Source organism: Mytilus galloprovincialis, chromosome 8 (genome assembly GCF_965363235.1).
Source record: "Mytilus galloprovincialis chromosome 8, xbMytGall1.hap1.1, whole genome shotgun sequence".
Lineage (NCBI taxonomy): Eukaryota > Metazoa > Mollusca > Bivalvia > Mytilida > Mytilidae > Mytilus > Mytilus galloprovincialis.
In genome coordinates, this window is record NC_134845.1 from 43,161,799 (window position 1) to 43,233,887 (window position 72,089).

The window sequence follows — 72,089 nt, forward strand, 5'->3', positions numbered from 1 at the left end:
ATGTCGATTACCTTGTTCATAAACAATCCCACATGCAATACATATCGAAGGAAGGTTTCAAAGGATTCATTTGTCATCAGCAAATCACAAGCAGTAGAAATATTCTGTAAATGGCTTGTGATTTTGACAGGAATCTCTATTGTTTTCATGGTTGTCATCGCATCGATCCACAGAGCATAGTGTGGTAAACTTATCAGTCTAGAAAGAAAGTACTCGGCCGGGCTTAGTTTCTTCAGTTCTTCTGGTAATATCTCTCGAAGTGAATTAGCCTATCAATACAAATTATGAGTACAAAAAAAAATCTAGGACAACATCTGAAACGACAAAGTGTTTATAATGGTCCATATGGACCTCCAACACCGGTAATCCAGAGAGATAAGCGTTTAGTTATTTACTTATTGTATCCGTTTTGTGTTTCATGGAATATAAAATTCATAGCAAGTCATATACATAATAAACAGCAGCGCCATGAGCGCATGATACGCCCGACGTCTTGTGTGGAAGTTTTATGCAATAATCATAAATAGTTTCTGAGAAAGTTTTAAGCAATAACCATATATTGTTTTTGAGACACGGCGGGACATGTGAAATCCCAACCCTGTTTTTTTTTTACAAAAAACTAAATATCACTAAAATAAAGTTTTGAATCATCAACAAAAAGTATACAGATCTTTAGATTAATGTAACAAAGTAGTGTGTAAAGTTTTAAGCAATAATCATAAATTGTTTTTGAGATACGGCACAACATGTAAAAAAAAAACTCCCCCTTTTTTACAAAATACTCAATAAGTCAAAAATGAAATTTTGAATCATCACCAAAAAGTATACAGATCTTTAGATTAATAAAACAAAGACATGTGTAAAGTTTTAAGCAATAATCATAAATCGTTTATGAGATTTGGTGCGACATGTAAAAAAAACCCTCCCCCTTTTTTACAAAATACTCAATAACTCAAAAAGAAAATTTTGAATCATTACCAAAAAGTATACAGATATTAAGATTAATATAACTAAAAAGTGTTTAAAGTTTTAAGCCATAATCAAGAATCCTTTTTGAGATACGGTGCGACATGTGAAAAAAACACACCCCTGTTTTAGTTACAAAGTGCCGTAACTCAAAAAGTTTTAATTTTATTTTCACCAAAAAGTATACAGATCATTTGACCATCATAAGAAACAACTATGTTAAGTTTCATGAAATTTGGATAAGTCGTTCTCAAGTTACGGTGCGACATGTTTACGCCGGACAGACAGACGGACAGACGGACGGACGGACGGACACCGGACATTTGTATACCATAATACCCCCCGTCAAAATTTTGACGGGCGTATAAAAAGATGACTGTCACTGCAATAAATGACACGGATCCTAGGCCTAAGTCATTGGAAAATGTATCAAGCGAAAGAACATCATATATGTATATAGAAAATCAATCAATATGACAGTTTAATTTGCGCGACTTTTCCTTTTTCTTACTACAGAAACTTGTTTGTAGTTAGCTTTTTTTTATTTTTTGCATAATGATTAATCTATAAGGTTGAATAATATTGGGTTATTCTAAATACAGATTATTCGTAGGTTTTTTCGTTTTTTCGTCCAGAATATGACAGTTGCACCATTCGTTTGATGTGTTTTATGGTTTGATTTTGCCATTTGATTAGGGACTTTTCGTTTCGAATTTTCGTCGGAGTTCAGTATTTTTGTGATTTCACTTTTTTCCGTTCAATGAAATTGATTTGAAAAGGCGATGTTACGTTTTTCTCTCGCACTATTTGTAAAAGGATGATGTGTATGTGTTTTTTCTGACATTGTTTTTATTAACAATCAATTTGTCTTACATATATGGTATCAGCAAGTATAACTAAAAAGTTAAAATTCTGCCTGATTTTGACTGCGGTTATAAGAGTATTTATTCAGAATTGGAACATTTGGGACTTATATGTATAGTACGACTGCAATCATCAAATGTTGATGCAGCATATGTGGAACACAGGCATTGTACTAGTATAAGCAAAGGTATAAGAATGATAGTTATTTTCTTTTTTCTTTTCTTTTAATTACATTTGGCTTTGCGAACAACGATGTACAGATCATTACTATGTTGTTTTTATTGTTCTATTTTTCAAATATCAATTACCTCATCGGTATTTGGCAAATTCTCTTTTAATGATTGATAAAATTGTAGTCCTAGTGGATTAGTCGATCCTGGTCTAATCATTTCGAGAAATTCGTCTGCAGATTTTTTAGTGGTTTTAAAAAACATTTCTATGTGCATTGCTTTTTGAGGATTTAGTATATTCTACAAATAGAGTTAAAATATGTCATCAAGAATTCTAATCTATGTATGTAAAAAATACCCCCCTAGCACTACTTATTCTTGGTTTCTATATTTTCATATATTTTCATATCACTGCTTTGAATCTTGGATCCTCAATCACGCCTGGTAAACCATCTAATCTCAACCAAATGGTTAAGACGGGAAAAAGTATTCTGGTACTTCCTGTTGAGTTTTTCTGTTTCAAAATATCCAAAATAAACACAGGGTAGGTCGACTTTTCGTCAATATACTGAAAAACAATGATTTTTTTGTAAAATAGAAGAATGTCATACCATAGAAAATTGAATTAGGATTTGTCTTGTGTATAACAAGGACCAATATAATTTAAAATGACATCGGAATGACTTTTCTCCAGCAGGTAAATTTCGCCAGTACAGTCAGATATTGACAAAATGACAGTGCAATCATCGTTATAAAAGTAACAGATATATCAGTAATTTGGTATATTTCTAAAACCTTATAAACATAAAATTACAGTTTGTTCTTTTCTTCACGAATACAATTTCATTAAGCTGAATATGTTATAAAGTATGTCATGTTGAGATATTCTGGTATCGGTTGTGAATAAACTCATCTTAGATACCAGGACTTAATTTAGTATATACGCCAGACGCGCGTTTGTGATATTCTGGCACAATGTTGGATCTTCTGTTGATTAAATTTTTCAACTAGTGTATGTAGATCATAGGTATATATATTTCTTGAGACATACTTTTCTTATACTTTGCCAACGTGAAGATTGTACTGTGCTTTTTTTCAAAAATATAATAAAAAGTATATGTCATCGAGCTATTCAGCAAGCTATCAGTCGTTGAAAATTATTGCCTAGAGTTGGATAGATTGTGTATACAATGAACAGGCGATATTGAATTGAATTACTTTTGGTAAATCTTTTTGCAACATAAAAAACAGGCTGAAATCGCACATTACCGTCACACATTTTGAACAGACCACTGGAGTCGTTTGTTATTTTTGTGGTCGCTTTTTTACGAGAAGGGAGTCAAGGACTTCAACTTCATAAAAAACTATATTGACCTAACACTTTAACCTGACGCGAAACCGACGCACGAACAAACAAACGAACGGACGCACAGATCGAAAAACAAAATGGCCATGGCTGAAAAACATTAGAGATTTACCATTGACAGAGGTTCCTGACTTGGGACAGGCACAAATATGCGGCTGGGTTAGACATGTTTTGTGATTTTTCACCCCCCCCCCCCTCTTTCTTATACATCTAGCTAATGCAGACTAAAACAAACACGCATCGTTACGCGTTTTAAAAGAACTTATTGTAAAAAAAAGTCAGTCATAGGTTACAATGAATGTACATCTCATTTACATCTATTTGCTTTAAATGAGAATAACTTTTGATGAAATGTATGAATTTATGAAAAATTAGGATTATCCATATCTAAATAGTAATTCAGGTTTTTTTTTAAATTCTAAAACTGGTCTCGATGAGCGTACTCGACTAAATTGGGAGATGGTTAGTTTGAACTCCTGCCAGGTCAACCCATATTCTAGGAAAAAAATGTTATTTTGTGTTGGTATGCTAAGCATGCGCTAAATTTTAGTGAAGTCTAAACACTTTTAGGCTTGAAGTCAGTATAATTTGTTCTCATAAAGTGACAAATCTTTAGTAAGACAATAGACGTTTATGATTCATTCAGACATTATTTCCTCAATATGTGCAGCTTCAGTTATTCCCTAGAAAATCAATCAGATTTTTCTCCAGTAGTGGGGGCGGGCTGCCTGTGCCCCCCTCAATTAATCCGCACCTGAAAACAGCATTGATATAAATAAATCATCGAACGATAACTGACCCATTGAATTTTTTCTGGGTGAAATTGCTAACCGTTGATATATAAGTATTGACTATGAAAAAGAATCCCGTTCCTGCTGCACGTCCATGTATTCCTTTATCATGTTTACATAGAATAAAACCACTACCACGATATTAAGCTGTCAGAATAAAGTTTTTGTTCTTAAGATTCAATAGTTAGCTCTGATAATGTAAATAAAGTTTAAGCGCAGGAGATACAAATTATCCAATGCTTACGATTTTTGAAATTCAGTGATGTAGATAACTAAAAGTGTAGCGCTGATGCAAATTCAAGCGCTGCAAAGTAAAGTATGGCGCTGTAGATAAAATAAAAAGCTAACAATTGAGATGTCAATAATTTCTAGCGCTTGAGATTCGATTACAACACTTTTGACTTTATAGCGTCTGTGTTGAACTTTGCATTTCAAATGCTAGATTATTAATCTTTAATCTAGACCACAGGCACTTGTCTCGAATAAAAATTCCTATATACCTTAATGTTAAGGTATATGAAATTTTTTGTCTGAGACAAGTGCCTGTGGTCTAGATTAAAGATTAGTTAATGTTTAAAATTGTAAATGGACTAACACCTGATTACGTAGCAATGCTAAATATTGATGATGTGCAACACCACAACTTACGATCTGTCTCTAATAATGATTTTTTTGTTCCAAGTCCAAATACAAATTTTTATATAAAATCTTTTCATTATTCTGCAACCAAAGTACGGAATAATTTACCACTCGAAATAAAAAAATATTTCGTAATGTGGAATTATTCAAGAAACAGTTATAATCATTTTCTTGAAAATTATATGCAAGTAAAAAAACATTTTTTCCTTTAACAAAACCATATCAAATATTGCTATTTATTACCATTTGTATATTTGAATGATTGAATTGTGTATATACTAGTAACATATATTGTAAGATATATTGTATTTTAATGTATGAATGTATTAATGTTAACTGTATGCATGTATTTTGTTTGAGGGCCTCAATGAAAATTAGACTAGTTCTAATTAAGTTACCCTCTTTTAATAAAGAATTTATTATTATTATTATTATTATTATTATTATTATTATTATTATTATTATTATTATTATTTAGACTTTAAAAAAAAAAACAGCTGTTTATTAGAATCTGTATTACAACCAAAGGTCTCTTTACAAGCTGCTAAAATAACAACAGTCAAGGTTAAAATGGCAGTTGAAATGTCAAACAATAGACGGCAAGTTTATGAATTTTGACGGTTGTATGTGATTGACACTTCAGTAAGGAGGATTCATGGTATGCCCCTATCTTAGATGGTACAATCCCAGTACAAAATCGGTCTAGTTATTTGCCCACATCTGCAAATTTAGAGACAGATTGGTAAGACGATTCATTTATATAAAGAAAACTTGCTGATTAGTTATATAACTCAAAATATTTAAACAAATTTCAAATGTTGTGTATTTTATATTGACTATATTCAAATAAGCCATTTAAGGGGAGATAACTCTCTTAGTAAAAATAGTACTGGACTGATTTTTTTTTAACTTTAGTAAGAAAACAAGTTCGTTGACACCGTTTTTTTCTTTTTAACTTTCTTAAAACATATCTTCTCACAATTTATTACAGAGATTATTTTGGCACACACATGTGGGTTTTTTTAATGAACAATCTAACAGAATCTAGGCAATTTCAACGACTTATCGCTTGCAAAATATCAAGGTGACCCATACTTTTTATTATATTTAAAAAAAAAAAAAAAAAAAAGCATTGTACAATCTTCACGTTAGCAAGGTATAAGAAAATTCTATCTCAAGAAATTTTTTTACCTATAATCTACCTTAACTAGTTGAAAAATTGATTCAACAGAAGATCTCAACATTGTGCAAGAAAATATCAACTGATACCAGAATATCTCAACATGACATACTCTAAAACATATTCAGCTGAATGAAATTGTATTCATAAAGAAAAGAACAAACTATAATTCAATGTTTATAAGGTTCTAGAAAAATACCAATTTACTTATATACATGTTAGATTTAACGAAGATCGCACTGTCATTTTGTCAATAACTGACTGTACTGGCAACATTTACCTGCTGGAGAAAAGTCATTCCGATGTCATTTAAAATGATATTGGTCCGTGATATACACCAGATAATTCCTAATTCAATTATCTATGGCATGACATTCTGCTATTTTACAAAAAAACTCATTGATTTCTCAATAATGACGACTTCAGTATGTATATTAAAGAATTTTATCCTGTTGAACTTACTTTAAATAAAGCTAATACTAACAATGACCACTGCCCTTTCCTCGATCTTGATATCTATATCACTAACGGAAAGCTGAATACTAAAATTTATGATAAAAGAGATGATTTTTCATTTCCTATCGTTAATTATCCATTTTTAGATGGTGACGTTCCCTTTTCACCATCTTACTTTGTTTATATATCTCAACTTGTACGATTCGCTCGTGTATGTAACAATATTTTAGATTATAACGAGAGAAATTTATGTATTACTGAAAAATTATTACACCAGGGTTTTCGATATCACAAACTAGTCAAAACATTTACTAAATTTTATCATCGGTATAAGGACATCATTCGTAAATATAGCTCAACATGCAGACTTCTTATACGTTCAGGTATTTCACATCCAATTTTTTATGGAAATATTCTTTATAAAGCACAAAGGTGTCAGTATTCACCTCAAAAACTAACAAAACCTTTGAATAGACTTATTAAGAAGGGATATAGTTACGATACCGTTGTCAGGTCATTAAAGATTGCATATGTTGGCGTTAATATTGATTCACTTATAGGGTCTTTGCATCGGAACTAAACACATTTATTCAATAACCAGTTGTTGGCATGACACGGGTTATATTCTTCTCATATATGTTATGATGGTATGATTCTAAACCCCTAATGGGAAGGATTGTGCCTCATGTTCATATGATGAAATCATAATCTTTCAGTCAGTTTAATTGAAGTCGTCTGGAACTGGCATGTCAGTTAACTGCTAGTAGTCTGTTGTTATTTATGTATTATTGTCATTTTGTTTATTTTCTTTGGTTACATCTTCTGACATCAGACTCGGACTTCTCTTGAACTGAATTTTAATGTGCGTATTGTTATGCGTTTACTTTTCTACATTGGCTAGAGGTATAGGGGGAGGGTTGAGATCTCACAAACATGTTTAACCCCGCCGCATTTTTGCGCCTGTCCCTAGTCAGGAGTCTCTGGCCTTTGTTAGTCTTGTATTATTTTAATTTTAGTTTCTTGTGTACAATTTGGAAATTAGTATGGCGTTCATTATCACTGAACTAGTATATATTTGTTTAGGGGCCAGTTGAAGGACGCCTCCGGGTGCGGGAATTTCTCGCTACATTGAAGACCTGTTGGTGACCTTCTGCTGTTGTTTTTTTTTTCTATGGTCGGGTTGTTGTCTCTTTGGCACATTCCCCATTTCCATTCTCAATTTTATTTGCAATATATTGACGAAAAGTCGACCTACCCTGTGTTTATTTTGGATATTTTGAACCAGAAAAGCTCAACAGGAAGGGCCAGTATAATTTTTTCAATATCAACCATTTGGCGTGTCAATGCTCTTCAACTTTGTACTTGTTTGGCTTAGAAATATTTCGATATGAGCGTCACTAATGAGTCGTATGTAGACGAAACGCGCGTCTGGCGTAATAAATCATAATCATGGTACCTTTCCTAACTATTCTGAAGAAAATTCTTAAATTTGACCTGAGTTAAAAGAAATTTACTTATTTTATTTGTTGGTTTACTAAAAAGCAATTCGACGACATCTTTTCCGTATGCAGGTTCCTCAGTTTGTCCTTTTTCGAGAGAAAAAAAAAAACGTTGATCGCAAGACATAAGCACGAAAGGAAAAACAAAATTGGCAGAAACAAACATGAACATCGCTCCGTCATAGAAATAAACTTTATCCTGTTATGCACGTCCTTACCTAAATATTCATTTTACTTTGTTGATTGTTTATAAAGATGACAATAGGTAAACTTCCACGTCAAAACACAGGCATTAATTAGCTGCCATATTTTCACAACAGGACTGACCGAATGATTTTTGATTTTGACGATTATACGTAATGCATGTGTAAAAAGTGACAAAATCGTGCACAGATGACTAAATTAATGATATATGGATGCATTTGGTTTAAGAATTTGATTAACGTTATTTTTCATCAGTCATTCGTTTTAAATGACTCTAGGCAGTTGATTCAATGATATGTGTTGCTCAAAGTTTGTTTATTTCAACTTCAAACTAGCTTGTACAGTTTCTTTTTAACCTTTCATTTGAATATTCTTAGACAGTTATTGATATCTGTCTGTTCAAGTTTACATAGAAACATATTTTAAATAAAGTGACAAGCAGTTTTTCCATATCAATATGAACAATTAACTTAGATGTTTTATATCGAATATTAGACCGATTGCACAGTATCGGTTGTGTACAATGTACATATTTAAGGCTTCAACCCGATAGCGTAATTTTTTTATTCTAATATGACATGCTTCTTTCGCATTGTTTCGCAAATACCCTTCAATAACATGATATATCTATTTTATTACACCGAATAGATATGGATTGAAACTCTTTGTACAGGTGAAGTTATTTTTTTTTTTTACTTCTATTGTAAGCTGTAATTTATGTTAAACTTTATGCATACTGCTGAGAATAAATAAGAGGATAATACCATAGATCCGCGGGAATTATACATGTACTAATACGCGTTAGTTGGCTTTCGTTATGTAACGTCATATCCGAAAAAAAATTGGCGGGAATATGCTCGCGAGGGTACAAAGGGAATATCCAAAATGGCAAATACCATAGTATTTCAGTCATATTCACCGGCAGTGGTGAAAAACAGCAAATTAATTTGAAATGAGAGAAAAAATGTTAGAATATGCGAAAAATAAACTGGCTTTCCAACCAACCAAAATCTTGCATTTTTATATAAGATGTAAGTACTGGAATACAATGTACTTTCCACTTACGCTAACTCTCAGGATAAAATTCGAATATCACGGCCAAGGACATGTGTAAATTTCCAACATATCTATTGCTTCCATGAATTATTTCTTAAATTCATGAGAGATAACTTTTACCTTTGGAACTGCTGATTTTCTTTTATCTGTTTCTTCTTTACAATGAAACTGTTTCTCTAATTGTGGATAATTTACTGGTACTTTATCTTCCATTTGCTTTATCTTGGTCCAAACACACTGATCTGAAATTCAAATTGATTTTTCTGGAATAATCTATATTTAAAGGTTTTTATTTTTTTTATTGTAAAAACATATTGAAGGTATTAATGTAACAATAAAGCTACGTAACAAAAAAAATCTGTTCAAATAAAGTTATTAACTTATGTTTAAGTTTGTTATGAATATATGTTCCACAGAAAAAAAGATGTCTCAAAAGATTTTGTAAAGATTCATATTTAAGGACCATTCGGTTGCTTATAGTCCGGCGGCTACAAGCATATTTCAGACGAATTGTGCACATCCTGTTACAAGCATGAAATTTGGCATATACCTTCCTCAACTATTACTCTTTTATTTCAGATAGGGAGGCATTTGAAAAAAATAACTCACTTCCGGTTAAATCCAAAATGGCGGACATCATCCTTAAATTAGCCCAATATCGAAGGCTAGTATGTGAAAAGGTGTTATTAACATGCTTCTATCATAATATTTGGTACAAACCTTTGTTTTGTACTAGTTTTGGATAATTGATATAGATAAGAGGTCTTCAAAAACCCTACTTCCGGTAAAATCCAACATGGCGGACATTGTACTAAAATAAGCTTATTTTTAGGAAGGGTAATTGAAATGTGTATTGCTACTATCATTATATTGTGCAGGAACCTTTCTTTGGTGCTTTTCATGGATACAATGTATAAAACATATGTCTTTAAAACCCTTACTTCCGGTGATATTCAATATGGCGGATATAGAAATATCAATTTTCTATTTTAATATTAAACTTTTTTCAAAATGTAAAGAAATTGTTTTTTGTTGTTTTTTTTTTTTTTTTTTTTGCTTGTCATTAAACTTTTGGCTTCTAGTTATCCTCAAAACCACTAATTTTATTCTGTAGTAAATTTTTAAATAACACTTCCGGTAAAAAAAAGACCAATTTGGCGTAAATTTCAAAAAATGAGTCCTCAATCCATATCTTTGATTAAGAGTTTTATATAGATTGATTAAAACAAAACAAAATTACTAAAGTACTTAAACATTTTTCAAATTACTACTATTTGGCTTAAAATACATGTTTATTCACATTCACCACCACGTGCATACAAAGCAGTGCACGGGAGACCCGATTTTCCACATTTATAACGACCGCGATATCCTCTGTATCTCTATCTGTATGAATACTTTGTCGAAACCCATTCTGGCTTTAATATGACGGTTTGAGAGAGCGCCGCCGATTTATTGACGAGGCGTAGGAGCAGATTTGACCCTCTCTATTCTTCGAACTTCTTGGCAGTTATGTTTTTCTTAGGACGTGCTTTTTTGAGAAATTCGTCTGGTTCAATAGCGGGAATCAGCCCCTAAACCACTTTGTACATACATATCAATTTCTAGCTTGCTCGTCTTGTAGTTATCTTGAGGTCTTGCAGTTCCAGTTGGACAAGCATATTGGAGACACACCCGTCCTCTTTTGACTTGTAATCCATGGTGATAAATTTTGCCGCTTGACGTTGTATCCTTTGTAGCTTATTCATGTTTGTTACCGTGTAGGGGTCCGTACTATGGCTTCATATTTCATCGTTGATCTGACGGGCTAGATGTAATCTGTTTTTTTGCAATCTTGTGGGCAGTATTTCAAGTTTCTTCTTTGAAAGCCTAGTGTTGAATTTGCTTTCTTTGCCACGTTTAATATGTGGATGGTCCATTTGAGGTCTTCCGAAATTTGTAGGCCTAGGTACGGGTTATGCTTGACTTGTTGTAGTATGTGTCCATTAAAACTGTAGATTTTATGTCTTTTGTTTCTGATGCTTAGGATGTAGCATTTTTTGGCATTGAACCGCATTCTCCAGTACATCCATAATGTACAAGCTTCTGACAAAATGATGAGGCCTTAGAAAGAGTTATTCAAAAGTGATCCTCTTTGTCCATTTGCCGTCCATTAGCGCCTGAACTGGGTAGCATAAGAGCCAATTCCAAGCTCGTCCCCCTAAACACTTGCCTTAGTATATTGCACGTTTTACATGCTAGAAAAGACCAGACCAAGGTGAGGGAATACCCTCAATTAGTCTTCCCTTTTACGCAAATAGTTATTTTCTTGCTTCGTTAACCATGTTAACCCAATCTGTTAAGTTTGTGTGATCTTACAGTTAAACCTCGGTAATTTTGGCTGATCAATCATCATTCTTTATGTTAAAGTCACATCTTCAATTGTCATCAATGTTTCCCACGCAGTCTTTTTTTCCTTTTCAAGCAATCAGAGAACCATATCACAACCGGTAAAGACATGGATCACAATAAGTGTGTGTTATCACTCATTGCCAGGTGCATTTGAAAGGTCTTTGATATATATTTATCCAAAGCTTTTTGTCCTCCCAAACACAATCCATATTTTGTCTACCCCTGTCAGGGAATAGCGAAACAGTTATGACAGCATCATCAGTAACGACTATTCGAATCATGACTCGTGCAAGTTCGTGTTTCATTGCATCAAACACATGCACCATGATTCTATTGTCAGCCTCTTAATGTGAACATGGTGAAATACATCACGAGGTTGATAAGATAGATTATCCTGAGCATTTGTTATAAGAAGTAAGAGCTACATTTAGGAAAAAAGGAAATACACAGACGAATCAAGAGTCAAAACAAAATCTTCAAAATTGGCAAAGTTTTCTGAGAAATGACGACAATAAGAAAGAACTTTTAAGTTTTCATTCGCAACAGCTTGCTCAATAGATTTTGAGGAAAAGCTAGTTGTAGTAACAGTTGCTCAGGATGTTCTGTGTTATCCACCACATGATGATGTTTCAAGCTTAGCACCATGTTCACATGAAGAGGCTGACACTTGAATCAAGATGCATGTTTCTGATGCAGTGAAACACAGACTTAACTGAGTCATGACTCGAACAGTCGATACTTATGTTGCTGTCATTGCTGTTTTGCTATTCAGTGACATAGGGGCAGACAATTTTTGGCTTTAATTTGGAAGTGGAAAAAGCTTCAGATATATATCTATCCATGACCTTTCAAATACACTAGGCATTGAGAGATTATACGTTTGCTGGAAAGGAACTGCGTTGGTGACATGGATGGTGTTTGAAGATGTGTCTCTATCATTCAGAATGATGATTGATCAACCAACATCACCAGATATGGATTTGACAATGTCATTGATAGAACGATACGTGGTTTTGTTGTAAGATCGAACAAACTTATCAGATGGGGTTAACAAGCCAGAAAACATGGCTATTCCCACGACTCAGTCTAGTCTTTTTCAGCAAGTAAAACGTGCAATATACTATGGCGGGTGCGAATGAGTAACAAGCTTGGTATTGGTTCCTATGCTTACTAGTCCAGACGCTTATGAATGGCGAAATGAAAAATATGATCCATGGGAACCCTTTTGGACAACTCTTTGTGAGGCCTCTTCAACTTATCAGGAGCTTGTACATTATAGATGTAAGAAACACTAGTTACCACGATCTTTGTAAATTTGGAAAATAAGCTCTCCGATTGTGAATAAACATGTATTTAGAGCCATAAATTAGACATTCTTAAGATGTTTAAGAACTTTAGTGATTTTATTTTGTTTTAATCAATCTATCCAAAAACTCCACATCGAAGATATGGATAGAGTACTCATCTTTGTAATTTACGCCATATTGGTTTTTCTTTTACCGGAAGTGGTAACTTTGTATTTAAACATACAAAGCTGAATAGAATTAGTAGTTTTGAGGATGACTTAAAGCCAAAAGTTAAATGAACAGCTAAAAAAACAACATTTTCTTTACATTTAGAAAAAAGTTTAAATGAAAAATTATCAATATTTCTATGTCCGCCATATTGAATATCACGGGAAGTAAGGATTTTAAAGACATATTTTTATACATTGTATCCATGAAAAGCACCAAAGAAAGGTTCCTGCACAGTATAATGATAGTAGCAATACTTTAAAAAAAAAATTCAATTACCCTTCCTAAAAATAAGCTTATTTTAGTACAATGTCCGCCATGTTGGATTTTACCGGAAGTAGGGTTTTTGAAGACCTCTTATCTATATCAATTATCCAAAACTAGTACAAAACAAAGGTTTGTACCAAATATTATGACAGAAGCATGTTAATAACACCTTTTCACATACTAGCCTTCGATATTATGCTAATTTAAGTATGTTGTCCGCCATTTTGGATTTTACCGGAAGTGAGTTATTTTTTTCAAATGCCTCCCCTATCTGAAATAAAAGAGAAATAGTTGAGGAAGGTCTATGTCAAATTTCATGCTTGTAGCAGGATGGGTACAATTTTTCACAAAGCCGCCGTACTATTATAATTGCTTACATCTACTTCATTTAAACTTTGACCGAAAGTATTCGGATTTGCAATTAAACAACATCTCCTTATTCTTATATAAAACTGTATTTGCATTAGGAAGTGAAGGATATAACATGAACAGATAATGACGTTGTACTGAAAATATGAGTTACTTGATTCTCTTATGTACCTTTGATTGAGGCGATTTTTATCCACGACAACATTTTCATCTTCTGATTCGGAACTGGTACATTTATAGCTAATGGTGGTGATGGTATATCATTTGAGTTCGTTGGCGGCGGTGGTGGCGGTGGCGGAGGCGGACTCATGCACGTGGCTAATGGAGGAACTGCCTTCACCTCTTCTGACATTGGATCAAATAATGTTGATTTCTTTTATAGTGACTGATGAGGTCGTCTTCTCCAACGTTAATTCTGTTTAAGTCAAATTAAATGAATTAACAAAAAATGTAGATTTTGTTTGGCGCAACGACAAAGAACAACTTTCCCAGTCGGGAAGTTGACCCCGGTTTGATACCATTTCTTAAAGCAACAATGGACGTCATGTGATAACCTTATATGGACATTTTTTTACCAAAAAAAGTAAAGCCCTTTTTTTTAAATTTGTAGTTTTTTGCATAAATTAAAACTAATTTCCTTTTAAGTGAACATTCTTGAGTATATAAGAAAATAACTCAACTAAATTATGATTTAAAGTCATTTGTTCTCTCAAAATGTGTCTTCAAAGTCAAGGTGTTGACGAAAAAAATTGGTCACAGAAAATTAAAATCGTAATGTTCTTTCTTATCTTTTCGGGAAGCTATACTGAATTTAAATTATGTTATATAACATAACTTGGACTATGATATGTCAAATTTGTGCCACTTGATACGCAAAGATACGCAAATGTGCCGCTTCGATGAGGGCCCTCATGGGGTTTTTGATTATGTGATTACTTGGCCGTTTTTTTAATGATTATTTGATTATTAAGCCAAATATTTCATGATTATTTGATTACCTAGGACTGTATTTTTAGTTTATGATTATTTGATTACTAAAGATAAGCAAATATTTAATGATTATGTGATTATATTGGCAAAAAAATGGTGATTATGTGATTACTATGACCCCCCCATGAGGGGCCTCTTCGATGTGTCGATATTTCTGACGAAGCGGAGCCGACGGTAATTCACGAGTCACGTCCCTTTGTTTGACACTATCATGAACAAACTATTGTTATATCAAGCACCGTATGGTGTTATTTACATGTGGATATTATTAAAATAATCTTATTAAGTATATTTTGATACTGTATACTTCACTGTGTCTAAACCACACCGGCAAAATTTGTTCGGACTTGATGATATCTAACATGACAAGTTTTGCAATCTCCTTGTCAGTATCTATCTCTCGTACCTTTCTTTTCGTACAATGTGAACAATTTAACGAGAAATTAAACAATTTCGAGGCAAGGTTCACTCAATTCGTCATTTTGACGTGCATTTTTACTTATTTCTCCGTTAATATAAAACGGTTGTAGAAAATATTGCATATCACAATAGAAAATAGTTGTATATGTATATATATTCTTCGATATCATAAAAAAATAAGAAAATAAGGAGAAACCGATCTTTCTTCCGTCTATTGATGTTCCGTCATTGTGCCGGATGTTAGATACCATCGAGTCCGAACAAATTTTACCGGTGTTGTTTAGACACAGTGAACTTGTGCAAAAAAATAGAGAAACACATTTTATCACTTTTCAGAACTCAGTCCCAGTGAAATAGGCCCTATTTGTCCATATGTGCCATAACAGGGATAATAATTTAATATTAATTTATTTTTTCCAAGATTTAATCTAATATTTATGTTTTTGTAAGTATTTTTACTGCTGTAACCAAATTATTTTAACACAGAAATAAATTTCTACTCAATTAATACAAGGGATAGTCCAAATATTCATGAATAATGGATCAAGACAGGATTAAAATAATAAAAAAAACAGGAGTTGCTTTTCATTACTGATACCTGGTCCTACCTTTTTCATTTAAACTTAAAATAGATCATGATGAAAGTATTCTGAATGTAAAATCTTCATTATTTTAAATAAAAGGAAATTACTTTGCAATCCTTGTATGAACAAACTAAATATAACAATAAATGTTGTCTCATTGATTTCATGCAAATTAGTTCTAATGAATGGACTTAAATTATAAAAAAAAACACACTTAATCAATAAATAAATGGTGCTAATCATGAACTTGAAAATAAATAAGAACAAGAAAGACTCAGTAATATGTTTTCTTCTTCTATTTGAAAAAAATAATAATAACATTAAAAAAACTATGCATTTTTATATTTATATAAAAGTATTTCAGAGCAGTTTATGGGGGCTAAGTCAACAATTATGTTTTAGATCATTAAGTCACACTTCATGTCAGTATGATCATGCTTTGAATAAGATTGATTAAAATGCTACCCTGAAAAGGATTGTTTTCAGGCAGCAACCTTTTGATTTTGGAAGGTGGGGGTGGGGTGGGGGGGGGGGGGGGGGCTATGGATTTTTTTCCAGACAAAGTTTTTTTTTGGCGAAAAACAATCAATTTGTGGCGACAAGTCGAAAACAATTGTTCTCTTTCAATTTTAGCATTTCATTTAATGGCAGCTGAGGGTAAAACAAACATTTTTTTTTCTCATGGTCAAAAACAAATTATTTTTTTTCTCCAAAAATTGGAAACTTTTTTTCTCCAAAAAATCCAAAAGCCCCCACCCCTCACCCAACTACATCCCCCCACACACACACCAGAAAATCAAATGGTTGTTGGCTGCCTCAGTTCAAGTTTAGGACAATACTTATTCATTTACTTCTGAAGGATTCTTTATCACAAAAAAAATATATTATTATTATAAACAATGAATGAGTTAAATTGTGTGTCAGTCATCTAAAGCAGTTAAGGTTGTGCAAAGACAGCATAAGTCCTTACCTTGTTTTTAGTTAAGTCAAACATTTCACCGACTTAAAGAGAATTGTAAATCCAGTCAAATATTCACAGCTGAACTCGCCATTTTTTTTAAAAAACAAACACACTTAATGTGTGTACATTGTGTTCAGATGCCAGTTGACATCGATGTGTAAGATCCAAAAAATCTTTCGTTTGGAATTTAGTATCACTGGGGATTCCTACGGGGTGATAGAACGTTAGACTTGTTTAACTTTGAGATACGTATTGGTTATCTTTTATACAGTATATATAATCTTTGTTTATCTGTGAAAAAAGAAGAAACCTAACACTATTAACAGACAATTTCGCATAATTTATAAACGTCGATCAACGGCGTTACGTAATTGTTAAAAGACGGCCAATTTAACATGTTTAAGTATTATTTTCTTTAATAAGTAACCATGATCAACCATGCTTTAAAAAATCAAAAGAAATCTATTTCTGACCTTAATGGCAATTTAAAAAACAAACAAAAGAAAAAAATCCAAATTTGCGCCAAATTATTTTTTTCCGCAAAAATAAACGCAATTTTAGAATGGCAGCTCCCATTGTTGTCTTAAGAAAGTAGCAACAACGGTCGTTTCAACTGGCTTGCTTTCCGACTGTCACAGAAATATATATTTTTTATACACATCGTTTATGGACATCAAAGAGTAATTTCAAATAAAACAGCAATGTTAATAGTTCATAGTGTGAAATTAACAGTGGTCACGGAATATGATTAAATGCATCAATTTTTTTTTCAATACACGGCCTCATTCAGTGAACGATTTCATTTATGATACATTATTTCAAAAGCTTATGTTCATAAATTCTGACGGATTTAGAATTGTCGTCGATCTCTACACTTCTAGCTTGCGTCCAATGATCAACCGACGCATGGTTGGACTAAAGAAGTAAACTTTTTCCTTTGTACTCAACAATCTCGTTCGTTTGCATTGGAATTCATGTCATTACCTCTGTCAATATATTTTTGTATGTATGTTCAAAATGGGTTCACAAGTTTGAACATACGGAACCGAACTCCTGTTTCCTCTTATTTAACGATTCCACTCAGGACGGATGTGTCATGCTTTGTTTCTATTGAGCGTCGGGAACCATTGCCAACTTATTCACTGTCTTTTACTGAGATAACACTTATTTCATTTGGCATCCTTCAGTGACATTGAAATATATGAAGAAAAAAAATATTTAATGAGAAAAGAAAAAAAACTTTTACCGCAAAACACCCAGAATAGTTATCAAATTGTACCAGGATTATAATTTAGTTCGCCAGACGCGCGTTTCGTCTACATAAGACTCATCATTGACGCTCATATCAAATATTTATAAAGCCAAACAAATACGAAGTTGAAGAGCATTGAGCATCCAAAATTCCAAAAAAGTTTTGCCAATACGGCTAAGGTAATCTATTCCTGGGATAAGAAAATCCTTAGTTTTTCGAAAAATTCAAAGATTTGTAATCGGAAAATTTAAAAAAAATGACCACATAATTGATATTCCTGTCAACACCGAAGTGCTGACTACTGGGCTGGGGATACCCTCGGGGACGAAACGTCCACCAGCAGTGGCATCGACCCAGTGGTGTAAATAGTTATCAAAGGTACCAGGATTATAATTAGTACGCCAGACGCGCGTTTCGTCTACATAAGACTCATCAGTGACGCTTATATCAAGATATTTATAAAGCCAAACAAATACGAAGTTGAAGAGCATTGACAATCCAAAATTCCAAAAAATTTGTGCCAAATACGGCTAAGGTAATCTATTCCTGGGATAAGAAAATCCTTAGTTTTTCGAAAAATTCAAAGATTTGTAATTGGGAAATTTTTTAAAATGACCACATAATTGATATTCCTGTCAACACCGAAGTGCTGACTACTGTGCTGGTGATACCCTCGGGGACCAAACGTCTACCAGCAGTGGCATCGACCCAGTGGTGTAAATAGTTATCAAAGGTACATGGATTATAATTTAGTACGCCAGACGCGCGTTTCGTCTAAATAAGACTCATCAGTGACGTTCATATCAAAATATTTATAAAGCCAAACAAATACGAAGTTGAAGAGCATTGAGGACCCAAAATTCCAAAAAAGTTTTGCCAAATACGGCTAAGGTAATCTATTCCTGGGATAAGAAAATCCTTAGTTTTTCGAAAAATTCAAAGATTTGTAATCGGGAAATTTATAAAAAAAAAATGACCACATAATTGATATTCCTGTCAACACCGAAGTGCTGACTATTGGGCTGGTGATACTCTCGGGGACGAAACATCCACCAGCAGTGACATCGACCCAGTGGTGTTATAATTAGTTATCACAGGTACCAGGATTATAATTTAGTACGCCAGACGCGAGTTTCGTCTCCATAAGACTCATCAGTGACGCTCATATCAAAATATTTATAAAGAATTGTGTTTGTTTTGTTAACCTTGGCGTTATAATTTAAAAAATTCATAATATAAATGTTTGTAAGTAATACAAGGGAATAAAGTAAGACTAATAACTGAACTTACCTGAATAAAAATTTGACATGAAATTTGATTTTGATATTCTGACGGTAACATTGTATAGACCATAAAATTTGCATAAAACATCTACGAGAAAACGATTTTGTTGATGAGACCTGTCCATCTATTTTTTTTTTAATATACGCAATTAGATTTCCTCCTGTAGGTCTAAACTTGTATGAAACTTCAAATTTAAAACACAGTTGAACATATTTAAATTTTTTAAATTCTTCAATGGCTAAGAGAACGTGTTTTTTTTAAAAGAACATTTTCTAAATTATCAAAATCTTCATACATGTACAGATATAAAATTGATGACATCCCAGACACCAATTGCCGAATCTTTCCCGTATGCACTGACTTAACTACGAGAAGTCTCGGTATATATTTTTACTTCGGTAACTGCACAACGCAAGTATGAAAGGAAATCCGTGATGAAAGAAAGTAAACACACATGCTCTTGAAGTTAAAAACAAATAAAAGATTCTCAAAGAAAAAAAATTAGCATCACTTTAATAACATCTGTTAAGGAATAGTTTAATAAACCAATGGAAACACATGCAAAACATAAAAAAAAAATGACAAGGTTCTTTCAATTCACTTAACTGTCACACTTTCCATCTGTACTGGTTTAACTGTTTTTCAATGATTAGCTATAGCTTGTGATCGACAAACACTGAATGAAATATTATTTGTCGATAATACGTTATAAATGTGTCATAAATTTTACAAAATACGATCATGCAAGACTTCATTTAGTATATATCACCCTGTAAAACCCAGATACAGATGAAACCGGACGTTGACGCGTTCGAACCGAACACACCGTGTAACACTGAGTTCAGACAGTAAGGAATTGATATTTTTAAAGAAAATCCAATATCTATTCTTCGCATATTCTGCTTCAATATATTCTTTGCCATAATACTCATTACTTACTCCAAGGTTTTTGACATTTGTGACATTTTTGTACACAAACATCGCAAAACGCACGACAATATCAATGATAAAACGTACTTTGTATCTTTAAATATTCAAAACTTAATGTTTCTAGTGCCTCATAGTTTCATACATACATTTTTCAAATTTTCATAATTTAAAATTAACAAATTTATAAAGATTGTTGGTTTATGTTGTATCTAGAAACAAAAAAATACAAGTTTAAAAGTGTCTTCATTTTCATGTTGTGTACGCTTCGTTGTCATAACACCTTTTTATACTGTACGCTTCGTTGCGACAATATTACGTTTGTCAATGAATTTTGCATGTATTAAATTATGCTTTAATATGATTTTAACCAATGTTTTAAAAAAATAATATCACCATAACATGCAGACAGCAACCCATAATATCCATTGTATTGTCGAAACACTCTTGGAGGTATTTTGTACATGCACAAAAAAATCCTTATGTATACGAAAGTGTAAATTGGTAGGAAAATACAATTACTCGAGATGCAAATATCACTAACTGAGCATACAGATACACAGGTCCGATTTCTAATTTGATATCTTTTTTTTTAAAGTGTTTACCATACGACATTCAATGTACGGATACACCACTGTCCAAGGTTAGGGGAGGGTTGGGTGCCCTCTAACATGTTAATCTCGCCATATTCTGTATGTGCCTGTCCGAAGCCAGAAGCGTGTAATTCAGTGGTTATATATATATTTTTTTATTCACTATTTTACGCATAAATTAGACTGTTAGTTTTCTCGTTTGAAGTGTTTTACATTTGTCATTTCGGTGTGTTTTATAACTGACTATGCGATATGGGCTTTGCTCATTGTTGAAGGCCGTACGTTGACCTATAGTTGTTCATTTTTGTGTCTTTTGGCATCTTGTGACGAGTTGTCTCAAAAACAAATCTTTTTAAAATAGACAGCAATCAAAAATAATCAATGGATTATAGGCTTTTGGCCTGAATAGCAGAGGCGAGTCCAAGGGGGTCATGGATTACAATAGAGTTACATTAAGGCTAAAGAGTATGTGTATACAATGAACATGTAATTTATAGCCACCGTTGATAAGTAATAAAGTTTCTTTAACGTGGAGATATACAGATGAAAAGATAATTCTTAATATTAACTGGTTTGCTTTTTTTTTTATTTTTAAGGTATAAATATTATGCTTAATTTCCTCGAACATTTCAGTCTTTCTACTGTGGTGCCAAAATCTAACTAATTGTTCAGTTTTGTTATTTTAAGCATCTTAAAGTCTATACCCATCCATACGCATTTCATTGAAATTTTGACTTATTTCGGAGAAGACCAAACTTTAAGGGACCATATTTATATTCTACTGTTACCCTTGGCGTTATCGGTAAACTATGCGGTTGAGCAAAGTATCAATCATCAAGACTACCTTACCTTAGACATTTGCTTTGTTGCATCTTGCATGTCTTTATAGTTATCAATAAAAAATGAAACGTTTCAAAGTTGGTACTGAACAATTTATAGACCCCTTTATTTGTTAATGACACGCGTAATGACTGATTGTTGGTTGCTTAACTTTCATTTGCAAATATTCCATACATGTTCAGGATAAGCACAAATCAGCAACACATACTTCATGATGGTCCAGGAAGGGGGCCCTCTGGAATTACGTCAGGGAAGTTTGGACTGCCACTGGATAAAATGAGGTATATTGAATAAGGACACAAACTTTGCCTTGCAACAGGCCATGTATGGACCCCTCATAAAGTTTTCGCAAGGTTCGTACAGTGCAGTGAGCGTAGTTCTCTCTTTATACGATACATTGGATCTTGTATTCCCATTCGGACTGGACGTGACTGCGTACTTTTACATCCCACACATCTAAACGAATGACCAACTTCGGGCAGGTTTTACTGCCGTTCGGAAAAAGACCAAAGTGACCATATCTACTAGTAGATCTCTCAGTCACCCTTTACCAAATTCTTACATAGATGAACAAAAATAATTTGGCTACAATGTAGAAAGTTTTGCTGTACCTGTTAAATCAAAACATCACTTAACATTATTACAATATGTGCACACTTATGAGAACTCATAAGATCGTATATACTCTCAATAATGTTTATTTATATTTGGCATTGCACGTCAAGTTAATGCGTGTTATTACATTTGTACGTCTTTACCTGTTTGCGTTGGATATATACTGACTGATACTGTAGTAACATGATTTACCTCTTAGTGTAATTTGCTTTGAAATAACTTTCAGTTACTACAATAACACTTTTGTCAATATTTTATGTATATGGTTTTTGTGCCTGGACCGACATTTTGAGTTGAGCCAATTGCAATTATACAGTTGTTTTTATCATATTGTGCTGTTACACCAGTGTCCCAGGTTAAGGAGAGGGTTGGGGGCTCACATGTTTAATCCCGCCGCATTCTTTTTTGTGTCTGTCCATCGTCTAGAGCCTCTAGTACATGAATGGTTATATAGATCTGTCATATTTTTTTTCGTTGATAAATAATTCATATAACGTTGTAAATAAAATAAAAATAGATGTGGTATGATTGCCAATGTGACAACTCTCCACAAGAAACCAAAATGACACAGAAATTAATAGATCACTGTACGGCCTGCAACAATGAGCAACGCCCATACTGCATAGTTAGCTATAAAAGGCCCGAATATGATAATGTAATATTATTCAAACGGGAAAACTAACGGCCTTATCTATGCATAAAAAAAAGAATTAAAAACAAATATGTAACACATCAACAAACGACAACCACTGAATTACAGGCTCCTTACTTAGTTTTCTAGTTTTATATGTTTCACCTTTTTATATATATATATATCGGGGCCTTTTATAGCTGACTATACGGTATAGTTTTACTTCATTGTTGACTTTTGTATGTTGAACTATAATAATTGCTTTATACACCTACATGTACTTCATTTAAACTTTGGTGGAAAGTTGTCTCACTGGCCAACACACCACATCTATATGTAAAAAAACCAGTTGGAATGCCATCTAAGGCAATCGGAAAACTAAGTTCAACAAGCTCCTATGGCTGCTTTCGTTTAGGCGAATTTGGACCAACATCGGCATTTGAAAGAGCCTCAAATTGTGAAAAGAAATAGTCATTAAAAAAAAATTTTTGGCAGTACTATACTTTTTGAAACTATAATTCCTCTGGAATATATTTATTAACAGTTTATTTCATCTGGAATAACGTTGAAAGTCCCAATTTTCAATAGAAACATTCCTATTAGATGTACACTGGTTAAACATTGTAATTTTGGCTTTGGATGACTTATATGTTATGTTCAACTACTTCGACTAAGTTAACAGATAAAAATTTACAATAACATACAGAAAAAGGGTCGTCGATGCCATCTCGAATACTTTAATAAGAAAGTGATTTATGACGGTTTTTGTCAACGAACTGTACAGTGATTATTTAAAAACGCACAACGAACTCGACACGATTGTCGAGACGAACGATACAGTAAGAGAAAACTTAAGAAGTATGATATTGCGTTTATTTTGAGTTCTAGGGAACATTTGAAGGCACGTAGTAATTCAATGTATAGTTATTTATTATTGCTTAAGGTATTAATACGCAAAAGTGTATGCACGAAAAGATATTCAGCATTGTTTATCTCATAAAACGAATGAAATTGCACCATGTATGTGCGTTTTGCATCTAGCAGTTTTATCAAACGTTCTAAGCAATATCTAAAACTTACAACTGTATAATTGAATAAATAAACTAACTTGCACATTGACATATTTATATATACTCAAATAAGTTCTAGAGAGGCATTCGAAATTGTTGTCATCCCAAATGTTGTCCTGATTGTCGCTTCGAACGCGTCAACGTCCGGATTCATTTGTATCGGGGTTATACGGGGTGTATATGCATCCAATAACTTCAATAACATTAAAATCTTAAGAAACTCGAGTTATATGACTTTATTTAATCAAGTATATCATAGTGTTCATTTTAAACACAACAAGTTTATATCTTGCAAAGGAGTACTTCACTAGTTATTTTTAAATGTTTGCATAATAACAATTTGAAAAAGCTGGCATAAATTAAGATGCTAAAATGATAATGCATGAGAGACTATAAAAAGATGTATTATTCATATACATCCTGCTATATTATTGAATCATTGGAAACCATACTGATAATGACACAATTTAGATTTCCATTCGAGTGAAAGTGTTCAGCACTACAATATCACCCAATCTTTGCTCTGATCACTTTTGTAAAGTTTTCTCATTTTCTGATAAGGACTATTTTTAAGTAAACATTTCTGATAAACTAATAAATCAATGTTAAGTTTTCTGATAAGGACATTATTTTTAATAAGTTCTTTTGATATTTCAGTATGGTGTTGATGTGTAAAGGTAAATAGCAATGCCTGAACTGATCAGAATTCAATTGAAGTGAACTGTGGGAACGCTTCCGAAATTACCATAGTGAATTCACTGAAATGTACTAAACTTACCGAAGAATTAAATTTTAATCAGAAAACAAAACTGAAAATGTCTTAACAATTAATTGTTCGGGCTTTTTAGAACTGTTAAAATCAAAATGAAAGTTTAAACTCAAATTTTGTTTACTAGCAAATCTCAATGAAATTAACAGTTTACCTTGTCCCGTCGCCAAATAAGATTTTATAAATATTATATAATGATTGTAAGAGGTTATTGAAGCGTGTATAATATACAGGTAAGAATATGTAATCTGAAGTCCGACGTAAAACAAATATACCAAAGATGTTTAAACACGTTAACAAAGCACAACATGGATCGTATGATCTATATAAAACACTATATACGTGCACGTCATTTAAAATGAACTCCTGAGAGATTTGAAATTATGGCACCTGATTTATAAAAATACGATATAATTGAAATGGAACATGTTGTCTGAAAGTTCTAGTTTGTAGAGTCCCACAATAAGATTTAGATCTAAGGTTGTTCTCTTGTCTTACAGAATTGTATATTTACGGCCTTATTTGTTCCTTTAAGAGCTTATTTGTGCTGTGAAGGCTCTTTTTGTGTTTAAAGTCCAAAGAGTTTCATATTTTGACTTCTCAAAGTTTGGAATAAGCGAATTTGTTAAAAGTAGTGCTCCAATTTCATATTTAACCTAGAACAGCAAGTTTTACTCACGGACTTTACTAGAAATTATATATATGAATAAAAAAAATAAAATAATGATATATCGAGCGTCAACGAAAATTCAAACGAAAAGTTCTTTATCATTTAGCAAATTCAAAAGCTCAATAATCAAACAAATGGTAAACAAGTCATATTCCCTGCTCGGTATAGGCTTTTCCTCAAATTGAAAATAGTCGATAAGCGCATGAATTATAACTAATTCTCTAACTAGCTTGGTAATATATATTTACTCAATGTTTTTTTTATCATTATTATTTGTTGCAAAGGAGTAGAGCAAGGAACTCCAATTAACGGACCTGTTATGATGATTTATTTTCAAACATCAAATATTAAAGTAAATCTAATGGGTATGTATTGCTATTTATACATGTTAGATGCTTCCAAGTGTAATAAAAGCAGTTGTAAATCGGCTTAATATCTATAAAGTTATGGGATTAAAAATGGATGAGATTTCATTATGGTATATTTTTCTTGAAATTTTCACCACATTTTGTCATGGTGAAAATCCGATTTTAGGACCAAAATCATGTATTAACGAACTTGCAACTTTCTTAACTTACGGGTTTGATTTTAATAGTGATTTCACTGTGTCTAAACCACACCGGCAAAATTTGCTCGGACTCGATGGTATCTAACATCCGGCACAATGACGGAACACCAATAGACAAAAGAAAGGTAGGTTTCTCCTTATTTTTTTTTATTTTTTTTATGATATCGAAGAATATATATACATATACAACTATTTTCTATTGTGAGATGCAATATTTTCTACAACCGTTCTATATTAACGGAGTAATAAGTCAAAATGCATGTCAAAATGACGAATTGAGAGAACCTTGCCTCGAAATTGTTTAATTTCTCGTTAAATTGTTCACATTGTACGGAAAGAAAGGTACGGGAAGATAGATATTGACACGGAGATTGCAAATTTAGTTATTATGAGCATCTCCATAATTGTATCTCTGTGTATGGAACGAAAGAAATGGGTCATGTCAAAATGGAACTGGCCGGTTTCGTCAATGTATACAACCCGGTTTCGTCATAGATTTCAAAATGCATAACCCGGTTTGAATGGTCAAATAAAAAAAATCATAACCGCATTACATTATAATTGATTATTTAACTTCAGCGTTCAAAGGAGTTTTGTGGGTCGTTGGAAAACAAGTTCGTTCACCGGACAACGGCTTATTATTTATATGAGTCTCAGATTCAAATAAATAATAAGCAAACACTTGAATTCCTACTCTTATAGAACACAAATATTTTAATTTACTTTGCATTCCTAAATTTTTTAACAGCATATTGAGACTAAAGCTCTCTAAATATGCGTTTTCTATATGAGTTATGGGAAAACATGTCGAACATGTTTAAACTTGAAATTAAAGTTTACGGTCTTAAAAATCGAAACACACAATTGATATGTGATTTTCTCGCACAAAAGGATGGACACCTTTAAGTAATCTAATCATTCTATGTATGTAATCTTTTCTACAATCGTTAAGGGATAATTTTAACTATGATACAAGTTTTGGCACACATCGCGCATTTACTATACAGGCTCTGTCATCGGACGAGTTAAGGTTGTTTCATCATTTTTTATTATTTGTACTTTTGTTGTCCTGTTTGTGTCAGCGACAACACTTTGAATCAGTCCATTCCCGAATCACACGCTTGTAATTCCATGGTTGTCTTTGGTTGCTTTATACCATATATATGCGTTTTGAACATAAAATAGGCAGATAGTTTTCTTGTTTGAATTGTTTTACATTTATAATTTAGGGCCCTGACATAGCTTGTTTTCATGTAGTTTGTGTGTTTTTCTCATTGTTTAAGGCATACGCTGACCTAACCTTGATTAATTCAACATAATTTTTGTGTCTAAAAGAAAGTTGTCTCATTGTCAATGTTTATGGGATAAGTGGTTACCGTCACTTCTTCTTAATAAGACCTAGATATAAATGACGGTCATGTTTTGCAAACCAACTTCTATTCACATTGAAAATACAAAACTGTCAGATATTGTTTTCGAAAGTTATCTTGAAGTTTCAATTGAATTTGAACTGTACAAAAAATGAATTTGAACTGTAAAAATAATGTCACAGTGAAAAACATGCCTATGAAAATAAATGTGCCTACCAGAAACGGGGAGAAAGTTACAAATCTCACTGCTATATTTGTTATAGATGCTTAAGTGTGAAAACTCGCTTTAGTGCGCAAGTAACACAGTATATATAGTACCAGAAAATCTGGCAGGACTGCATGCATGATTAATTTGTGCAGAACAGTATATACTATAGTCGGTTTGGGACTGTTCGTCAATGATTGAATGCATAAATGAATTAATGATTGATAGTAAATATTATAAACTAAGTGTATATAATATAGTATAGTAAATTAAAATTATGGCACAATCAAAACACATCCTTTTATTTTTCATCTTTACATACTACTATTATAAACAAAGAAAATATAATAATGTTACAAAATAACTAGATACCAGTGTTTGCAATTCAGTATTTATATTCCACTTAAAATTAGTTTGAAGTTAAATGAAATAAGGGATACGCCTTTCATTAGGAAAATGTGTATTATCATAATTAACTATGTCCAACAGTGCCCGTTTAAAATAGATTTTAACACGCCAAGTTTACTTTACAATAAATATATATTTAAATTCTCGAAAGACAATGTTCAAATCCGTGCCAAAGTTTCTTTTCATAAATTGTTTGTTAAAAAAAACCAAAAAAACCGGGTGATATCTATAGACGAAACCGGGTGATTGTGTAGTAACAACATTGACGAAACCGGTTTATTTTAATTTGACATGACCCTTTTCTTTCGTTCTATACACAGAAATACAATTATTGAGATGCTCATAATAACTAAATTTGCAATCTCCGTGTCAATATCTATCTTCCCGTACCTTTCTTTCGGTACAATGTGAACAATTTAACGAGAAATTAAACGATTTCGAGGCAAGGTTCACTCAATTCGTCATTTTGACATGCATTTTGACTTATTTCTCCGTTAATATAGAACGGTTGTAGAAAATATTGCATCTCACAATAGAAAATAGTTGTATATGTATATATATTCTTCGATATCATAAAAAAAATAAAAAAATAAGGAGAAACCTACCTTTCTTTTGTCTATTGGTGATCCGTCATTGTGCCGGATGTTAGATACCATCGAGTCCGAGCAAATTTTGCCGGTGTGGTTTAGACACAGTGGATTTAGGGACTTTTATAACGAAGGTAAAAATGAAACAAACATACATGTCGTTTGTTGATGCGGTCATAAATTTTACTCGTTTGGTATATAGATCAAACCGTTGGTTTTCTTGTTTGAATGGTTAAACACTTGTCATATTTAGAGCCCTTAATAGCTTGCTGTTCGGTGTTAGCCAAAGCTCCGTGTTGAAGACCGTACTTTGACCTATAATGGTTTATTTTACAAAATGGGACTTGTATATTGGCACTCATACCCCATACTCTTATATCTATTAAGAACAATGTAAATATATCAGGTATAATTGTAAAATGCATATTTTGTCAAATGAATTTGAATAGTTGTACATTGCTTCTTAACTAAATTTTCATGTTCTTTCAAAGATGTTCCGAGAAAAGAAATTCTTTGTTGTATGCCTAACGTCTAGTGTCGAATTTGTCAGACATACTAGTATTCGGCAATTGATCAAATTAAAAAAGAAGATCTAATAAGTGAGTGTAACTTAGATACAGGAAGGAACATTTGGCCTACAAGAGTCAATTTCCTAATGTATGCAGAGAAAAGAGTTTTGTGAGCTTGCTTGCCTTATTTGCGTTGTTTGTATTAATGCTTACACAACCATTGTAATTCAGATTGACATTTCAAACTATATAAAACTGCAGAGCTAAACTTGTACATGTATACATTATTCTAGTACTTAAATTTGATTGGACATCATCATCATCAAATTTTATTTATTTTATTTTTTTTTGAAACAATTAAATCATCTTTATTGCACTAAATGCTGTTTAACAATTTACCTAGCTTACAGCATTAGGCTAAGTATCCCTGTATATCAGTTATTATACATCCAGGGAGATTATATAATAAAATATTATATAAATGTTAGTATTATACAATTAGACATAATACATAAATTGAATTAACATCAATATACATTGATTCAGTCATTAATAATGAAAAAAAATTGTCTGCTTACAGATCGGGAAAAATAACAGATCTACACCGTATCGTTTTGTAATTATTATGTATGTTTACTTTCTCACAGGTTACCTGTGTATTGGAGTTACTTTCACATTCTTTTATGTTTTGAAGGATTTATTTTGTCTAAGCTTATTTGCTTGACTATGCTAGTGTAAAACATAACTAGGTAAGTTTATAAAATTATTTTAAATTCAAATCAAAAGGTTATTTGCTATGCGGGTTTATTTTGGCCCCTCGTGGTAAAATATTTATACAAGGCCAAGGGAAGTTAGCATATGTTTATTTGTTAAAAACAAACTATACCTTTACTTACAGGTTACAATATGCTGATGTCTTTAATAACATATTCCCGGTTTCTATATTTCTTATCGAATTTAATCTTATAATGTCATATATTTCCTTTTTGGAGATTTTAAAGATTTCTATCTTTGTTTCTTTTTTGTTTGAAACAAAATGTGCCTTATATATGGAGAAGAATATAACTGTTATCAGGGTGTTTACATCAAAATATTTTACATCTGCTATTTTATAGCCAGTTATTACATTTTCTAGCCTTAAAATATGTCTATCTATTTGAAGATAAAGTAATAACTTGTATATTTCTTGCCAGTAAGTATTATTATAAGGGCATGTAATAAAAAAATGTTTATAATTGTCAATTTCTTTGCAAAAATTGCAAGAATTGTTTTCTAATACTTTCCACTGTGCTAATAAGTCGTTGCATGGAAGAATGAAGTTGAGTAATTTCCATTTAAACATTTTAAATTTGTTGTTTTCTAGGTAATTAAATATAAAATTAAGAGTGTTTTTAAATTTCATATTTAAATTTTCTTCAAAAATTCTTTCCCACTTCAGAATACCTACAGGTTTTTCTTGCTTATAAGGGGCCATTAGTATTGAATATATTTCTTTATTACCCATTTCTGGATAGATATTATGATTGAGTAGTATTTGCAGATTTTTTGTTTTCTTTATATTTACGTTTGTTTTAAATGAGCTTTCTTGCTTTAAAATATTCTGCGAATGTTTTGGAATAGCTTTCTTTAATAATGATAATTCTCTAATCCAATCCCGTTTATCTTTTAATTTAAGTAATATTTTATTTTCTGATATATGACCTCTTTCATCAAGTATGTCATTTACATACAGAATATTATGTTCAATCCATTTAGAAAATAATAAGTGTTTTCCTTTTGTTTGTATGTTATGATTGCCCCATAAAATCTGCTTTCTTATGTCTAGAAACGATTGTGGGATCTTTGTATGTCCTCCCTTAACATTAATCCAAGTTTTAATCAATTGCTGATAGAACTGGGGAAGGGATTTAAATATTTTTTTGTCTAACATATTAACATTTTTAATATTCATTCGAAATATCAAGAGGTTTTTACCAAATTTGTTTAAGTAAGCTTGGGGTATGATTGACCAATTATCACCAGAATTTTGTTTAAGTTTTAAAATCCACCGTAATTGAAAAGCTTTGAGATATAAGTCTATGTCGATCATTTTTAACACACCTTCTAGATAGTTTTAACAAAGAGTTGCACGTTTAACTTTATCTTTTTTCCCATTCCATATGAAATTATATACTAGAGTTTTAAACTTTTGTATTATTTCTTTTGATATGTACATATTTGATGCGATATAAGTTAAATTTGGAAGAATTAGTGATTTTACTACTATTATTTTACCTATTAATGTTAAATTTCTTTTCATCCAGTTTGATATAATTTTTTCACATTTTTTAAGCTGTTTATCAGTGTTTAGTTTTTGACATTCTTCATTATTATAACCAAAGTAAAAGCCAAGACTTTTAATATTATCTGTTTTCCAATTTATGTTTTCAAATTTGTCTCTGCTATGTTTAAGTTTTCCCAACCAAAATCCCTCTGTTTTATTTCTGTTTAGTTGTAATCCTGATAAACTTCCAAAAGTTTCAATTATATTCATTGCTAAACTAACATCTTTTGGTGATTTAAGAAATAGTGTTGTATCATCTGCAAGTTGACATATTTTAAGTGAGCAATTTCTACCATCTAGTTTCACCTCTAAACCCTTGAGATTATTATCTTCTCTTAGTTTAATTGCCATAATTTCAACTACTAATACAAAGGCTAACGAGGAAATTGGACATCCTTGTCGAATTCCACGAAAAATGTTAAAACTGCTGGACACCCAACCGTTGTTGAGTATACAACCTTTTATGTCTGTGTACATTGTTTGAATCCATCTTATAAAACTACTTTTAAAGCCAAATTTTACCAAGGTTTCTGACATAAAGTTCCATTCAAGGGAGTCAAATGCCTTAGAGAAATCAACAAAAAGTATAGCACCATCTACTTTAAAGTTCTCTGAGTAATCAATAATATCTTGTATTTGCCTTATATTGAAGCCTATGTATCTATTTTTTATATAACCTTTTTGATCAGTATGAATTATTTTTGGTAATACTTGTTTTAATCTTTGAGCAAGTGCATAAGCCAACAATTTTACATCATAATTTAACAGAGTTATTGGACGATAATTATTTAAAGAAAGTGGATCTTCTTTTTTATATATTAATGATATTGCTCCAATTTTTTGTGAAGTTGATAATTCTCCTTTTTTATAGCAAAAATTAAATACTGATACAATTAAATCTTTTATTTTTTCCCAAAATTTTCTGTAAAATTCAACATTAAGTCCATCTAGACCTGGGGCTTTATTTAGTTTCATTTTGAATATTGCATCTGTGCATTCCTGCACTGTTATTTTTCCTTCACATAAATCACTTTCACTATCACTTAATTTTGGACATTTTTTAATATTGTTAAAGTACTTTTTAGTATCTTCCACATCAGGCTTAGTTGAGGAATATAATGTTTTATAATAGTTAACTTCAAGGTTAAGTATTTTTTCTTGATCAGTAATTATATTATTGTTTACATCATACAATCTAGTAATGGTTTTTTTGCACTACCTGGCTTTTTCAAGACCTAAGAAGTAAGAAGTATTTTTTTCTCCTTCTTCAATCCATTTCACCCTTGATCTTATTTGATTGCCTTTAATTTTTTCATTATATAGATTTCCTAACTCTTGTTCTACTTTCTCTATTTTTTCAATCAGGGAGGTATTTGTTTCATAATCATTAACTCTGATGTTAGTTGTATGAATTTCATTGTTAAGTTGCTTAAGTTGATTTTCTAACACATTGATTGAATCTTTTTTGTTGAGGGCTTTTAATTTACAGAATTGAATTGTACAATCTCGAACCTCTATTTTGAAAGTGTCCCATAAAGTAGCTAGATTTATTGAATCATTTGCTTTAATTTTATAGTTGTTAATTAGATTGTATATTATTTTTAGGTAGATTTCGTCGTTTAAAACGCTACTATTTAATTTCCAGTATCCGCGTCCTTTATTATTTCTTGATATTTGTAATTTTAAAGATACACTATTATGGTCAGTGTATTGAATAACAATTGGTCTAATATCACAAGAGGAGCATTTTTTTTAAATTTCAGTACTAACAAGGAAGTAATCAATTCTAGTGGCTTCTGTTTTATTTCTTTTACACCATGTGAAGTGAGTTTTATCTCTGTTTTTTTCACGCCATATATCTGTTAATTTTAAAGATTTAATTAAAGTTTTAAGTCCGCAGACTGGTTTATCAAATGTTATTCTTTTATTTTTATTTTTAGTATCTTTTTCAGATAAAATATCGTTAAAGTCTCCTCCTATTATTAGTTGTCCAAGACTATATTTATCTATAAAAGTTTTAACCGTTTTAAAAAAAAGTGTTTCTTAGCTTAGTATTATTTGGTGCATAAACATTTGCAATTGTAAGTATGCTTTCGTCAATTTCTATATTAACGAGAAGAAGTCTTCCATCTTTATCTTTATAAAAGTCAATAAATTTGTAGTTAAGCCTACTTTTTAACCATATAAATACCCCTCTAGCATTGCTCTGACCATTACTGAAGAATAATTCACCTTCAAACTCTTTTTTTAAAGATTCTTCTAAGTTGTCAGTAAAGTGTGTTTCTTGTATTAGGAGAACATCACATTTTTGTTGTTTTGTCCATTCAATTAGTCTTTTTCTTTTTTCAGATTGCTGTAATCCCTTAGCATTAACTGTACAGATGTGAAGTTTTTGATCAGCCATAATTGTTAATGTAAAAGGTAAGTTTATGTTTGGGGAACCCCCATCTATTTATAGTATCAATTATCGATTTTATTCTTTCTGTTACCAGTTCACGAGTATTTACTTTATTCAACAGGTGAATAATTATCGGCAATTTTGCTGTACTTTTAGCATTACATTCTTTATACTTTCTACAAAGTGCACATTGTTTTACTATAAGAAGTGATCCTACATAAGAACATATTAAATAGTGATCAAATTTAATCACAATAATTAGATACACAGTATCAATAATGTTTAACTTTACGGTATTATGTAAAAGAATATTACACAATGTTGTTTTCAAATTGACAATACATACAGTTTTTACACATGATGACCTCGCCTTACGGGTCATTATTTGGGTCAACAACGTGACTTTGTTTACAAACTGAGCTGTGGCAATCATATACCACACACAGTTTGTGAAGACAATAATTGAGAAATAAATTTTACTCAATACAAAAATAATATAAATATTACAATAATTCTGTAGAGAAAAATATTTACATGAATATATTAAACAAAAGATATATTTACATAGTTTACAGTAGATAAAAATACTAATGAGTTCTTTATGTAAATATGTACATTTTTTTTTTATCAGTACTATATGTGTTTCTTTTGTCAGGTCTTAATTGTAATGTTTTATTATTCTCATGCTTCTTTGCTTTTAATTTGCTAAATTGTTTTTTATATCTGTTGAATGCTAAAAAATTAATTATTTTTTCCAGGAAATATATGTAATGGTTTGCATGAAGTGGATTATATCTGTTTACCAGTTTGGACTCAAAGCTTTGCACATAATCTAGATACGAAGTATGAGCATTTATGGAGCTATAAGTGTGAATCTGTATGGGAACATCTGTTTTCAATTTACTTATAAATTTTTGTGTGCAAAAGTGTGTCTGTTGCATATTTGTGTACAGAATTAATAAAAGATATGCGTGTTCATTTTGTGATCTAAGAAGAAGAATTTTGAGGCACATCTGGATTAATTGGAACTGTGGTGAGAAAAGTGCGAACTTTATATAAAATATGCAATTCACCAAAGATATATATTGTGAAATATGAGTGTACCTATGACTGCATGTATATGGAGTGGTACTAAATTCAACTCTACTGTGAATGAGTTTTGTTACACATGTCATCATGATTATACACAAAATAAATATCACTGAACATGTATTACAGTATAATAATAAACTAGCTTTACTTTTATTTGTTTTCATATAAATGTTCTGTAAACTGTTTGTTGGTACGTATACAGTACTGATAAATGCAATTTGGTTTCAGTGGTTGTTATTAAGTTGCCAAAGTTTTTGACCGTTTGGTTGTGGTATCACCTTCTTTGTCATGCAAAACATGGGTCGGGGTAACTGGAGACCGCTCCACGTTTCTGTTGTTTTTTTGTTTAGCCGGAGTTGATACAGACTCCTGTTGCTCCGATACAAATGAGGTAATTTGAGTTTGTGTTGTTTTTCTCTCTTTCTTTGACTTTTTTTTCTTTCTTTTTTTCTGCCTCCAGAGATGTTACTGATTGGGACATATCAATGTCTTCTTCATATACACTCGTTGATTCATGTTCGCTATTTGTAGATGGATCATCTGTGTGATTTGGTTGTTGTGTTGTATCATTTTCTACAGTAGTGTCCTCAGCATCATTTGTGTTTTCATTTGTGCTTTGATGTTCATTAGGATGTTGAGTGTTATCAGGGAGGTCATTTTCTGCACAGTCAATTTGTTTATGACCTTCCTTACCACATGATTTGCAAACCCAGTCATTAGGGCAATTGCTAAAATTATGCCCATCAGCTAGACATTTCGAGCACTTTTTGGGACGATTGCTTGTAGATGGTTGATCACGGTACATGACTGTGGCTCTGTATTTTCCTATAGTAATAGAGCGCGAGGAATGTCTTGGGATAACGGACCCTGACATATGATGATTCTATCACCAGTGAGACAGTTTGTGATCTCATTCTCATACCTAAGACGTTCTCGAAAGTGGTTCATTATTACACAGCTCCGTTCTTCTAGAGCTCTTAATATTTGGCCGTCATCGGCAGAGAGTGGAACATCTTTCACTCTCAATCTTACAGTGTCTATGTTCTCATGTATGGTTACCCGAGGGTTTCTTGAGTAAATGTTGATTTTTTTACCCCGAATTTCCACTCCCTTACAGATAAGGTGGTCTCTAGCGGACTCACAATCGAGGTATATTCGCCAGAGGCCTCTTATTCGTTGAAGTCCTATGATGGAACGTGCCTCAACTGAATAACCTAGGGTTTGGTACATTTCAACATTTGTAAGGTACAGTGTTTTTGTTGTGACTCGATCTGTTAGTGAACCAAATACATCTGTTTCTTGAACGAAGACTGGTTTGACTCCAGTCATTGTTGAAGAGGTTATTGTCTTTGGATCAGTTTTGGTTGCGTCTGCATACGACGCCATTTTTTCTTCACCCTGGCTCTCCTCATTAGATTTTGCCATTTTTCTAGAGTATAAGAATATTCTGGTATATAAGATCGTGCAAATTGTCAAAAGAAATGATTTTGGTAAACCTTACACATCAATATGTTGCAGTTAATCTGTAATCTGCTTCGAATTTTACAATTTTTCTCTTGTCTGAAAACAACCCGCTACCTTAGTCAAGGGCCGTAACTCATCATCAAATTTTATACAGTTATATTGTTACCAAAGGTCAAAGATAACAATGCTTGAGCAAAAAGTATACCAACAAAGCAAGCAAGGCAACCAAACTAACCAATTTATTACTCTGCATGCATTAGAAAATTGACTGTAACATTCCGACCGTCGTTTTTCTGTAGTGTTTTCATCATGTACAATAATAAAAAAAAAAGTACGCACGACAAAATGAGTCTTTTTGTCGGATGGAAAAAAACCAGGTATCAATATTTCTACAATCTTTGAGAATCCTTCTCACGCAGGCTGTTAAAATGTATATTTCTTATCTGTACTACTATTCATTCATTAAATATTGTCTTTTTTCATGATATATAGTAATAAGTTTTTATAGTTGAATATTTATCAGCACCATCTTTTCCCTTTCTATATATGCATCAAAATAGTTATCATTCAAAGATGACGACCAAATCAGCAGTTTAAAAATAAATGTTAACAAATTGTGAACTAGTTTTGAGAAATTGATTGATACCCAACGGAGGCCTATATAGGATATAGATTTAATATATCAATTGAGTTTGATATCACGTATTTGAAAACCATGACCAGTACTATAATTGATATCGTTATAATGAATTGTTACTTCGAACTAGACATTTCGTATTTCCAGTTTGGCATTTCTTAGTTCCAAGTTGATAGTTCAAGCTATCAAACCAATTTCAACTTGAAAAAGGGACAAATGCCAAGTTTGAAAAGAGAAACTGTAATAGAAGAATGTCCTTGCAGGTCCTTCGTATTACATAGCGCTACTTAGAATCTTTGTTTAAATTAATAAGATAGAGCTGCTGACTAAGTTGATAGAAATAAAAAGTCATTGTTAAAGCTGTAAAATTCATCCAACTTATCATTTCATAATTGTTATTTTGTAATTCACAGCTTGGTATCAAGGTTAAGATAGTTTTTCTTTTTGATTTCACCCCAAAAACGAGTAATCATTAATTTAAAATGTAGAAAATAACAAAATTCGTTTTACCTATTTTATCTGTGAGTCTTTAGCTACCAAATAAAATTTGAATAATATATAGGATAATACCTAATACTTCAAACAACTAAAAATAATCACTGGTAATTCAAATTTCCAATCGATATTTCTCTTTCCCCAGGTTATTACAGAAAGCTTTTTGAAAATATGCTTTCATTTGCATAATGGCAATATGCTGTGATTTTATCTTTTTTAACCTAGCTATAGACAATGAACAATGATTAATGAAATATACACAAATCTTTATTTAAAGTATTTTTTTTTATTTATTTCAAAACGAAAAGTAGTCGGAAGTACCACACACCTACTTAATCATCAGGTGTATTACGTAGTAGATATGTATAAACGATAATAAATTGGGTTAAGTACATCTTTTTATTTTTGACAACCACTATACACACAGACTTTTTCTCATAAATATCATTTTGCCATTATGTAATATAGACAATAATAGTGCATTGACTTGACATATCAACGATATAAGGATGAGGCTTAGAAACGGGGAAATGCGAGGCTGTGCCGAGCATTTCCCCCGTTTCGGGCCGAATCCTTATATCGTTGATATGTCAAGTCAATGCACCATTATTGTCTTTATACTGCAATCTAAAAAAAACAACATTTTCAATTGTTGTTTATTGGGTTAATTTTATTTTTTTGATTTAAATATTGGGAAAAACCCCCCTTTAAAAAGGCCTCATATCACACAGACGGAGAAATATAAAACACGATGAAATGTACATCATTACCGCAATCAATGGTGAACGAATTCGTTGCAGACTAAAATATCAACAATAAACATAAAACATAATGATTTATAGGTTGCAAACAAAAAAATATTAAAAAGTGAAATATGTTTTCCCGAAAATTGCAAAAGAAACAAGTTTGAGTCGTTAAACGCATCATTGTTTACATTGAAAACAAGAACAGGTTGAAGAGGTCGTATGAATAATTAAACATAATTTCGACAATTTCTATTTAAATATTCATGAGGAAAAGTGATATCAGGTCAGTGACTGTATATGACATAGAAATATACGGTCAACGCATTTTGACTGCTCAAATAGAACGAGTGCAGTATAAAAAATGATACAAATTTTTCTGTTGTAATAGAAAACACACATGTCCATGAGTCAGCAACTGAAGAACACATATATCATTGTACATAATTAAATAAACAAAAATGAAACATTTTAAAAACTTTTGGTGAATTACTGTGTCTTAAAAAAATCAATATTGACTAATGATTCGTATTCGTAGCGGGGACGACATTGTGCACACGACACGCAGATTTTTCTGCATCAAATTCTTTTTTTATCAATACTGCCGAATTAACGAAATATATAGTGATGAAAGCTCTCTAGCTTACTTGTATTACAAACACTTGTATCTAAAGATTTGAGATAGCATTGTTAAATATCTCTGTGAGAGAGAAAAGTTTGTGTGAGGGAGAGATAAAAGGATAAATGTGAGAGAGAAGGGTATGAGAAAGCGAGAAGTGTACGAAAAAGACCTCTTTCAAAACAGAGAGGAGGATGTTTAAGTGTACGAAAGATAGGAGTGTGAGTTAGAGAGGAGGTATGTGAGGGACAGCAAGAGTAGGATGTGTGAGGGAGAGAGATGATGGTGTGTAAGGGAGGGGCAGCGAGAGTAGGTTGTGTGAGGTAGAGAGGAGGGTGTGTGAGGGACAACGAGAGTAGGCTGTGTGAGAAAGAGAGTTGAGGATATGTAAGGGAGGGGCAGCGAGAGGAGGTTGTTTGAGGGACAACGAGAGCAGGCTGTGTGAGGAAGAGAGATGAGGGTGTGTAAGTGAGGGGCAGCGAGAGTTGTTTGAGGGAGAGAGGAGGGGATATGAGGGAGAGAGATGAAGTTGTGTAAGGGGCAGCGAGAGTAGGCTGTGTGAGAGAGAAAGAGAATAGTGTGTGAGGGACAGTGAGAGTAAGCCCTACGACGGGGAGAGCTATAGAAGGGAAGAGAGAAACGGTTGTGTGAGGTTAAAAGAGAGTAAGATGTGTGCGGGAAAGAAAGAAAAATGGTGATGAGAAACAGATAGTGTGAAAAGGGGAGTAAAAGAGAAAACAGGATCAATAAGAGTGGGTCAGAGAGAGGCTGGCTGAGTGAATGAATGAGTAAACAGAGAGAGAGAGTGAAACAGTGTAAGTGAGCTCATGTGTGGAATTGAGCATGAACGAATATAGAGGCCTTTAATGACATTTTGTTTACCTTTGTTGTTACTTGATATATCTTAGACACATAACTAGCCCCAGGGATTGGTGGTTGGGATAGAATATCGCAATTATACATGTTTAACCAAGATCCATTATGTATGTACCTGTTCCGATCAGAAGATTGTTGAAAAAAATGTGTTATTCACATACCACTAGTTCCCACATTACTATTCCGTCTTATAAGGCAGTCAAATATGATAATATCTTCTAAAATTAGTCAACAACATTTAAGTGAACCATTTACAATTTTAAAAAAAAGGAGTATAACAAATAAATACGAAATATTGTAAAGGAAAGGCATTGAGAAATTTTAAACATCAGAAAATAGTGTCATGACATGATCAATTATTTGACATGTCACCACATCGTTAATCGACTTCTTATATATTACCGTTCGTTTTACAAGTTTCATTCAAGCATTTTGTTTTGAGTAAAAGATGAAGATAAACAGGCGGTAAAAGTCAATAGTGGAAATAAAAATTAACTAAAATGAGATGCCCTTGAACGATTGTTTTATTTATATCTCCGGCTTTTTGTTTTGCATTAATGTTGGAACCTGTATTTGATATAAAAATTCTAACATAAAACAGCGAAAATCATTATCTAGACAAGACCGGAATAATCATCGACCCCTTTACGTTCCTTTGGAATTTCAACCAAAGATGATGAACTGGATCTTCCATCACTGTATTGGATACCTAAACTGCATAAGTGTCCTTACAAACAACGGTATATTGCTGGGTCTTTCAAGTGATCCACGAAACCTCTTTCTAAATTATTAACATCTATTTTATCAGCAATCAAAGACGGGCTTCAAAGTTATTGTGAAACTGCCTACTCTAGAGGTGGCGTGAATCAGATGTGGATACTTAAAAAATCCAAAGATCTTTTAGAGTACATACAATCTAACTCTCTTTCATCTTGTAATAGTATTAAAACATTTGACTTTTCTACACTCTATACGAGTATTCCACATTCAAAACTAAAAGACAAATTGAAACAGTTGGTGTTGCTTTGTTTCATAAAAGAGAATGGCCAACGAAGATACAAGTATCTTGTCTTAGGAAGGAATAAATTCTACTTTGTAAAGGATCACTCTGATTCAAACCAAAATATTCTCTGAAACTGACATTATCAAGATGCTTGATTTCTTGATTGACAACATATTTGTTACGTTCGGATGACGTGTTTTTCAACAGACTATCGGCATTCAAATGGGAACGAATTGTGCCCTTCTTTTTGCTGACTTCTTTTTTTTTATTATTACATGTATGAGGCTGACTTCATACAGGAACTTCTTAGGAAGATAGTGAATTTTGCATTATCCTTTAACTCTACTTTCCGCTATATAGATGATGTTCTTTTACTAAATAATTCAAAATTTGGTGACTATGTCGAATGCATCTATCCCATTGAACTAGAGATAAAGGATACAACAGATACAGTTAAGTCGGCCTCATATCTTGACTTACATCTAGAAATTGACAATGAGGGTCGATTGAAAACAAAACGACAAAAGATATGATTTCAGCTTTCCAATTGTGACCTTTCCATTTATAAGTAGCAACATTCCAGCACCACCTGCATACGGTCTAGATATCTCCCAATTGATACGACATTCCCGTGCTTGCATTTCCTATCATGATTTTCTTGATAGAGGGCTATTGCTCACAATGAAGCTATTAAAACAAGAGTTCCAAATAATGAAGTTTAAATAATCTATTCGTAAATTTTACGGACGCCATCACGAGTTGGTTGACCGTTATGGAATAACCGTTTCCCAAATGATATCGGATATGTTCCTTACGTCGTAACTACAATCCCTTTCCCTTTCATGAATGTGACCAACCGAATTAGACTATTTACCGGATTTGTTATCTCATAATCAACTCGACGGGTGGCACATGTGGAGCCGGATCTGCTTACCCTTCCGGATCACCTGAGATCACCCCTAGTTTTTGGTGGGGTTCGTGCTGTTTATTCTTTAGTTTTCTATGTTGTGTCATGTGTACTATTGTTTGTCTTTTTGTCCTTTTCATTTTTTCCCATGGCGTTGTCAGTCTATTTTCAATTTATGAGTTTGACTGCCCCTCTGGTATATTGTGTCCCTCTTTTACGAATAATTGTCTTTCCTGTAAGATATTTGCATTTTAGGCAAACATGTACAAAACGAATACTAGTTATTGCGTTTCCTTTACAAAATTTCTTATTTATTTGTAATACTCCTTTTTTTTTATTGTAAATGGTTCACTTTAAAATTGTTGACTAATTTTAGAAGATATTATCATATTTGACTACCTTATAAGACGGAATAGTAATGTGGGAACTAGTGGTATGTGAATAACACATTTTTTTCAACAATCTTCTGATCGGAACAGGTACATACATGTCTAAGATATATCAATTAACAACAAAGGTAAAAAAATGTCATTAAAAGCCTCTGTATTCGTTCATGCTCAATCCCACACATGATCTCACTAACATTAGTTCACTCTCTCTCTGTTTACTCATTCACTCGGCCAGCCTCTCTCTCTGACCCACTCGTATTGATCCTGCTTTCATTTTTACTCGGTTTCCCTCTCTTCACTCTGAGTCTCTCTCTTACTCACTAGGCATTCTTCGCTCAATCTCCTCTCACTGACACCATCCTTTATTCACCATCTACAACACGTGCTCTAACTCGCTCTAACATAAACCTTTCCTTTTTCTTCCTCTCTCCCTTACCGACCCTTTACTCCTCCTTTCACACTGTCTGTTTCTTACAACCGTGTCTCGCTCACTCCCTTACTCTTTTCTAAGTCATGCTAGTCTTTCTTTTCTTCACACATCCTATTCACCTTTGACCGCACACAGCCGTTTTCCTTTCTATACCTCTCCCCGTCGTAGAGCTTATTCTCACTGTCCCTCACACACCATCCTCTTTCTCCCTCACACAGCCTAATTTCGCTGCCCTTACACAACTTCATATCTCTGCCTCACACAACCTCCTCTCGCTGCCACTCCCTTACACACCCTCATCTCTCTCCCTCACACAGCCTACTCTCGCTGTCCCTCACACACCCTCCTCTCTCCCTCACACAACTTTTTCTCGCTGCCCCTCCATTACACACCCTCATATCTCTCCCTCACATAAACTACTCTCGTTGTCCCTCACACACCCTTTTCTCTCCCTCATACAACCTACTCTCGCTGCCCCTCCCTTACACACCCTCATCTCTCTCCTTCACATAGCCTTCTTAGCTGTCACTCACACACCCTCCTCGCTGTCCCTCACACATCCTACTCTCGCTGCCCCTCCCTTACACACACTATTCTCTCTCCCTCACACATCTTCCTACCTCCCTCACACAACCTACTTTCGCCGCCCCTCTCTTACACACCCTCATATCTCTCCCTCACACAGCCTACTCTCGTTGTCCCTCACACAACCTACTCTCGCTGCCTCTCCCTTACACACCCTCATCTCTTTCCCTCACACAGCCTACTCTCGCTGCCTCTCCCTTACACACCCTCATCTCTCTCCCTCACACAGCCTACTGTCGCTGTCCCTCACATACCTCCTCTCTAACTCACACTCCTATCTTTCATACCCTTAAACATCCTCTTCTCTGTTTTCTAAGAGGTTTTCATTCTCACACAGGTCTTTTTCGTACATTTCTCTCTTTCTAATACCCTTTTCTCTCATCTATATCATTTTCTCTCTCCCTCATACACACTTTTATCTCACACACGTTTCCTTCCCTCTCACACATACATCCGTTTCCCTCTCACACTTACAATGTACCCGTCTCTCTTTCTTGCTAGAAAAAGAATCAAAAGAGATAGAACAGAGTAAAAAAGGAAAAGAAAGAGAGTGAGAGAAGCGAAATAAATAGACAGTGGGAGAAGAAGAGAGAGAGCGAGAATAATAAATAGAAAGCCAAGAATGAATACATAGAAAGATTGAGAGAGAGAGATCCGTTTCCATAATAATATCTTCAGGGCCATGTCTCAGCCAGAAGAAGGTAAACCTTGTAGAGGTATATGGCTAAGGCAATAATGGGTTCTGCTCCGTCTGTACTGTTAATTTTAACAGCCCGTTGTCGAGAACACCACTTTCTACCAGTACTTTGAAAACGTTAGCACACTCACATTCAGTTCTCTTCATAAGGTATGAGTGCAATTCACGAAAATGGACTTGAAACATTTTATCTCAATAAAACTAATGCAAGATGTGGTATGTTTTATGTTTTATTCTTGCAGTCAAATATTTAGAAAGAAACTCGTTAGTATGTTACTTTGGTTGATATTTAAAAAGTATATAACTGAATTGAATTTATAAGTTTGATAGAATAAACCGATTTGGTTTGTTTTCAAATATTTCAAAATAGTTGAAATGAACATATTAAAGTATGTTTTTTATTTGTTTAATAGAAATACTACAAAAACAAATAGCCCTTGTGTTTCAGTCTATTCACATGTAGTCGGCGAATTCTTTACAAAATCAAACATACATACACTTTCTCTTACCTATCTATACAAAAATTAGGAAATGAGGCTTGATTGTCAATAAGACAACTACCTATCAAAGATTAAAATCAGTGGATGTAAATATTTATGTAATATTTCTTGTCAAGGGACTTTTAATAGATTTATTTTTTTTAAAGATTTGTGTTTTGTAGACTGTTGTAAGTCTTTTTGTCATTTTACACCCTAACGTTGTCAGTTTGTCTTCGAATCATGAGTTTGAATACCGTTTGGACCTTAAAAAAATAACTGGCAAATATACCACAAAAAAATTCAACAAAATGTTTCGTGTTTACAGTAATGAAAACATGAAATAAGGAGTCCGCTATTAAACATTTCTATTACGTTTTGAGTTAAAAAAAAAAGAATGTTGATATATTTTAAGATGATTTAAACACTAAGATTGCTTCATGATACTTGTCCCTGATTAGATCAAACTGTGTCTAAGATCATGATTGAAATGAATAGTAATAAAAAAAAAAAAAAAAACGTTCAGATTTTGAACCTGATTTAAGGAATGGGAGATCTAATTATACATCTAAAGTGTGCACCGATAAGTTTTTTTTTATCTAAGAATAAATAAAAGTAAATGCAGGATAAATGTGTATATGTATATATATATATATATATATATAGGTCAATGGTGGACAACCTAAAGAAATAAAAAGTAAAGTAAAAAGGGGGAACAGATACTTACATGTCAATATACAGTCTTCAATATTAAATAATTGTCTATTATACAATATGTCAATATCTAAATTGAGTTGTCTGCGAATTGAATTGATATAGCTAATGACAACCATGAACGAATCCCTAACTGAAAGGCACATGAACATGTGGTAAAGTTAAACTAGTTCACACTGCCTCTATTTCAGATCATGATTAACGCTGTGTTTTGGAATTTATTCTGAGCTGACCATTTGAGAGAGAGAGAAATATAATTAATTTAAAGATAAGTATTTGGGAACGACTATGTAACGTCAAGGCGTGTGTGTATGTTTAAAAGGGTGTAATTTTATCCTATAAAAATATTGTGATCCCCAATTTAATGAAAAACATATTGTGGTCAAGCAGATGACAAAAAAAGATATTCAGAATCAAAATTCCCCCCATTCATTACAGTGTTAAATTTTGATTGATAGCATCAGAAGAATGTTATTTTATAGATGCATAATAATCATAATTTGACTGGCCAGAACAATACCTTACGATATTATCTTCTCATTTTTTTCATTTTTTTTTTATCTTGTATTTTCGGCCTTCGTGATTTCTGATTATATTTCAACTCTAAATGGTCTGATCGTACAAAAAAAAAGTGACATTTGAATAAGTTTGTTTTTTCTAATGTTAGGAATATACTAAATATATTGTTTGATATTAAAGTTCATATTAGTATATTGAGTATTTTATTTCACCATTGTAAATGGGGGGTTTACTATTACAACATTGTGTATTCATAATCAATTGTCTGTGTGTAATATAGATCGGTAAGTTGTGAAGGTATGGATCACTTCTCCAAATAGAACTAAAAATATTTCAATGAAAACGTTATTGTTGTTTTCTATCGTGAACATATATATATCTATGTTATCTATATATAATAAGTCATATTGATATGTTTTGATAAATAAATAAAGATCGGATTCCATGAATGTTATATACATCATGACTTTTATAGTACCTGACAATTGCACGCAATCTCTATGTGACAGCTTGTTTTTTAATTTCCTGAACGCAAGCACAAATGTCAAGAGCTTTACATGTTTTAATCTCATAATAAAAGTAAAGATTTTTTTCAGATTTAAAACGGAAAGTTGTTGTAAACGATATTATTGCGAATATCAATTGGAGTAAATTATAATTAACAAATTATAACTTTGAATGAAATACACGATAAAAATGGGGAAAAAATATCTCAAGTTTGTTATACAAATAACAGAAATAGAAAACTGAACAAACACGCACTACTTCATGAAACTCTTTCTGTGTACTTTTAAAAGATTTAGTTACTGTTGTAGCTGTTCTTTGTCATACATCTTTATTATTTTTGAAATCAGTTAATTATTTTTCAGTAATTTTTTATATTTGAAAATATTGAATTTCCAGGATTATGTACACACATATTATTACACAATGACATCTTTTATAAGATTTTATTGTCCATATTTCTCTTCTTTTTTTTTTCTTTTTTTTTTTTGGTTGTTGCATGCCTTTACATACTTTTTATTTTTACTTTTTCATTTTATTATTAATGTCCAACAACTATCCCTACTTTACAGGGCCATAGTGCAGTACAAATGTTAAAACGAGCTAGAACTTAATACATGTATGCAATACAAATATTGAATTATACCAAGCATTATAAACAATGAACATCATAGATAGTTGTAAGCCAAAGGCCCGAAATATCGAATCCAACAGCCAATTATTTAGAAAATTTTTAAAGAACTTTAGGCTACTGGTGGATACAGTTGGGAACTATGCCTGCAAATAGGTAATACGCGAGCTAAATGAAATAAAACTGGACTTTTCGTCTGTGTAGATTAAAGCTAGTTGTTCATGCATTAGAAGTGTATTTGAAAATTACGATTTTCCCATGAACGAATGAACTCACTCGTAACTATCCCATTCAAGAAGTCCTATGTTGTGGATAATTTATCCTCCATGTACTCCTACTTCGTCGTTATTCCAGCAGACAAGGCTCAAAACACTACGGTTTTTATATGCATTATTTGGAATATCTCACTAAAAAAATTGGAATTCAAAGCAAAACATGGCATTCCAAATCGACCATTGCATCATTCACGAAAGACGAAACTTAAAAAAGAATCACAAATCCGTCCTCGTATTTGGTATGAGCACAAAATTATTCAAACGGGATACATTAATTTCGAAAAATCTGTATACGGAATACATTTATTTTACAAAAATCTTCATACGGGATATATTAATTTCACAAAAATCTTCATACGGAATACATGAGTTTCACGAAAATCTGTATACGGGATACATTAATTTCACGAAAATCTGTATATATATACGGGATGTACTAATTTCACAAAAACCTTCATATTGGGTACATTAATTTCTCAAAAGTCTGTATACGGGATACATTTATTTCCCATTTATTGTCTATGCTTTACAAGAGTATTCCCCATGCTCAATTGGAAACGTAAATATAATTTACTTTTGTTTTGGTTATAGAAAATCTTACTTTGTGATGGACCAGACTGATTATAACAACAAATACACCCAATATATATGATCAAAATACTTGATTTGTTTTCAACAACACATTTGTGGAATATTGGTGGAATAATGTTTCCGCAGACTGTCGGTATTCCAATGGGAATTATTTTTGTGCACAACAGAATCTTCTCAAAGAAAAAAATCAAAGTTCTTTAATTTCATTTATATATATATTGATGATGTTCTGTCCCCACTCAAAAATCCACATTTTAATGATCCCTTACATCTCATATATCCGAGTAAACATGAAACTAAGGATACTAAAACGTCAACGTCATATCTTAATCTTTTCTCCGATCTGGATATAAATGGACGACTGAAAAGGGGAATCTACGATAAACCTGATGATTTTAAATTCCCATTTTTAAGCAATAAGATACACTCTGCTCGTACTTATGTTCAATACGCATTAATTCGTCGAATTAAACTGTTGTATGTAATTCGAATTAAAAAAAAAATCACAATAAACTAATTGTTAATGCAAATTTAAAGTTAACGTCGTTTGGACAGTAAAGCGAATTTGACGCGCATTGCACTTCGAGTTATGATTTACATTCGGACTTGAAACGTTTTGGATGCGAATCAAACTTATTCGAATCAATTAATGCGAATCGAATTCGAATTACGTGTGAACGCAGCAGTAGTGTTATAACCATTACGAATTTGTTAACTAAAACGATGTTGCGGTTCTTCTTATGTATTTTATAACAACTGTAAATATAATATATCTATTCAAAGACATCATAATACAGTATATGAAGCTGAGCCAGAACAGATTCTTACTTTATATATAGTGTTTCTTGCTTTATATATATTGCGCTTGTCCCAAGTCAGGAGCCTCTGGCCTTTGTTAGTCTTGTATGATTTTTCATTTTAGTTTCTTGTGTAAAAATCGGAGTTTAGTATGACGTTTATTATCACTAAACTAATATACATATTCGTTGAGCGGCCAGCTGAAGGACGCCTTCGGGTTCGGGAGTTTCTCGCTACATTGAAGACCCATTGGTGGCCTTCGGCTGTTGTCTGCTCTATGATCGGGTTGTTGTCGCTTTGACACATTCCCCATTTCCACTCTCAATTTTATTGTCAAATGAACATTTTCACTAGCCAGTTACTTGGATAATCTTTAGATAATGTATATTAACTTGTATGAATTTTTCCAAATAAATATCTGCACTTATTTCAGATTACATGTTTAAATCCGATGTACTGAAGTTTATTTTATTTTTTAACTTAAATTTTACATTTTTCTTGTTTTGTTTATCACTGCCAGTTACATGTACTGGTACAACCAATATACACCATATCAGCCGATACTTTTTTTTAATTTAATATTAATGGATAAAAAAATGGCTTTGATGATTACAAAATGTAGCTGTAGCATTATTTTTTAGGAGGATTTGGATGGGGTTTATAAAAAAGAGAATACAGGGTTAAAAATATCAAGATAGAGAAAAATATGCAAAACAAAATGAAGATTAGAAAATACTGGGATGCTAAAATATAAAAAAAAAACGATAACAGGCAACATTTCTAAAAAAAAGAAAAAAACGGCTTAAAGAAATAAAGAATGCAGAATTGAAGGACCGTTTATCCAGACTCTTATATAGACCTTTCTTTAAGATTGAGTATTATGAATCATATCGCTCTTACAAAAATAGAACAATCTTAAGATATGTTAATGTCTACAATTTTACTTTTAGCTTATGGATATACATAAACAATATAAGGTCAATGTCAGAAAAATGTAAAATTTTTTGCATGAGGCTGAGAAACTAGGAAAGGGCGAGGTTCTACCCGAGCCCTTCCCCAGTTTTGTGCCGAGTACAAAAAAAGTGTATATTTTTCTGATATTGAAAATTTTTTGACCACACGCAACAAACATGTTGGTTTTAACTGTTTTTGTTTCAAATCCATTTAAAAACTTTTGTTTTCTCCTAGGAGTTAAACAGTTAATGCTTAAGAGGACAATTTACCTTGTAAGTATCATCTATAGTTATTTATTTATAAATTAATTGCTATTAACGATTGAGGGACACCTACTATTAGCTTCAATCTTTAGAAATAAAAAAACAAAGCAGACAATTATACCAAAAAAAATAATCTTAAAAGTTGTTCCATTTGTTTTATGCACAAACGTATAATTATAAAAGGCATTTAGATAATAAGATATCAAATTCCATAGTTTTGTTCCTTTGTTTTTGTCTGTTTTCTTGACCTTTTTATTTCAAACTTTACAATAGTTACGATGTAGAGAACGGTGCTGCAATACAATTATAAAAAGCTATCGTGAAAAATCATTGTGTTGTAAAATTTCACCTTGAATGATATTCTTGTTATTATCTTTTTCAAATGTTTTTTTGTCTGTTACAGTATTGTTATATACATCTTAAGTTCTAGATCCGATCATGTCTAATAAATTTTTGTCTGGAGTTTTTAATAAACAATGCTCGACATATTTCAGCTAGAACGATGAGACCTTGGATTACTATCTTAGTACTTGTGGTAACGGTGACTTTTGCCCATGGATGGCTTCGAGTTCTCAAGGCTAAATACCGCCAGTAAGTTTTATAAACTTTATTTCATCAGAACATGACTACAACGGTATACACAACTCAAAATAGAAAAATACAGAGTGAGCAACTAGAACCCCTTTAAAAACCAGGGTTGATCCAGAAGGATAAGTAGGATCTGTTATGAATGCATTGTTCTTCCATATAAGATAAAATTTAAAAAGCATTTCGGTTCAAAACATCAAGTTCTCTATCAAAAAATTATATCAGATTAGAAATAGAATCTTTGTTAGAAATGTTTAAAGGTAAAATTATTTACGCGATTATTTTAAAAATTGTTATGTGTTTCCATTAAACCCAAAGAGGTTGACAAAGATTTTAAATCAGATCATTTTTACAACTACATGTTTATCGTGTAAAAAAGGGGGATTTAGCATTTTGAAAAATTTGGTTGTACCAGTTGAAATAAAATCAAGAATTGAAAATAATTTATTTTTCAGTTGTAATTGCAAAGCATACGACGCCAGCAGCCGTGAATTAATCAAGGATTTTGGTGTAGTATCGTCATGTAAAGGCTGGACAAAATGTGCTTGCAGACGTGCGGAAATGATGAACTGTGCTGACACCTGTGATCACGTGGTAGCTCAGTGGGTGTGTAATCACCAATCGGAGTGCGAAGCTAGAAGCAATAGGATAAAGAAATACTACGATGCTGGAGGATGTAGCCGTGGATTCGGCCATGAAAGTAGAAAATGCGGTGACTGTAGTACACTCGGATAATCAATGTTTAAAGAATAAAACTAATGAAAGATATGCAGATGTTTGAATTTTTATTGTATGAATATCCAATTATTTCATTTCAATGTCTCTCCATGGTTACACTAATCTTTATTAAGTCATACCGTCGTTTATATCTGTTGGTATCATAATGGCAGTTGTAACTAAATATTAAAAAATGGCTACTTGTCATTTTGTTATTTGGGTCATTGGTTTGTAATCTCGTTGGCGGATATCAACCATCTCCTTTCATTTTAATCTAATTACTTTTATTTGAAATTCTTTAAAAAATCCGTCTTCAGATTGCTGTGTAGATTAAAACTATGTTAATATCTTATAACATCCCTAAGTGCGGGGTTGAGATCTCACAAGCATGTTTAACCCTGTCTCATTCTTCATAAACCTTAGCCAAATCAGGAGCTTGTCATTCGGTGGATATCGTTGATTGTAGACTGCTGTATTTATTTTCGTTTATTTCTTGGTTATTGTTTTTTTTTCTTTTGAATTGTTCTACATTTTGTCATGTCGACCATTCATAGCTGACTATACGATATAGCTTTTGCTCATTGTTGACGGTCATCTGGTTACCTATGACTGCATAAACATTGTTCATGCTGTATTATTGACAATCATACCAAATCTCCTTATCATATACTGACCGATTTGTATAGGATTGTTTAGCTTATGTCGTACTTTAACAACGTTGTACCCTTTATATTTATAGCATGGAAACTTCGTGGAACTTTTTTTGTCAGGAACACCAAAAGGCTTAAAAGACCACTTTGCATTCGTTGTCATTATGCTTTGGAGTTCAAACATACTATTAGAAAATAAAGATTATTTGTAACAAACGTTTCACTAATTCTCTCTTCTGTTTCTAACAAAATCGTAGTATACCTTTCAAATTTAACGTAAACTTTTGCATATAATCTCGTAACTATGTAAAAATGTTATAAGTATAGCTAGCATTCACTAAACATGAATTTAAAAAAAAAGTAGTTTACATTCTTAGAATTTATCCTCATTAATTGGGATGATGTTATAACTGAGTAGCAACATGCAGCATCAATGAAAGAATAAAAAAATTAGCAGACTTCTGGCTATGGATTAGCGATTCAAAAAGTTTAAACACGACGGGGTTATAAAATTAAGTAAACCACTCAGAGTTTCAAATTACACACGGAGTTAAAAAAAAACTTTAAAAACACTGATTGAGCATAGAAAATAAAACACAATTGAATTGATAACAAAGAAGAAAAAACAATCACTTACAATAGTAAATTTAGGGATTACAAACTGAAATTCCGCTCATAAGAAAAGAATCAAAATATGTACCCCTGAGTTTTTATAAGGTTGAGAATTATAAGAATTACATCTGACCAGAGGTGGTTTTTTGTACCTAGATGTCACCCACTATTCTTGTTCTAGATCTTTTGGTAGAAATAAGAAGATGTGGTATGGTTTTTAATAAAACAACTCTCCATCCTAGTCACGATCTGTAAAAAGTAAACTATATTAGGTCAAAGTATGGCCTTTATCACAGAATATTTGCCTACACCGAACAGCAAGCTATAAAGAGTGTAAAACAATTCACTTAGGACAAACAAAGGTCTATTCCTTATAAAAAAAAAACAAGAAGCAATAAACAAGAACAATTATGCACCAAATCATCAAACGACAACCAATGAACAGCAGGTTCCTGACTTAGGACAGATGCAAACAAATATAGATAAAGGAAGATGTGGTGTGAGTGCCAATGAGACAACTCTCCATTCAAACAACAATTCACAAAAGCAAACCATTATAGCTCAATGTACGGCCTTCAACACGGAGCCTTGGCTCACACCGAACAAAAAGCTATAAAGGACCCCAAAATTACTAGTGTAAAAACATTCAAACGGGAAAACCAACGGTCTAATCTATATAAAAAACGAGAAATCATGTCCATTTGGGTAATAAATCATACATGCCTATAATCGTGTATGTAAATGAAAATACAATTCATTATACAACTAATTAACAGTTTGAACATACAAAGTCGGGAAGGAATAAGTCGGAGTTTGTTTGAAAGAATCAATTATGTAAAGCATGTAAACTATTAGACATTTTAAGCACCACTGAAAATTGAATGATTCACTGAAGTAACGTTCTGGGGGGAAACGTCCACAGCTATTGTTGTGCGATCAAAAAGGTGGGTTTATGAGTAAATGCTTAAACATGACATTGATTTTACTCAATAACTATCACTCTGTACTTTAAAAATCCATTTTCTTTTTTAAATCGATTGATGTATAAACTAACCATACATATTTGTAAAACAGACAAGAGCAAATCCAATGTTTTCCCTCAGTGACGTATCGAGAAATTTTCATAAGAGAAGGGGGAATGACTGCAATAAGAGGGCAACCGCCTTAGCTATTTCCTATATATAAACCCTGTCCCTCCCCCTAAATCAACATCTGTTCTTACCTTGAAAATGGAAAAAATTACGAATAAGGAAAAAATATATGCAAACTATATCTTATTGTATGTAAAAAATTGCTACAGTAATCATCTTTAGAGAGGAATTGAAAAACTGCACCAAAAATAGTTGTTCATGAGGTAGTTAAAATTACCAGCGAAAGACACAATCTTGCTGTGTTAAGTTTAACGTTAAATTCATTACTCGGAGATTCCAATTACATGTAGGAGATAACAGAGATTTGAAAAATTAACAAAGTAAGGTGATATGGGTGTCTAAATTGAAGAATTTGTTCATAATTTGCCAAAACGTAGTATATATTGATATATGATCAAAAATATAATAAAAATGTTAGGTCACCGCGCATTTTCTCAAGCTACAGGTTTCGACAAACTGAAATATTGTGTATGGATTATACTGGAAAAACATCATTATGTGATTAAAAGCTAAACTAAATGATAAAATTGTAAAATAAATTGCGAGAAGATAGCTTTTAGAAAGTGCTTTGAGAATATCAAAAGAAAAGATAGGGTCACCGTACGTTTTTTCCAGCTAAAATACAAAATAGCAAAATTCCAAGTAGAATCCTTCAGAAAATGCACTATTTCAGAGTTACCTTCCCTTAAAATGCCAAAAATTTATGATAAAAGAGATGATTTTTCATTTCCTATCGTTAATTATCCATTTTTAGATGGTGACGTTCCCTTGTCACCATCTTATGTTGTTAATATATCTCAACTTGTACGATTCGCTCGTGTATGTAACAACGTATTAGATTTTAGCGAGAGAAATTTATGTATTACTGAAAAAATAAAACACCAGGGTTTTCGATATCACAAACTAGTCAAAACATTTACTAAATTTTATCATCGGTATAAGGAAATAATTCGTAAATATAACTCAACATGCAGACATCTTATACGTTCAGGTGTTTCACAACCAATCTTTTATGGTTATATTCTTTACAAAGCACAAAAATGTCAGTATTCACCTCAAAAGCTTACAAAACCTTTAAACAGACTTATTAAGAAGGGATATAGTTACGATACTATTATCAGGTCATTAAAGATTGCATACGTTGGCTTTAATATTGATTCACTTATATAGTCTTTGCCTCGGCACTAAACACATTTATTTTAAAAAAAACAGTTGTTGGCATGACACGGGTTATGTTTCATTTGATGAAAGTATGATACTGTGACGTTTTTGACAGATAGCACTGCCTAAATTTTTATTGATATTGTCTATATTTTGTTGAACTACTATTTAGCTAACCTTGTGAAAACTTTATGAATTATTGAGATTACATGTTTTAATTTAATTAGGTTGACATGGTTTGTCTCTGTCTCTACCACGACTGTACTTTGTATTATTATATATAGCAAGGAGTGTGTGTATTTTATGTCATGATTACCTATGTATTGTATAAATGTTTTTATATTGTAAGTTCCAGAGTAACAGAAAGCATGGTTCTATGACCGGCAGCTTGTAATAATATGCACGTTACTTTCACTTTTGCTTTAACCGGAAGTCACGTATTGTGATAAATATAGTGACAATCCTGAGAAATCGTATAAATTGTATACTGTCTTGGACATGTTTTAGTTATATTTTTGTATGTTTTTCAAAATAGAGATACATGTTAGAGTATTTTATGTAAGGTTTATGTAGAATAGAGTTTTATTCTAAATATTGTAATAGCTTCTTACGAACTATTTTTGCACCGACGTTGCGCACCTTTTCATTGTAATCGGGCTGTTATGACGTCGTTTTCTAAGACGTTAAGTGCAAAGTTATTTACCTAATAAGGAAGATTCCTTATTTGGTCATGGATTTTACCCATATTTGGAATTTTTCTCACGCGAAATAACAACACTAGCGTAAGATTGATAGTATTTTACGTCAGTTCCAGCTTGTCCCTAGTTCCGGATAGCAGTAAAATAAACTTGTCTCATAACTTTCAAGGTACAGTTTTTCTAAAGCAGCAGTTTAGTTCCTGTATATTGCACTATATATGCAATATAACTATTTATGCAGTTCATATATAATCGTTCCAGTTTCCAGTTTTAAACGGAGGCAGAATTTTAATAGCGTTCTTGTTTTCTAAAGATTCTAAGTTTTGAGAATAAAGTTTAATAATGAATTTCAACTTTAAATAGGAAAGGTGCGTCAACTCGGCAAAAGTGGCCGTTTGTTTCGAATAGTAGGGTGGCTGTTTATATATCTTTTTATAGTATAAAAAGAGAGTTACGAAAATAGGGGCTTATTTATTTGTGTAGTATTTTACATGTTTTTATACGGAGAGTTGCTGATATAATCTGTGTTTCCTGAATGTTGATTTTTGGTGTAGCTGTTTTATAGTATTATCTTATGTTCGTTTAATCTATACGGACTATTGTTAATTGTTGATTGTTGTTTTAAGAGATTTATTGCTGTTAATCCATGTTCCAGTTGTTTTTAATATTATTGTCTGGTGAATAAAAGTTATTATACACTTGAAACTATTTTGTGTTTCCGTTCAGAACATCAAACTAAAGTCTGAGCTGATACTTACATATAAAATCTATCCGACTTACACACACACATATAAAAGACTGGGCGCCGACCTAGAAACTATATTTTGGTGATATGCCGTTGTGGTAGCAGTACTATAGTAATTAATTTATCTTGAGCGTTTATATTTCCTGTGAAATTCTTTTGGTTCGTTGTTGGTGTCTGTCTGGTCTGGTGGTTAGTTTTGTCGGTTAGCTTCAAAGGTTCTCACCGGTTTGCGAACACGTTACAATACTAAACCCCTAACTGGAGGGATTGTGCCTGATATTTATATGATGAAGACATAATATATCAATCAGTTTAATTGAGGTCTGGAGCTGGCATGTCAGTTAACTGCTAGTAGTCTGTTGTTATTTATGTATTATTGCCATTTTATTTATTTCCTTTTGTTACATCTTCTGACATCGGACTCGGACTTCTCTTAAACTGAATTTTAATGTGCGTATTGTTATGCGTTTACTTTTCAACATTGGCTAGAGGTATAGGGGGAGGGTTGAGACAATAACAATCAAAACTAAGGAGTAAACAAAGACTCACAAAACCAAAGGACATTTACATCAACAGTTATAAATAAGAATTAAGAAACAACACGAACTCCACTAAAAACCGGGAGTGAAATCAGGTGCTCCGGAAGGGTAAGCATTTCCTGCACCGTATACGGCACCCGTCGTGTTATTTCTTTGTTCAGTTCGGTAATGATGGAAGGTAATTATGACTGAGGAAGAATATCAGATATGATTTCTGACACACTTTTGTCATAATAGCCAATCAGCTCATGATGGCGACCGTAAAATTTCTTGAGTGATGACCTTAATTTGATTGATTCATAGCCCTGTCTTAGCAACTTTTGAGAAAGTAGTATTCCTCGTTAAAAAAAATCAACGTACTTTGAGCTAGCTCTAGAGTAACGTATCAATTGAGACACATATACTCCATATGCTGGTGCCGCTGGGATGTTGCTACACAGAAATGGAAAGTTGACTATAGGAAAATTAAAATCATCGCGTTTGTCATAAATTTTGGTTTTCAACCTACAATCAGTAGTCATTTCGAGAAAAAGGTCTAAATATGAGGCAGATTTATCTGTGTCGGTAGTATCTTTAATTTCAAGTTCACTTGGATATATTAAATGTAAGTGATCACCGAATCTATTATTCAGATGAGATCTCATAAACATGTTTAATCCCGCCGCAATTTTGCGCCTGTTCCAAGTCAGGAGCCTCTGGCCTTTGTAAGTCTTTTATGATTTTTAATTTTTCTTGTGTATAATTCGGAGTTTAGTATGACGTCCATTATCACTGTACTAGTATAAATATTTTTAAGGGGCCAGCTGAAGGACGCCTACGGCTGCGGGAGTTTATCGCTACATTGAAGACCTATTGGTGGCCGTCGGCTGTTGTCTGCTCTATGGTCGGGTTGTTGTCGCTTTGACACATTCCCCATTTCCTTTCTTAATTTTATCAATTTGAAAAGATTTAAATAAAAAAAAAGCAAATATAATCTACACTTGTAAAAACATTAATGTTTATAAGTTATAATCAGTAGTATAGTACTTGAGCGAGTCCAGCGCACCCCCCCAAAAAAAGAAAATTTTTGACCCCTAAAAAATACCCTCATTTCAAGTAAAAAAGCCCTAAATTTTCATAAAAAAAGCAAAAAGCACCCAAAAAAACACCAAAATTTTCTTACTCCCAAAAAAATTTTTTTTTACTTTTTTATAAAAAAACAACAACAAAAAAAAAAAATTCCAAAAAAAAAATTTAAAAAAAAGCCGGGAGAACTGACAGAGAAAGAATTCTGTGGGATTTAAGAGAAAAAAAAATCAATTTTTACTTTTAAAAATGAAACAACCTACAGCTCCTGATTTATATCCAGAATTACCTATAGAAGATGGACAAAATTATAGACTACAAAAAATAACAGAAATAGAAAAAACATTAATAAATGAGAGAGATAATCGTAAATCACTATACAAGAAATATAAACGCGGAGTTAATGTTACTGATGGTGTTGATACAAGTTTAATTTTGACATCTGTTGTTTTAGCTGGTATAGCAATAGCTTTTCCTATCTTACTTCCCATACAAATTACATCTGTTGTATGTGGAAGTTTAGGAGGTCTAGTTAAATTAATTAGAAGAAAGTTGACAACAAAATAAAAAAAAACATTATGAAATTAAAACAATGGCAGAATGCAAGTTAAACAGTATAAAAGATTTAATATCAAAATCTTTAACTGACGGACAGATAAGTGAGAATGAATTTAAATCAGTTTTGGATGAATTAGAAAAATACAACAAAATGAAAGAAAATATACGAACAAAACAAACACAAACAGTATTGAATGACAGTGAAAGAAAGAAATTGATTGAAGACACAGAAGCTAGAGTAAAAAGTGAATTAAAAAAAAAAATAGAAAATATATAATTTTCTTCAACAAAATTACAATAGTTAATGACCCTCCTCCAAAATATGAATTAAATTCTCTTTAAAAAAATGGCTGAAGGAGGTTATGAGTTTGATAATCCTGAATTTAAAAATGATGATTATGATAAAGAAGAAGGAGAAACGTCTTTTCAATATGATGAAGAGTTTCAAAAGTATATAAATAAAGAAATTGAAGTATCAAGAGATTTATCAGAAAATGATGCTAAATCTCTTGAAAAAGAAACTACAAAAAAAATGATTAAAAGATTTTATAATGAAAATGGTCAAACTATACGTAATGAAGAGGGTTTTTTTGTCAGGGAAGATAATTATGGAAGACTAATGTTATATGTAAATGATATTGCATTAACATATTACCAAAAAGAAAAAAGAAAATTTTATAAATTTAGCACTCTTAAAAAATATTACGGTGTTAATTTTGTTAGGGATGTTTTAGGTGTAGATGATTTTGAAATATCTGATAAAATAAAAGAAGGTAGAGCAAAGTTTCAGAGAATGTTAAATGAACTCGAAAATAAAGAAATATCTACACAACAAGAAGGACAAGAATTATTAGAAACAGCAAGTAATGCAGAAACATATGTGAAAGAAATAGAAACTTCATTTAATGAACAAGGAACATCTTTCATAAATGAAGAAACACAAACAGATATGACAAAAAGAGAGATGGATGGTATAATCAGTGCAATGACATCAGTAAAAGAAGAGATTGCAAATGAATTAGCAAAACTGAATGAAACAAATAAAGACTTAGCAAAAGAAAATGCCAAATTAAAACAAGCTAAAGAAGACAATTTAAAATTTCAAATAAATAGAATAAGTAGTCGAATAAGAGAGTTGGAATCTGAGAGAAGTGCAAGACTAGAAGTAATTAATATTAATAAAGAAAAACTACGTAGTCAAGTAAACAGAATTAAAGAAACAATAAATAAAGTGTTATACGAAGACAAAACATTAGGTAAAAGAATAAGAACATTATTCAGAGAACAAGGAATAACAATAGTTAGTGTTTTAACTGCTTTTGGAATGATTATTGATGTTATTGTTGAGGCATTTACTGGTGGAACTACTTCTCCTTCTCCTTCTCCTTCTCCTCCTCCATCAAAAGGTGGTGTACAAGACTGGATAAAAAACAATTAAAAAATCTTGGAAAACTATTATCTTTTCTTGCAGGAAAATTAGCAGCTGCATTACCAGGTATTATAGGTTCTATTGTATCTTGGTTATTGTCTGCAACAAAAGACGTAGTAAATTGGTTTGCAAACAACTTATGGGCTTTGCTTGTTTTGGTTGTTGGTTTATTGTATGCTGCTGCTAGGGAATATCTAAAAAAATAAATTAATAAATTTTATAAATAATAAGTGCTGTAATACCTAATACAATACTTCCAAATATTATTGCTTTTTTATTATCTTCGTGTTCGTCATATTCATTTTTTTGTATTGGTTCTATTTGAACTTGTTCTGATTTTTTTGGTTTTGATTTTTTTGGTTCTGATTTTTTTGGTTTAAAATCAACAGGATCAAGACCTGTAAAATCAAAATTTTTATTATTTAAATCATCATTTAAACCGAGTGTTTGATTTTCTGTTGCAATTACAATTTTATTATTATAACCAACAATGGTGCCAATTTGTAATACCATATCACTGGGAGACATATATAAACCAAGTCCATAAGCATAATCAACTTTACTTCTTGCGTATTTTAAAACATTTTGATAATTTGATATCTGAGTGGGCAAATCAATAGGACTATTAATAACATCTTGTACATTTGCTAAGAATTGTTTTTGTGCATCAAATCCTGTTCCTACTTTTAAAATTTCTGTTTTTGTTTGAGATTGTGCACCCAACAAAGCCAATACGTAAATTTTAATACTTTCATTAATACGTTCAATACCTGCTTTTGTAAAACCCTCTGATTTATCTAATATAAATGTTGTCCAAGCCATACTTATATCTTTCGTATGATAAATTGTATCATGAATATTAAAGAAGGGACCATCCCTTGAATGATGATATCTGTATTCACCACTTGGTTTATAATATTGTGAAAAATTTCCTAATCCTTGAGATGATGATTCTAGTTTTTGTCTCCAATCTGTATTTGGAGAAATATTAAATTCATCACATAATTTTTGATATGCAGCTTTGTTATATGGGTTCTTGTAATAACAGAAAGAAGAATCTGTCGGTAAAGGTGATTAAGTTCTTTTAAAATTCTGGCAATGCAATAATATAAATGAAACATATAAACCGATTTGGTAAGATTTGAGGTGTTTTGTATATGGTCATTGTAGGAAACACCACATCCTGTACTTGCACACCAGACTGTAAAGTTTAACTGACATTGCCACCAATCAAATGAAGAATGAATCCATGTATTCCATGGTTCATTGGTGTGTAATGATGGGTTTTGATAGTTTTGAAATAAATCAGAAAAAGCTGTTTTAAAGTTCTCTTTTTGATTTACAAATATTGTTTGATTTACAAGATTTGTTTTAAATTGATGATCTTTTTCAGAATATTTAATACCTGGATTATATGATGCATTAGGATTATATTTAAATTCTTTTGTTATCATTTTTTTATATTAAAAATGTTTCATACTATTTCAAATATTGATAAGACAATAAACTTAGAACAATACATAAATAACAGAAATGGAAATAAACGTATTGGTTTGAAATTTATAAGATACAGTATAGGTTGGTATAATGTTTATCATGGGTTTATAAAGAAAACCGGAGAGACACAGCAAAGGATTATGAATGGTTATTATAGTTTTCAACAAATAGTGGATGAATTTCAAAAAGAAAATATTGTATTATCCGTAAATGAAGCAAATGGTATCGCTTCATTAAACACTCCTACTGAGTTAAGGATAAGTAAGGATTTGGGAAATATGTTAGGATTTAATAATAAACGTAAATTCGAACCTAATGAATTACATTATGGAAACAAATTTGTGGATTTTGCTATCCATAAATCATTATATATCCATTTGGAACAAGTTAGCACTTCTCATAATTATCTTGACGGTAAGCCGAGTACATTATTGGCTGTTATCCCAGTCGAGAATAAAGAGTTTGGTGAAGTTATAACAGCGAGATTTGAGCATCCGGAATATAAGTGTTTGGTAAATGATGTTATAACAGAATTGAAATTAGAAATAAGAGATGAAAATAATAACAAGATAATTAATCATTTACCAATTAATTGTGTTTTAGAAGTTATATAATTTATTTAATAAAATGAGCATACTTGGTATCAAGAAAAACGTAGAAAAAGAAATATTAAATATGAAGAGTGAGCTTCGAACAATGGATACTAAGGATAGAGATTTACACCGGAGTGTCGCTGCCCTAACAATCAGAGTTTTAAATGTTGAAAATATAGTTAGTAATATTGTAAATAAACCAGACAAAAAAATAATAAGTATAAATGCTGGAATTGATGGTTCATTACATACAAATCAAAAGTTTAATTTTGGTGATGGTGGTGGTGGTTATTATGTAATGAACTTTCCAGGACAAATATTGGGTATTAGTTTTGTAAGTTTAAGAACAAACACAGATGATATAGACGTTATGATAACTGTTAATAATTATAAGACATATGGTTACGGAATAAGTTTAAGTAGTGGTGTCACACACGGTTATCATAACTTTAATATACCTTTTGAAGTTAAGGCTGGAGATATAATAGGTTTTGTTAGTAAGAGTGATAATTCTACATGTATCAATACTTTAGTATCAGCGGTAATTGAATTATTTTTATAACTAATTTAATCCTTAAAAATGTCGGCATACGGAAACAAATTAAATCCTTACAGAAAAATAAGAGAACCTCGTGGTGTGAAAGGTATTCGTCAAAGTGTAGTAATAACAAATAATCCTTCAACTATTGATCAAAATCAACAGCTATTAGTGAGATTCCCCAATCTAAGCAATAATGATGTTATTGTTCCTGGAACAACCAGATTGGCATTTGAAATAGAACTCACATCTACAGACGACAATGCAACTATATATCAAAACATAGGAAGAGCAATAGTTAAAAAAAACAACAATTCGTATAAGTGGAAATGAAATTATGTCAATTGATGATAGTGATATTTATCATTGTTATGTTGATTTATGGAAATCTACATCTGAACGTTTAAATATGGCATACCAAGGTATTGGTGAAACAAACATGTTAAAACACAGAGTTGGCGCGGATGATAAAGCATCAGACACAGGCGATGAAGCAATTGCAACTGCATATGGTACAAGATTTTGTATCCCACTTGATTTTGAACTATTAGAAACTCATATGCCTTTTTATCAAGCAGGTCCTGGTGATAGACTTGAATATGAACTTACATTTAATAATTATAGATACATCTGCAAGTTATACAATCAAAAACATTTGTTTAGAATTTGATATGGTTACTGATGCAGAATTAGCAAGACAGATAAGACAACAAGTTAATGGTAAGATGGTTATTTTGTACGATAGAATACTAAGACATAGAAAAATAACCAAAAACAAATCTGATACATTGTGGAATATAAATTTAAATGTTCCAGCTAGAAGTATGAAAGGAATTCTAATGTTGTTTGAAGATCCTGAAAGAACAAGTACCGAAACTTATTATAATCCTAACATAACAAAAGTAGAAATGACAATAGAAGGTGTTCCAAATCAACTATACAGTCAAGGAATGAAAGCATATCAACAATGGGATGAAATAAATAAATTCTTTGCTTTAAATTCAAAAAGAAATAAAACAACAGAAGCAGTTTTAAAAGATTTAAATTTATCCTATACAACATTAGAAAAATATCTTACAACTAATTATGCATTATGGTTAGATTTACGTTCAACAGATGACAATTCGTTACACGGTTCAGGTAGAAGAATTGAAAATGCTTCTGAAGGTATTACTATCCAAATAACTAAAACAGCAGGAGCAAATAAATCAATAAATGTTTATCTGTTTGTTATACAAGATGCACAAATTAAATTTGAAGATGGAAGATTTAAAGAAGTTAATTACTAGGAATTACTGTCTTGACAAACAAGTTCTATTATCCTATTTTTTTTAGAAATTAATTCACTTTTTTTTATTTCCAATGTAGTCTTTTCTTCATTCTCACATGTTCTTTTTGTTATCAATTTTTTGAGCTTAGTCTTTGCACTAACTTTTTGTCTTATTAATCGTAACCAAATCCGTCTCTTGTTTTTGTCATCAAAATCTTCCTTAGCTTTATTTATTCTCTCGGTTAACAATTCAATTTCCTTTTTTATACTGTTCATCTCCATATCTTGTAAATTTATCGTATTATTACGTTTCGCCAATAATGTTTCAAGTTTTTCTAATCCATCCAACACTTTAACTAAATAACATCTTCTCAATTCAGATTCCATTTTGAAGTTAGTTAAGTAAGTGTTTACTGCATCTAAGTAAGTGTTCATTGAAACTAAGTAAATGTTTACTGTATCCAAGCAAACTTTTTATATTCAATTCAATAGGATATGACTTTTAAATAAACTAAATCGATCATTGTAAATATTTACAGGTAACCTAGAGATTTAAAACTTAGTCATCTGTAATTCTTGTTCATAGAAACCACCTTTCATTTTTTCAGCTTTTAAATCAATTATTCTATAAGTAACAGGAATTGTATTTAAAACTTTTTCAATTACAAATATTTCTTTAGTCCAACGAGTAGTATAACCCTTTTCAAATTTACCCTTCTTTTTTGTTATTCTTACTCTATCACCTACTTTGAATTTAGGTTTTTTAATTTTCTCTTCCTTTTCTGGATATAAATTTGTATACACTGTTAATTCATTTTTTAATTTACTTGCTTCAACAGGTGTCATTTTAATTGAAGAATGTACTGTATTATTATAATTTTTAACTAATTTATCTAATATATCATAATATTTAAAAGTTTCATTAGCAGTAAAGTATTTATACATATGTTGTTTCATTGTTCCTATCCAGCGTTCCACTACACTGGATTTTTCTTCATTCTCAATTGAATATAACTTTATGTTATTATCTTTTAACAATTCTTTTACTTGTCGATTATAAAATTCGGATCCTTTATCTGACCAAATATACATTGGTTTTCTTTCTTTAAATAATGTTTTAAATGCTTCACTTACTGTTACTCCTGTTTTATTTTTCAAAGGGATTAACCAACCATATTTACTACAAATATCTATAACTGCTAATAAATATTTATAGTGTTTATTTTGTTTTGAATATTGTTGCATATCTATCAAATCAACTGCCCATGTTTGATCTATTGAATGAACATAAACACGTCTTTTAGGAAAAGATTTTACAACTCTATGATGTAATTCATCTGCTAATTTATTTGTTAGATTTTTTTTAAACATTTTTAAGTAACTAAAATGTTTTCTTAAAAAATGGATGAAAGAAAACATTGTTCCAAATGTAATGAATACAAGTTACTAAGTGAATATCACAAAGCAAAAGACAAACCGATGGGAGTTAAATGTGCATGTAAACAATGTATAAAGCCTATAAAACAAAATCATTATCAAAATAACAAAGAAAAATATAAACAATCTTATCAAGAATTTATGTTTAGAAATCCTACTTATTGGAATTTATATCAAAGAAAATAATATAATTAAAATTTAACCTTACAAAATGGGCCCTAAAAATCGTTTAAAGATCTTATTACTGAAACTACTATTGATGATATAGAAGAAAACAATGCAACTAAATACATAAACTTATTAAAAGATAAAATAGTTATTAATCAATTTCCTTTGAAAATAAAGATAATAATAACAAGTGAATTTACAACTCCTATGGCATTTGGTAGAATAGAAAGTCATTACTCTCATCCTGTTGAAGTTGTCCTAACACAAAACAATTTATCTACATTTTACAATAATTTGATAGATAAATTTGAAGCTTGGGTGGATAAATTTCAAGAAAGAGGATCTGGTTTTGATTTCGGTATCAAAAGTGTAAAAAGGAAAACTATATAAATATGAATATCAAAGAGCTTCGTCTTATATTCCCCTTCAATTTAAATCAAGTAATATTATTAATGTCCAAAATAAAAAGGATAATAAGTGTTTTCTTTGGTCAATATTAGCAAGTTTATTTCCAGCCAATAAAGACAAACAAAGAGTAACTAAATATAAAGAATATGAAAATGAAATTAACATGAAAGGAATTGAATATCCTGTATCAATAAAAGATATCCCAAAAGTAGAGAAACAAAATAATCTAAGTATAAATGTATTTGCTTTAGAGGATCAAACAAATAAACAATCTTTACATCCAGTTTATATGTCAAAAGTAGAAAGTAAAAACGTAATTGATCTCTTATACATTGAAAGTAACGAAAATACTCATTATTGTCTAATTAAAGATTTTAATAGTTTTATGTGTGATAAGAATAGACATAAATCGTTTACATGTAGAAATTGTTTGCAAGGATTTCAAAGAGAAGAAACACTAATAAAACATAAAAAAAAATATGTTATGATAACGAACATTGTAAAACCATAATGCCAAAACCAGGAAAAAATATTCTTGAATTCAATAATCATCATTTTAAAAATAGATTACCATTTGTTATACAGTGTGATTTTGAAGCATATAATATACCCATGCAATCATGTACTCCAAATCCTAATAAATCTTATATAAAACCAATAAGTAAACAAGAAATAAATAGTTATGGTATGTATGTTCATTCTGATTATCCAGAAATATATAAACCACAATACTTTTCTTATGTTGGTGATGATGCAGTAGAAAAATATGTGGAAAAAGTAATGAAGATATTCAAAGAAATAACTTATAAGATCTACCGTAACGAAAAGAAAAAACCAATATTAAATAATCATGAAGAAGATGAATTTCAAGAAGCAACTGGATGTTATATTTGTGGAGAAGAATTTAAAAAAAGCGAAAAAGTAAGAGAACATGATCATCTTTCAGGTAAATATAGAGGAGCAGCGTGTCAATCGTGTAATACAAAAGAAGGTAAAGCAACAAAATTAATACCCGTGTTCTTTCATAATGGATCGAATTATGATTTCCACTTTTTAATCGAAGAATTAATGAAATATGAAGATGAATATAATAAAGTAAAACTTCTTTCTAAAAACTCAGAAAATTATATTTTTATAGATTATGGATCAAATTATAAAAAATTAAGATTCCTAGATTCATATAGATTTATGTTAAAAGGCTTATCAGATATTGCCAAATCAATGGGTGAGTTTCCTATTTCAGAAAAAGAGTTTAAAGGTAATATAGCTCTTTTAAAACAAAAAGGATTCTATCCATATGAATACATAGATTCTATAAAAAAATTTGAAGATAAAAAACTTCCTGAAATAGAAAAATTTTATTCTAAATTAAAAAAAGAAACAATTACAAAAGAAGAGTACAAACATGCACAAAGAGTCTGGGAACATTATAATTGTAAAACTTTATTAGACTATCATAATTTATATCTCAAAACAGATGTTCTTATCTTAGCCGATGCTTTCGAAAAATTTAGAAAATTCTTTATAAAATATCATGAAATAGACCCATGTTATTGTTATTCTGCTCCAGGTTTAACATGGCAATGTGGATTAAAATATACAGAAATAAAATTAGAATTGTTAACTGATGTTGATATGTTACAAATGTTTGAGAAAGGAATAAGAGGATGATTTTCTGGTGTTCTGGGACCAAGACATGTAAAAGCCTTCAACAAATATACTTCAAATTATGATAAAGATTATAGAATAATAGATGAACATGAAAAAAAAAGAATGTTTAAAAAGATTAAAGGAAGAAAAAAACTTAAATTAATTTTTTGAAAAAAATTATTTGTTGTATCTAGATGCAAATAATTTATATGGATGGGCTATGTCTCAAAAACTTCCTGAAGAAGATTTTAAATGGGAAAAAGATCCAAACTTATTATAAAGAAATTCCAAAAGGAAGAGGATGTTTAATTGAATGTGATTTAAAATACACAGAAAAATGTAAAAAGAAAACATATAAATATCCTTTAGCACCGGAAAAGATGAAAATAAAAAAAGAAGAATTATCTGATTACCAATTAAATCTATTGGGAGACAAACCATTAGGTAATGAAGAAAAATTATTTTTAACATTGAGAGATAAAAAAATATATATAATTCACGATAGCATTTTAAAAAAATATATAAAACTTGGAATAAAGGTAACAAAAGTTTACAGAACAATTTCATTTAAAGAATCAAATTGGTTAGCAAAATACATAAATTTCAATACAGAACAAAGAACTAAAGCAAAATCAGATTTTGAAAAAGATCTTTGGAAACTGATGAACAATAGTTTCTATGGCAAAACATTAGAAAATATCAGAGGAAGAAGTGAAATAAAATTATTTACAGACAGGGAAGAAGTAAAAAAATATATAAAAAAACCAAATTTTAAAGACTCAATAATATTTAATGATAACTTTGTTGCAATTGAAAATAATGTTACTTCTGTTAAATTTAATAAACCTATTTATTTAGGACAGGCTATATTGCATTACTCAAAACAATTAATGTATAGCTTTTATTATGATGTTGCTAATGAATTATGGGAAAAGAATGAATTAGTTGCAAGTGATACTGATAGTATGATTTTGAATATAAAAACCAAAGATATTTATAAAGACATGGAAGAAATAATAGATGAACTAGATACGTCTGGTTATCCAAAAGATCACTCTTTATATTCAGAAAAAAATAAAAAAGTAATTAGTAAATTTAAAGATGAACTTAATGGGAAAATTATGAATGAAATGGTTTTTTTAAAAAGTAAAGCATATTCTTTTACATTAACAGATTCAAGTGAAGAAAAAAAATTAAAAGGAATTGGAAAAACTACAATAAATAAAGATATTAAATTTGATGATTATAAAGATTGTCTGTTCAATAATAAAACCAAAATGAATAAAATGTGTACAATGAACTCTAGCAAACACAAAATGTTTGTTAATGAAGTAAATAAAATAAGTATGTCTCCATTCGACGACAAAAGATATATTTTAAATAATGGAATAGATACTTAACCTTTTGGATTTTAATTTATTTTATTATCCAAACAATAAAACCAGTTAATGTCATACCACCAACAACAAATGCAATTTCTCTATTTTTCTGGTCTTCTGATGGAGTATAAAAATCACTTAATGTAGGTTTAGGTGGTAATGGAGCTAATTGTTTACTTGTAACATAATAGTATTGTTTCATTGCCTGGTCAACATCATCAAAAGTCTGAACCGCATGATGTTCCTTTTGTAATTGTTTATTTATAAAATCTAATCTTTGTATTCTTTTTTTATTCCATTCTGCTTGTGCTTTTTCTAATTTTTCTATAGCTTTATCATGTCTTATTTTCTCTTCATTTGCATTACGACCCATATGTGAAAATAAATAATTACTCCCTGAAAATGCAAAAGCATTTGATATTGCCCCACCAAGCATCATTGCTAAAGCACTTGCCATTTTATAAAAACAAAAATAAAATAAAAAAAGAAGCGGTTCCCTAAAAAAATAAATTACTTCATAATATCAGCAGGTATAATACCTTGCTTAATCAACATATCTTTTGTTGCCATTGCAAGTAATATATCAATGGTTAACATTACAACATCATTCATATTAAAATCCACTTTTGGTGCTGGCCTCCTTAATACCTTTTTACCTATTTCTGCATATCCAACTGTTAACAATGTTTCCACTCCAGCATGATATAACATATTTGCTATTTGTTTTCCGTCTTTTGGTGTTGTCATTTTAATGTACTAAATTTAATTAAATTCAAAAGGATCAATTTCTTTCTTTTGTTTTTCTGGTTTTGTTATTTCCTTACCCACCACGATTTCTCTAATCATTCTTTCTGGTTTCTTACTTTGGTTGTAAGAAAAACAATCCCAATCCAACAATACCTATAGAAAAAAGTACAAATTTGTAATCAAATAGGGAACCGGAGTGTTTCTTGACCGAAGGGAGAGAAGTTCCTCTACGTTCGTTTGATTCATAATCTGTTTCTGTATCAGAATCTTTTGTTATTTGTTTGATTTTTAAATTTTCTTTTTTTAATTTTTCTACTTCTTTTTTTCTCAATTCTGCATTTCTTATTCTTACTTCTGCACCTTTCTTACCAGCAGCTACTCTTTTTGGGTCTTTTGGTTTGGGTTTTTTAAATACTTCTTTTTTTTCTTCTTTGTTTTCTATTTGTTCAGGAGTTTCATTCATCATTTTTTATGTCATTATTTTCATCTTTCTTTTGGAAATCGATCGAAGCGAATAGTTCGATATGTCTTGCTGTTGTTAACATTGCAGTAAAAGGAGCAAGATACATTCCATATCTATAGTACAGTTCACAACATGTATTAGTTAAAGCATTATTGATAAAAGGATCTTCCTCTAAGTCTTGTATTAATTTTAGTGGATTAACAACATTGAAATACTTTGATACACCCATAACATATAAATTTATAAAAGAGTTTCCTAATGTCTTGGTCATACTAGCTCCCAATCTTGCTTCATATTTACAGTATAGTTTGTTTATTTGTTCTGTTGTCATTTTATCAATATCTGACAGTTGTAATTCTTTACCCAGATATTGTTTACGACTCCCACCAGCAACAACGGATGATAATCTTTCGCGTTTTTTTTCTTGAAGGGAACCGCTCACTTCGCTTGCTTGTTTATCATCATCAATATTTATGTTTTCCACAATTTGCTCGCTTAACAATTCTTCATCGTTCATTTTATACGTTTCAAAAAACGGATATAATTTATTTTTAACTTTAAAAAAATTAAATACAACATATCCAACCAATGATAAGACTGCAGTGTTTGTTGCAATTGTTAGTATTTCCAACAGCATTGCTTTTTTTATTGCTTATTTTGTTAAATTGCTTAAGAATTACTTAAGAATTACTTAAGCATTACTTAAGCATTACTTGAGAATTGCTAAAAAAATCAATTAAGTAACCAATAATCAGTAGGTTGATCTGTCTTTAATATTAATTTACGATGTTTCTTTTTTTTAAGTTCTTCCTTTATTCTTTGTCTTTCTTCCAAAGTAGGAATAACATCATTTTCTCTCAGAGTTGTATCTCTGTGAAATGACCCACACTGATTGTTCCGCGTGTCTTCCTGAAAATGCAAGCTCGGACAGCATATCTTTTTTCTTTGTTAGTTCTTTTGTTGCACTGCAGTCATCAATGATATATAATGTTGGATGACCAGCATGTTTTTTAAAGAACATTCTTAGTAGTTCTTGTAGCTTGCTTTTCTTTCATTTTTTTACCATTTCTTAGTTGAGAAAAATTGATTTTTTTTTCTCTCTTAAATCCCACAGAATTCTTTCTCTGCCAGTTCTCCCGGCTTTTTTTTAATTTTTTTTTTTTTTTGGAATTTTTTTTTTTGTTGTTTTTTATAAAAAAGTAAAAAAAAAAAATTTTTCGGAGTAAGAAAATTTTGGTGTTTTTTTTTTTTGGTGTTTTTTGCTTTTTTTATGAAAATTTAGGGCTTTTTTACTTGAAATGAGGGTATTTTGTAGGGGTCAAAAATTTTTTTTTTTTGGGGGGGGGGGGGGTGCGCTGTCTCTCTCAAGTACTATACTACTATAATCTTATAAATTTGTTCTTTTAAATGAGAATTCACATTTAATTTAGATATCTGGATAACTGTATAAATTTTGCTAAATTGATTGAAAATCTGGACCTTAGATTCTCTGTTTTTTCCCAATTCAAGATGGCGAAAGACACCAATACCAACAACAGATAAACCACTAGTCTCTGTAGAATACAAAAAAAACATGAATTAAATACCCCATTGGTAGTAAGGGTGTTAAGACGACCCTTCCCCAACCCAAAAATACCATTAAATATAAAAGTAAGATAATTTGGTAGGATTGCCAAAGTTGTATACAAAATTCTCAAAATCTATGACATACTTGTAGAATATGTAATGTAACATATTTAACTTAACAGAAATGTGTAGCCCAAATTTAATTTCATATATACAATCGTGGAATTATTATTTAATACAAGTTGTGTAAAAGAAATAATGATTATTTTCAGTTAAACAATTGATATGTAATTTACAAATAATGTCCATGTATCAATACTGTTTTGTAGTAGCAATCGATAATTACATATACAATTTGACACATCTGCGTATGAAATTATTTCGACTACTGAAAACTCACTTATAATATCTGTAAATTTGGGTACAAGGGAAGGGGCATTGTCTAATGGTAATGGTTATGCTTACGACAATGACTGCAAATGTAAGTCTTTTCTTTCTTTTATATGTTGCCCTTTGACATTTGCAAAGGAAAAAAACTCTAATTTATATTTAAAATTATTATATTTTTGAGGTGGACCTTTTCAATATGATGAGTTTTTCTAATTTATTGAGTTATATTGGTATTCAGAAAACAATCACAATGTATTGATTTTCAACATAAGAGAATGCCTGTAACAAGACAGGAATGTGACAGTTGTTATCTATTCGTTTGATGTGTTTGAGAGTTTGATTTTTCCATTTAATTAGTGACTTTCCTTATTGAATTTTTTTTGGAGCTCGGTATTTTTGTGATTTTACATTTTGATCGTGATTTTTACACTTGAACTATATTTTCAAAAATTTTAAACTCGAGTGAATAGAAGAAAATAGTTCATATGTTCATTTTCTTTTTTCATTGCACAGAACTGGTTGATGGTTTGTCATTCATATTTTACATTTACAACGATTCTAGGAATTGTGTTTCTGGCAGCTTTGTTTCAAATAATATATACAGCTAAACATTCACGTTTCCCTGCAACCAGTTTCTATGAAGCAGAGAGTTTTAGGTGAGTATGAAATGTGTTCTTTATGATAGAGATGTCTATTCGAAAA

General features: G+C 31.4%; 3 long non-coding RNA genes across 3 annotated transcripts in view; 1 reads left to right on the forward strand and 2 right to left on the reverse strand.

The window, feature by feature from the left end:
* The window catches only part of LOC143043298 (uncharacterized), a 2,886-nt gene extending 601 nt beyond the window's left edge, over positions 1–2,285 (reverse strand). The window contains exons 1-2 of the long non-coding RNA XR_012968298.1: positions 2,139–2,285; positions 12–269 (exon numbers count right to left, since the gene is read on the reverse strand). This is a non-coding gene — a long non-coding RNA (uncharacterized LOC143043298). The remainder of the gene's footprint in view (positions 1–11; positions 270–2,138) is intronic.
* A 7,032-nt stretch (positions 2,286–9,317) lies between these two features.
* On the reverse strand, positions 9,318–37,472 carry LOC143043300 (uncharacterized). The gene is made up of 3 exons (XR_012968300.1): positions 37,410–37,472; positions 13,904–14,147; positions 9,318–9,433 (listed from the first exon to the last, which is right to left on the reverse strand). It is a non-coding gene; the product is annotated as an uncharacterized LOC143043300 (long non-coding RNA).
* Positions 29,620–34,918, forward strand: LOC143043299 (uncharacterized). The gene is made up of 3 exons (XR_012968299.1): positions 29,620–29,734; positions 33,658–33,729; positions 34,465–34,918. It is a non-coding gene; the product is annotated as an uncharacterized LOC143043299 (long non-coding RNA).
* Positions 37,473–72,089: the final 34,617 nt, after the last annotated feature.